Genomic DNA, 72089 nt, shown 5'->3' with positions numbered 1-72089 from the left:
TCAGTGGCATCACTAGGGGTGGCTTTTGGGGCTAGAGCCCCGAGTCTCTGCAGGGGTCCCCAAAGGGAGGGGAGGCTCTCTGGAGACTCTGATGTAAGTGGGGGGCTCTCTGGAGACTCTGATGTAAGTGGGGGGCTCTCTGGAGACCCTGATGTAAGTGGGGGGCTCTCTGGGGATCCTGATGTAAGTGCGGGGCTCTCTGGAGACCCTGATGTAAGTGGGGGGCTCTCTGGGAACCCTGATTTAACCTTTCTGGCGGTATTCCCGAGTCTGGCTCCGGGTGAGATTTAAATACCATAAGCGGTATTCCTGAGCCAGACTCTGGACCGCATCGCTGGATCCATGGAGGGGTTTACTTACCTTGTCCCCTGGATCCAGCGATGCCCCCCCACTGTACGAGCGAGCCATCCTCCACTCGATCTGTCACATCGCCGTGCTCCATTCCCTGCGAGCGTTGCGACGCATGGGGATGGAGTTTGGCGCCAAATTCAAAAAGTAAAATACACAGTATAGATACTGTATACTGTACACTACTGCATCAAATAATCACACCTCCCCTCTGTCCCTAGTGGTCTGTCCCGTGTCCTGCATACCGTTTTATATTATAAATACTGTTCTTTATGCCTGGAAACTGGAGATTGTCCATAGCAACCAAAAAGTGTCCATTTACATCAAAAGTGGTTATAGACCAGCTAGAAAACAGCGATAATAAATTAGAATCACTCGCAGAATTGAGTGATTTGTGGGGAAATTCATCATCAAACACTGAAAGTAATGACAGCGACAATTCTGCAACTCAGCACATTTCAGTGTTTTTGATTTGATTACATTATTGAATAATTTTTATTATTATTATATTATTATTTGTTATAATTATTTATAGTTATTTATTTTATATATATATAATATAATTTATGATTTCATATTTCAAATTTTATCATACCCGGGATGTCTATTAGACTCTGGTTTGGACAGATTTAAGTGAATGATTTCTAAGAATTACAGGCCTACAATATAAAACGCCAAATTTCCATGCAAAATAATTGTACCTCTTTCAGCACCTAAAATCTGAAATAATCATACCGCCAGGGAGGTTAAGGGGGAGGCTCTCTGGGGACCCTGATTTAAGTGGGGGGCTCTTTGGGGACCCTGATTTAAGGGGGAGGCTCTCTGGGGACCCTAATTTTAAGGGGGCTCTCTGGGGACCCTGATGTAAGTGGGGGCTCTCTGGGGACCCTGATGTAAGTGGGGGGCTCTCTGGGGACCCTGATGTAAGTGGGGGGCTCTCTGTGGACCCTGATTTAAGGGGGAGGTTCTCTGGGGACCCTAATGTAAGGGGGGCTTTCTGGGGACTGATGTAAGGAGGAGGCTCTCTGGGGACTGATGTAAGGAGGAGGCTCTCTGGGGACCCTGATTTAAGGGGGAGGTTCTCTGGGGACCCTAATGTAAGGGGGGCTTTCTGGGGACTGATGTAAGGAGGAGGCTCTCTGGGGACTGATGTAAGGAGGAGGCTCTCTGGGGACTGATGTAAGGAGGAGGCTCTCTGGGGACCCTGATGTAAGGAGGGGGCTCTCTGGGGACTGATGTAAGGGGGGGCTCTCTGGGGACCCTGATGTAAAGGGGGGCTCTCTGGGGACCCTGGTGTAAAGGGGGCTCTCTGGGGACCCTGATTTAAGTAGGGGGTTCTCTGGGGATATATACACACACACGTATATTACTGTATATTCATATGTACGCCCACCCAAGCATATGACTTTCTTTACTACGCTGCTATAGCCCCAGATCCTTTGTAGACCTGGCAAAGCCCCTGATGAGCATCATGGGAAATGTAGTTCCAAAACATTTGGGGTGTCAAGGTTTTCCATCACTGCCCTAGGGTATAGCCTCATTTATTCCTTTTTGCCCCTTTCCTGGCAGGATGGAGCAGTAGTTAGCTCTAAGCACAATTACAGATCAGGTATCGGAGGTCTAATTTCAGGATCTGACGGTTTCACTGCCACTTGTCTTCACCTTCAGGGCTTTTCTTTTCATTCTTTCTCTGAATCTGCGGTGAGGCTCAAAAACAAAAACCTGTATGTGAGCAAAAAGAAGTGCATGGAAACACTCACACACAAAAAGTGCACTTAAGCGCGTGCTTTTTTGTCCCCCCCTCGAAGGAGTAGGACCTTACCCTGAACACCCGATGCGCAAGGCTCCTAACAGGGACAAGGCTTCAAAAATGGTCCACCCAGCCAAAAGGCCTGGCGGAACCCTCCCCCCATGGTCAGACGAAGCAGCCCGAGTACTAGGCTGAGGGGCTCTCCCAAAGAGAGACCCCCTCCAGTTCAGGGGAGGAACCTAATGGCCATTCACCCCCCCGCCCCCCCCAGACTGCAAGTTAGGCCTGAGGACCCACACCCTCCATCCATTAAAAAAACACACACTAAAGCGAAAAGGTGAAAAAAAAAAGCCAAAAAACCTATCCCAATGAGGCCTGACGCATAAAAAATGTAAGGTTCCATGACCATGTGCCCGCTCACACAAGTGGGGTTCCCACACCCATGCACTACTAAGAGCACCCCTGGGGTGACCAACTCCCAGGGGGCACTGACACCATGGATTCTCTCCCTTCCCAGCCCATTGCCAGGTAAGGTATACCCATTCAAATCAGGAGGCACTGGGCCCCTTCAGCCTTCCCAGGGGGAATTACTCCCACGCCCCACATCCTGGTTTCTGTTCCAGCCCAAACTCGCCTTTAGAACCCCCATCAAACCAGCAGAGATACTGTACAGCCAGCCATTCCTACCAAAAGCCAAGAATGATGGCATAGCTCCCCCTACGGGACACTGATAAGAACATATACTACACTTGATCTTAGCCAAAAAGCCGAGAAGCGGCATTACGGAACTCGCTGCTCCAGTCAAGCCATCATGGTTGCTGTGGGAACTTAGCCTGGCATTGTTGGTGTTACAAAAACCGCCGTTCAAGAATTTTAGGGAGATTCCGCTGCTCTGAAATTGGCATTCCTAGAAGCCAATTACTTCTACATGGAGAGTCTCCGAAGAGTCTGACCCAAAAGGGCACTACAGACCCCGGAGTAGAACATTCAGGTGGAAGCTTCTATAGGGGTCAGGAAGGCTCTAAATGGCTCTGTGTACTTTCTACCAGGCTGTATAATTAGCCAGTGCTATAAATATATGAGAAATAGATAATTAATCATAAAATAGGGTGAATCCTGTATAAAAAAAAAGATTTACGCCGTAAAAGAATTGCCCCCTCTGGTCCTCCAAGATCTAGGTCCTCGTTTGTCACATTTTCATGCTCTGGGGCGTTACGAAACCCAACACACAGAGCACATTTGTGTTATATAGCACAGCAGATTATATAAATGTTTTACGTGACACTCCATGGAAATCCATCAAAAACGCAAGTTTAGTTACACAGAGATTCTAAAAATCTACAGGAAAATCAAGAGATGAAAATGTGTTGAAGGCTTAAAGTGTCTATAATAAGTGGTGAGGGTGCAGCGAATGTCCCGGGATCATGCACACCGTGTTATTAATGATATTCCAAGTTGTGCGCTTTGAAAAATTCTATATGTAAGGCTACTTTCACACTGGGGCGTTGCGTGCGCTGGCGGTAAAGAGGCGCTATATTTAGCTGCGTTTTCCCAACGTTTTAGCGGCACTATGCGGTGGCTAGTGGGGCCATCTTAACCCCACGCTAGCGCCCGAAAAAGGGTTAAAACCGCCCACAAAGTTTGTATATCAAAGCAAATTTCCCCATAAGAAATAATAGGAACTCAAATGATTCGTCCCACAACCATCTATTCATCGGTCCTTCAGTTTAAAGTCCATACAAAAAGATTCTAGCGATGTGATTGGTTGTGTGACCATAAAATGTCCATCTACAAATGGAATCCTCCACAAGGAGATTAGAAGCAAAATCCAGCAGGAGCTCCAGAGTAGAAAAGAGAAGAGAGGGCGCCTCTAAGTGTAGCAATATGTTGTACCTTCATTAAATGTAACCATATTGCTACACTTAGAGGCGCCCTCTCTTCTCTTTATACTCAGTTGTGACGCTACTTGTATATCAAGTCAAAATTTATTAAAAAATTTAGCTTGTCTTGTAAAACACTCTCAGACCAAGTTACTCTCAAACCGAGGCTTTACTGCAGAACACAAGCTTTATGGTCACTTTGTGGCCGAGGTGATCTGGTGAGTGCATTTCATTTTACTCACTTGGGGTGAAGCACTTTTATAAAGCAAGATTCTGAAGCACTTGGCATTTTTATATTCGCAGTGTTGGAGCTACACAAGAAGATTTGATCACATATGTTTAATATGGACATTTCTGTTGGATACGTTACTGCGCACTTCATTTATTGAGTTTTCACCGTTCATTCATTTATTAATATTGCTTTCAATATTGTCCTTTTGCGCCCTTTACATATAGAATTTTTCATCACGTATTCGTTTTTACTAATTTTAGTTGCAGCGTTTGGTGTATATATATATATACAACATTTGCCACCAGATGCGGATTGTCACTTGCCACGTCACCGGCCACCAGATGCGGATTGTCACTTGCCACGTCACCGGCCACCAGATGCGGATTGTCACTTGCCACGTCACCGGCCACCAGATGCGGATTGTCACTTGCCACGTCACCGGCCACCAGATGCGGATTGTCACTTGCCACGTCACCGGCCACCAGATGCGGATTGTCACTTGCCACGTCACCGGCCACCAGATGCGGATTGTCACTTGCCACGTCACCGGCCACCAGATGCGGATTGTCACTTGCCACGTCACCGGCCACCAGATGCGGATTGTCACGTCACTGGCCATCAGATGAGGATTGTCACTTGCCACGTCACCGGCCACCAGATGCGGATTGTCACTTGCCACGTCACCGGCCACCAGATGCGGATTGTCACTTGCCATGACAGCCAGTGCCACCAAATGTGCATGGTCACTGCATTGGTGGCAGGCTGGCGGCACTGGTCCATTCACTGAGGGCAGGAGAGTGGAGATGCGGGGCGGGCGATGAGAGATGATGTCATCACTCTGCTCCCCGCCACACCTCCGACATTGAAGAGGCCCGTGTTCTGAAAAAATGAGCACCCGCGCTGTGAGGGAGCGGAAGATGGCTGATGTGTTGCGGGCAGTGAGAGATGATGTCGTCTCTCTGCTCCCCACCGCACCGCACATCGCTCCCACATTGAAGAGGCCCGGCTGTGAGGGCGGAAGAGCGGTGATGTGGAGCGGGTGGGCGGGCGGGCGGAGAGAGATGATGTCATTTCTGCTCGTCTCACCCGCTTGCCTCTCTGCTCTCATCCGCCTCTAATGCAGCCCACCCGCCACAGCCGAGACCCACTGGTTAGGCAGGGACCCTGCAACAAGAGATTCGGGGCTACAGCCCCACTAGCCACCCCCTAGCGACGCCACTGAAGCAGACCATAGATGGGTCGACGTTCGGCTGGTTCTGCAGGAACCGGATGACATTTCATCTATCTTTGGTCGATATGGTTGTCGATTTACTGATTGACTTCTATCCACCAACCCCTGTCGGAAACTCTCTGCTCTATCTGCAGGCCGTAGACCGCAGGGCTGATCATTGTTTGCTGATAGCAGAAAGTCTCCCCGCTGTCTATATACAATAGCTCAGCCGGAGAATTGGGGGGACTGGGTCAGTTTTTTTTCTTCTTTAAACCAAAAAATGGACTTCAGTACGGCCAGCTGAACTCTATCCTCCAAGATTGGATTTTAACAGGATTTAAAACTGACATTTGGCAAAAATTCTTTAAAATATAATTAAATTCCACGAACAGACAAAGTTTCCCTGATACAGAGAGAAGTCACACGTTTTCCATTACAAATGATGTCATTTTAAATATAGAAAAGGTCAGACTTGTTTTTTTTCTAATTAACAGAAGAAGAAGAAGAAGACAGAATTGCTGAAAAGAACAGAAGCTTATTCAAAGGTATTCAGGATTTCGGTTAGGAAGAACCCCATCTGTAAACTTACATAACATTATAGCCGTTTGCCTTTCCCACTTTTAGCTTAAACAGCAAAACAAAATGACAAAGGTGTTCTATTGGGTTGAGGTCAGGACTCTGTGCAGGCCAGTCACGTTCCTCCACTCCAAACTCACTCATCCATGTCTTTATAGATCCTTGCTTTGTGCACTGGACCAATTCATTGGGTGGAGGGGGGATTATGGTGTGGGGGGAGGGGGGATTATGGTGTGGGGGGTTGTTTTTCAGGGGTTGGGCTTGGCCCCTTAGTTCCAGTTGAGGGAACTCTTAAGGTGTCAGCATACCAAGACATTTTGGACAATTTCATGCTCCCAACTTTGTGGGAACAGTTTGGGGACGGCCTCTTCCTGTTCCAACATAACTGCCCACCAGTGCACAAAGCAAGGTTCATAAAGACATGGATGGGGGAGTTTAAGGTGGAGGAACGTGACTGGCCTGCACAGAGTCCTGACCTCAACCCCATAGAACACCTTTGGTATGAATTAGAGTGGAGACTGCGAGCCAGGCCTTCTCATCCAACATCAGTGCCTGACCTCACAGATGCTCTTCTGGAAGAATGGTCAAACATTTCCATAGACACCCTCCTAAACCTTGTGGACGGCCTTCCCAGAAGAGGTGAAGCTGTTATAGCTGCAAAGGGCCAACTCAATATTGAACCCTCCGGACTGAGACTTGGGGGTCATTAAAGTTCATGTGTGTGTAAAGGCAGGCGTCCCAATACTTTTGATAATATAGTGTATTTGTCTGTAGCCCCCTCACAGTGGCTACTGTAGGTAAATTTAGTTTGGCTCCCCTGTAGGTAGAGGAGCCGAGATTATTTGTGTTGAGGAGAAGGGGCATTGCTTCACATGCTGTGGCTCTGTTGCCCTCCCCCCTCCCCCGTCTTCTGCAGCTCACTGGAAACTTCCAGTGCATGGTGGGTGGAGGGGCAGAGACTGGAGTCTGAATATTTATGGCGCTTCCACTAATCCCTGGGGAGGGGAGGCCCAGAAGGTGGGGAAACAACCTATAAATACTCAGAGGCCTGGCAGTCTGGAGGCAGAGTCCCCCCCGGGAGGTGAGCCCTGTGCTGGGGCAGTAGAGAGAGGGCAGGAGGAGGAAAGCTCCAGAGCCTCACTCAGCCAGGCCTAGCTGCAGATTTCAAACCAAGCCAGAAACAGCCTGTTGAGCATTTCGGCCGCTAGCGGAGCGCTTTTACCCCCCGCTAGCGGCCAAGAAAGGGTTAAAACCACCCACGTTTTGCCGGCGGGAATGCAGCTCTGCCCCATTGATTCCGATGGGGAGCAGCGGTGGAGGAGCGGAAAACACACCGCTCCAAAGAAGACTTTTCCTGACGTCCTGCCAGCGCACCGCTCCGGTGTGAAGGGCCCCGGGGGGGATCCCACTGGAATGAATGGAGCAGCAGTTTGAGGGCGGATTACGCCATAGCGTTAGAAATAGCGCCTGCAAAACGCCCTCGGTGTGAAAGGGGCGCAACAGTTTTCAAAACATAAAATTCAAAATGTTTTTGTTATTTATTTATTTTGGTATTTGTTCAATAAATGTACAAAATATCTTCTGTTTTTTGCCAGAAATGGTGTGAATTGATAACTTCCTGTGCTCTCTGTACACCGGGGGGGAGGGGACGTTTTCTGTGATCCATCAGAGATGAAGTAGGCGGAGCTGACAACACGCGCTTCGCACTTCAGAGCCGTGTTGTCACGTTACAAAGGACAGAAGAAGCACATTAACGTTACATCAACCATATTTAATTGGCTGCTGATTTTGTAGTTTTTCCCCACTGACAAAGAAACGATCGGTCTGTAGTTTTATTGGGCAGTTTATTATAACAGCGAGAACAACAAAAATATCCAGAAATACGCATTTCAAAAAAGTTATAAACTGATTTGCATTTTAATGAGTGAAATAAGTATTTGATCCCCAACAATCAGCAAGATTTCTGTCTCCCAGGTCTCTTCTATACAGGCAACAAGCTGAGATTAGAACTCTCATAAAGGGAGTGCTCCTAATCTCAGCTTGTTACCTGTATAGAAGACACCTGTCCACAGAACCAATCAGATTCCAATCTCTCCACCATGGAGACCAAAGATCTGCCCAAGGATGTCGGGGAGAAGATTGGAGACCTGCACAAGGCTGGAATGGGCTACAAGACCATCGCCAATCAGCTTGGTGAGAGGTGACAACAGTTGGTGGGATTATTATTCACAAAATAACGATGGATCTCCTCGGTCTGGGGCTCCATGGAAGATCTCACCTCGTGGAGGATCAATGATCAGGAGAACGGTGAGGAATCCGCCCAGAACTACACCGGAGAATCTTCTCCATGATCTCAGCTGGGACCATAGTCACCAAGAGAACAATCGGTAACACACTACACCGCGAGGGACTGAAATCCTGCAGCCCCCGCAAGGTCCCCCCGCTCAGGAAATCACATGTACAGGTCCCCCCCGCTCAGGAAATCGCATGTACAGGTCCCCCCGCTCAGGAAATCACATGTACAGATCCCCCCGCTCAGGAAATCACATGTACAGGTCCCCCCCGCTCAGGAAATCACATGTACAGGTCCCCCCCGCTCAGGAAATCACATGTACAGGTCCCCCCCGCTCAGGAAATCACATGTACAGATCCCCCCGCTCAGGAAATCACATGTACAGGTCCCCCCCGCTCAGGAAATCACATGTACAGGTCCCCCCCGCTCAGGAAATCACATGTACAGGTCCCCCCGCTCAGGAAATCACATGTACAGGTCCCCCCGCTCAGAAAATCACATGTACAGGTCCCCCCGCTCAGAAAATCACATGTACAGGTCCCCCCGCTCAGAAAATCACATGTACAGGTCCCCCGCTCAGGAAATCACATGTACAGGTCCCGCCACCCAGGAAATCACATGTACAGGTCCCCCCGCTCAGGAAATCACATGTACGGGTCCCCCCGCTCAGGAAATCACATGTACGGGTCCCCCCGCTCAGGAAATCCCATGTACAGGTCCCCCCCGCTCAGGAAATCCCATGTACAGGTCCCCCCCGCTCAGGAAATCACATGTACAGGTCCCCCCGCTCAGGAAATCACATGTACAGGTCCCCCCCACTCAGGAAATTACATGCACAGGTCCCCCCCACTCAGGAAATTACATGCACAGGTCCCCCCGCTCAGGAAATTACATGCACAGGTCCCCCCGCTCAGGAAATTACATGCACAGGTCCCCCCGCTCAGGAAATCACATGTACAGGTCCCCCCGCTCAGGAAATCACATGTACAGGTCCCCCCCGCTCAGGAAATCACATGTACAGGTCCCCCCGCTCAGGAAATCACATGTACAGGTCCCCCCGCTCAGGAAATCACATGTACAGGTCCCCCCCCCGCTCAGGAAATCACATGTACAGGTCCCCCCGCTCAGGAAATCACATGTACAGGTCCGTCTGAAGATCACTAATGAACATCGAATGATTCCGAGGAGAACCGGGGGAAGGGTTGTGGTCAGAGGAGACCAAAATCCAGATCTTTGGCATCAACTCAACTCACCGTGTTTGGAGGAGGAGGAGGAGGAATGCTGCCTATGGCCCCAAGAACACCATCCCCCACCGTCATACATGGAGGTCCTCTGACCCCAAAAACACCATCCCCCACCGTCATACATGGAGGTCCTCTGACCCCAAGAACACCATCCCCCTCCGTCATACATGGAGGTCCTCTGACCCCAAAAATAGTGATGGACGAACTTCCGACGGGACGTTTCGCGAACGCGAAACGCGAACGGACACAAACGTTCGCGAAAACGACCGTTCGCCGCGGGCTCCATTGACTTCAATGGGAGGCGAATTTCGCAAACCTTTAGGTCGAATTTGCGGCCACGGGGTAATTATTAGGGGGTAGCACGTAGTCCCACCACCTGGACAATAGCATAATACATGTATGAGGTGAATTTGGGATCGATAACTACAAGCATTTTTTTTTTATTTGGGAAATTGTTCTGACAATTCAGGACTATGGAGCTAATGAAGGCAATGGAGGAGAGGGAAGGTCAGGGACCAGGGTAGGCAAACAAGAGGGTGCAGGAGATACAGAGCACTGACAGCAGCACCGTAATACAGAGCACTGACATCAGCACCGTGACATACAGCGCTGACAGCAGCTCCGTGACATACAGCGCTGACAGCAGCTCCGTGACATACAGCGCTGACAGCAGCTCCGTGACATACAGCGCTGACAGCAGCTCCGTGACATACAGCGCTGACAGCAGCTCCGTGACATACAGCGCTGACAGCAGCACCGTGACATACAGCGCTGACAGCAGCTCCGTGACATACAGCGCTGACAGCAGCTCCGTGACATACAGCGCTGACAGCAGCTCCGTGACATACAGCACTGACAGCAGCTCCGTGACATACAGCGCTGACAGCAGCTCCGTGACATACAGCGCTGACAGCAGCACCGTGACATACAGCGCTGACAGCAGCTCCGTGACATACAGCGCTGACAGCAGCTCCGTGACATACAGCGCTGACAGCAGCTCCGTGACATACAGCGCTGACAGCAGCTCCGTGACATACAGCGCTGACAGCAGCTCCGTGACATACAGCGCTGACAGCAGCTCCGTGACATACAGCGCTGACAGCAGCTCCGTGACATACAGCGCTGACAGCAGCTCCGTGACATACAGCGCTGACAGCAGCTCCGTGACATACAGCGCTGACAGCAGCTCCGTGACATACAGCGCTGACAGCAGCACCGTAAGCAGCCCCAGGAGGAAGTCAGCACAGCACAGGGATGGTGTGATCCCCTCATAATAAGAACCCCCAGGAGGAAGTCAGCACAGCACAGGGATGGTGGGAGCCCCTCATAATAAGAACACCCAGGAGGAAGTCAGCACAGCACAGGGATGGTGGGAACCCCTCATAATAAGCAGCCCCAGTAGAAATATGACACCGCTCAACCTCTTCAAAGAGGAGGGTAGGGGCATATAGTACGGTGTGCTTTTTTGGGTCAGGGAAGTGAGCCAAATGAATTAAGAAGGTCTGTGTGCTTGATTCCAAAAATTGTTTATAGACATATACATGGTCTACTGATCACATGTGTTGAATTCCTCCGAGATCCATGCCTCATTCATTTTTAGAAATGTGAGGTAGTTAACACTGTGGTGAGCTAGGCGAGTACGCTTATCGGTCACAATCCCCCCTGCTGCGCTGAACGTCCTTTCGGACAGGACACTGGATGAGGGGCAAGCCAACAGTTCGATTGCAAATTGGGCAAGCTCTGGCCAGAGGTCAAGCCTGCCCACCCAGTAGTCTAGGGGTTCATCACTCCTCAGAGCGTCCACATCGGCCGTTAACCCAATGTAGTCGGACACCTGACGGTCTAGGCGTTCCCTGATGCTGGATCCGGATGACACCTGTCGATGGGTTGGCTGAAAGAATGACCTCATATCCGAAGTCACCAACACATCTTCAAACCGGCCTCTTCTTGCAGGCGCTGTTGGATTGGTACCCGCAAATCCTTCTCTGGGAGTGGGAATTGCTCCTCTGCCAGCGCACGCAAAAGCAGAATGCAGCATTTCTCGAAGCAAGGCCTGGAAGTGCTGCATTCTGACAGCCCTCTGCGACGGCGGTAACATTTCCGCCATTTTGTGTTTGTACCGGGGGTCTAAGTACGTTGCCACCCAGTACTGGTCCTTGACCCTCATGCTTTTTATACGGGGGTCCCTATTAAAACACTGGAGCATGAAGGCCCCCATTTGCACTAAAGTGGAAGCGGTGTGGTGGCCTGGCTCCTGCTCATCATCCAGGATAATGTCGTCCTCTTCATTCTCCTCTCCCCATCCTCGCACAACAGGGATCCCAGAAAGGTTTAAAGCATGCTCTTCTTGCTCCTGCTCATCCGCCCCGGCACCATCCTCCTCTGACTCCTCATCAGACTCCTGTTGTTGACTTGTCTCAGATAGAGTAGCCCCCCCTGGGAATTCATCCAGCATTGCGACTTCCTCATCTTCCCGCTCCTGCTCCTCCACAGCCTGATCAATGACACGACGCAATGCACGCTCCAGAAAGAAGGCATAAGGTACCATGTCACTGATGGCGCCATGGCTGCGACTGACCAGTTTGGTGATCTCCTCAAATGGCCGCAGAAGTCTGCATGTGTCGCGCATGAGCAGCCACTGGCGCGGTGAAAAAAAACCCAGCTCCCCAGAACCGTTTCTTTCGCAGAGTTCATACAGGTAGACGTTAACTGCACGTTTCTGCTGGAGCAGCCTATCAAGCATATAGAAGGTTGAGTTCCATCGCGTCGGGCAATCGCAAATAAGACGTCTGACCGGCAGATGGTGTCGCCGCTGAATGTCAGCAAGGCGAGCCATGGCCGTGTAAGATCTTCTGAAATGGGCCGAGATTTTCCTTGCCTGCCGCAAGATGTCCTGGACCCCAGGGTATTTGACAAGGAATCGCTGCACGACCAAGTTTAAGACGTGTGCCATGCACGGCACGTGCGTGATTTTGCCCTGTTTCAATGCGCTAAGCAGATTGGCACCGTTGTCACACACCACTTTACCAACTGTCAAATTGAGCGGTGTTAGCCACTCATCTGCCTGTGAACGCAAAGCTGAAAGGAGTGCCGGGCCAGTGTGGCTCTTTGCTTCCAGGCACAACAGACGCAGCACGGCATGGCAACGTCTCACCTGGCATGTGGAATAGGTTCTGGGGAGCTTGGGCGGTGCAGTGGAAGAGACGCTAGCAGCGGAAAAGGAGGAGGCAGCTGAGGAGGAGAGGGAGGAGGATGGAGTAGGAGGAGGAGAAGAAGAGTCAGGCCTGCATGCAATCCGTGGCGGTAAAACCAAATCTACACGGGTGCCACGGGTTACATGCTTGACGGCCGTCAGAAGGTTCACCCAGTGGGCAGTAAAACTGATATACCTTCCCTGCCCGTGTTTGCTAGACCACGTGTCTGTGGTCAGATGTATCTTGGCACCGACACTGTGTGCCAGAGATACATTCACTTGCCGCTGAACATGGCCATATAGCTCTGGGATGCCCTTCTCTGAGAAATACTTCCTTCCTGGGACCTTCCATTGTGGTGTTCCAATGGCCACAAATTTGCGAAAGGCCTCCGAGTCCACCAGTTTATATGGCAGTAGTTGGCGGGCTATGAGTTCTGACAAGCCAGCCGCCAACCGTTGGGCAAGAGGGTTATCCGGCGTCATCATTTTTTTACGCTCAAACATTAGGCCCACGGAAGCCTGCCTTTTTGCAGAAAAATGTGAGCTTGGCGTGATGGAAGGTGGAGTGGAGGACAATTGTGAGGAGAGAGGAGAAGGAGAAGTAGAAGACGAGGCTGGACGGTGAGAGCCTGCAGTGTGGCTTTGTGTGTTCCGTTGCTCCCACTGGGCTCGGTGATGGCTGCTCATGTGCCTTCTTAAGGCGGTCGTCCCTAGGTGAGTATTGGGCTTACCGCGACTAACGCGTTGACTGCAAAGATTGCAGATGGCAACGCTATTGTCAGCAGCGGACACGTTAAAAAAAGCCCACACTGCGGAGCCATGTGCCGGTGTCCTGGGAGCGCCAGATGTGACCGTACATGGTCGATGACTCGCTCCTGATACATTTGCAGTCTGCTTTGTCCCTGCTGTGCAATGTAAGTCATTGCTGCTTCTCCTCCCTATCTGCTGGTCCATATCTCCCTCTGAACTCCCCTCCTCTTCCTCTCTTGTGGGCACCCACGTGACATCACTAGACACGTCATCATCAACGTCACCTTCCCCACCGCTATAAGTAGAGTAGGCAGCAACACCGGGGACCAACCTCCTCCTTGGGCTGATCTGGGTACTGGCGTCAGACTGCTGAGTAGCGCTTGTTGCTACCTCCTCTTCCTGATCCAATACCAAGAGTGGCTGCGCATCAGAAATGTCCTCTTGATATGGATCGGAAAATAATTCCAGTGACTCAAGCGGAAGGTATGTGGTGGTGGTGGTGGTGGTCGTGTTGTTGGTGGTAGTGTCTTTGGGGGTGCACATAGCAGAGAGTGAAGAAGAGGGTGCAGATCGAGAGGATGAGGAGGGTGCAGAAGAGTAAGGCTGAGCGAGCCACTCAACCAAGTCTGGTGCATCCTTTAAAGTAATTGAACGCACCTTCTGCAACTTCCCACTTTGGCTCAAGCCTGTTGCTCCTGCCCTACCCCTACCACCCCTGCGGAAGGGCCTGCCTCTTCCTCTGCATGTCATTTTTTAAATGACCCTGTGACAAAACTCTTAGTCCCTATACCGCTGAAGGACTGCTGCAGTATAGGTGAGCGGTCAGCAGTGGTGCACGTCAACCCTATCTATTGTGGACCTATAGCGGTCCTTACAGAACAGCAGACTGTACCGCACTCAAGCCTATGTACCGTAGCACCCTATACCAAGTTACCAGTCCTTATAAGAACTTTTGTGGACCAAGCAGGTTGTGTATTAGTGTTTAGCAGACTGTACGTCAGTCCCTATACCGCTGAAGGACTGCTGCAGTATAGGGCAGCGGTCAGCAGTGGTGCACGTCAACCCTATCTATTGTGGACCGATAGCGGTCCTTACAGAACAGCAGACTGTACCGCACTCAAGCCTATGTACCGTAGCACCCTATACCAAGTTACCAGTCCTTATAAGAACTTTTGTGGACCAAGCAGGTTGTGTATTAGTGTTTAGCAGACTGTACGTCAGTCCCTATACCGCTGAAGGACTGCTGCAGTATAGGGCAGCGGTCAGCAGTGGTGCACGTCAACCCTATCTATTGTGGACCGATAGCGGTCCTTACAGAACAGCAGACTGTACCGCACTCAAGCCTATGTACCGTAGCACCCTATACCAAGTTACCAGTCCTTATAAGAACTTTTGTGGAACAAGCAGGTTGTGTGTTAGTGATTAGCAGACTGTACGTCAGTCCCTATACCGCTGAAGGACTGCTGCAGTATAGGTGAGCGGTCAGCAGTGGTGCACGTCAACCCTATCTATTGTGGACCGATAGCGGTCCTTACAGAACAGCAGACTGTACCGCACTCAAGCCTATGTACCGTAGCACCCTATACCAAGTTACCAGTCCTTATAAGAACTTTTGTGGACCAAGCAGGTTGTGTATTAGTGTTTAGCAGACTGTACGTCAGTCCCTATACCGCTGAAGGACTGCTGCAGTATAGGGCAGCGGTCAGCAGTGGTGCACGTCAACCCTATCTATTGTGGACCGATAGCGGTCCTTACAGAACAGCAGACTGTACCGCACTCAAGCCTATGTACCGTAGCACCCTATACCAAGTTACCAGTCCTTATAAGAACTTTTGTGGACCAAGCAGGTTGTGTATTAGTGTTTAGCAGACTGTACGTCAGTCCCTATACCGCTGAAGGACTGCTGCAGTATAGGGCAGCGGTCAGCAGTGGTGCACGTCAACCCTATCTATTGTGGACCGATAGCGGTCCTTACAGAACAGCAGACTGTACCGCACTCAAGCCTATGTACCGTAGCACCCTATACCAAGTTACCAGTCCTTATAAGAACTTTTGTGGAACAAGCAGGTTGTGTGTTAGTGATTAGCAGACTGTACGTCAGTCCCTATACCAATGAAGGACTGCTGCAGTATAGGGCAGCGGTCAGCAGTAGTGCACGGCAACCCTATGTATTGTGGACCGATAGCGGTCCTTACAGAACAGCAGACTGTAACGCACTCAGGCCTATGTACCGTAGCACCCTATACCAAGTTACCAGTCCTTATAAGAACTTTTGTGGACCAAGCAGGTTGTGTGTTAGTGATTAGCAGACTGTACGTCAGTCCCTATACCAATGAAGGACTGCTGCAGTATAGGGCAGCGGTCAGCAGTAGTGCACGGCAACCCTATGTATTGTGGACCGATAGCGGTCCTTACAGAACAGCAGACTGTAACGCACTCAGGCCTATGTACCGTAGCACCCTATACCAAGTTACCAGTCCTTATAAGAACTTTTGTGGACCAAGCAGGTTGTGTGTTAGTGATTAGCAGACTGTACGTCAGTCCCTATACCAATGAAGGACTGCTGCAGTATAGGGCAGCGGTCAGCAGTAGTGCACGGCAACCCTATGTATTGTGGACCGATAGCGGTCCTTACAGAACAGCAGACTGTACTGCACTCAGGCCTATGTACCGTAGCACCCTATACCAAGTTACCAGTCCTTATAAAAACTTTTGTGGACCAAGCAGGTTGTGTGTTAGTGTTTAGCAGACTGTGCGTCAGTCCCTATACCGCTGAAGGACTGCTGCAGTATAGGGCAGCGGTCAGCAGTAGTGCACGGCAACCCTATGTATTGTGGACCGATAGCGGTCCTTACAGAACAGCAGACTGTAACGCACTCAGGCCTATGTACCGTAGCACCCTATACCAAGTTACCAGTCCTTATAAGAACTTTTGTGGACCAAGCAGGTTGTGTGTTAGTGATTAGCAGACTGTACGTCAGTCCCTATACCAATGAAGGACTGCTGCAGTATAGGGCAGCGGTCAGCAGTAGTGCACGGCAACCCTATGTATTGTGGACCGATAGCGGTCCTTACAGAACAGCAGACTGTAACGCACTCAGGCCTATGTACCGTAGCACCCTATACCAAGTTACCAGTCCTTATAAAAACTTTTGTGGACCAAGCAGGTTGTGTGTTAGTGTTTAGCAGACTGTGCGTCAGTCCCTATACCGCTGAAGGACTGCTGCAGTATAGGGCAGCGGTCAGCAGTAGTGCACGGCAACCCTATGTATTGTGGACCGATAGCGGTCCTTACAGAACAGCAGACTGTAACGCACTCAGGCCTATGTACCGTAGCACCCTATACCAAGTTACCAGTCCTTATAAGAACTTTTGTGGACCAAGCAGGTTGTGTGTTAGTGATTAGCAGACTGTACGTCAGTCCCTATACCAATGAAGGACTGCTGCAGTATAGGGCAGCGGTCAGCAGTAGTGCACGGCAACCCTATGTATTGTGGACCGATAGCGGTCCTTACAGAACAGCAGACTGTAACGCACTCAGGCCTATGTACCGTAGCACCCTATACCAAGTTACCAGTCCTTATAAGAACTTTTGTGGACCAAGCAGGTTGTGTGTTAGTGATTAGCAGACTGTACGTCAGTCCCTATACCAATGAAGGACTGCTGCAGTATAGGGCAGCGGTCAGCAGTAGTGCACGGCAACCCTATGTATTGTGGACCGATAGCGGTCCTTACAGAACAGCAGACTGTAACGCACTCAGGCCTATGTACCGTAGCACCCTATACCAAGTTACCAGTCCTTATAAGAACTTTTGTGGACCAAGCAGGTTGTGTGTTAGTGATTAGCAGACTGTACGTCAGTCCCTATACCAATGAAGGACTGCTGCAGTATAGGGCAGCGGTCAGCAGTAGTGCACGGCAACCCTATGTATTGTGGACCGATAGCGGTCCTTACAGAACAGCAGACTGTACTGCACTCAGGCCTATGTACCGTAGCACCCTATACCAAGTTACCAGTCCTTATAAAAACTTTTGTGGACCAAGCAGGTTGTGTGTTAGTGTTTAGCAGACTGTGCGTCAGTCCCTATACCGCTGAAGGACTGCTGCAGTATAGGGCAGCGGTCAGCAGTAGTGCACGGCAACCCTATGTATTGTGGACCGATAGCGGTCCTTACAGAACAGCAGACTGTAACGCACTCAGGCCTATGTACCGTAGCACCCTATACCAAGTTACCAGTCCTTATAAGAACTTTTGTGGACCAAGCAGGTTGTGTGTTAGTGATTAGCAGACTGTACGTCAGTCCCTATACCAATGAAGGACTGCTGCAGTATAGGGCAGCGGTCAGCAGTAGTGCACGGCAACCCTATGTATTGTGGACCGATAGCGGTCCTTACAGAACAGCAGACTGTACTGCACTCAGGCCTATGTACCGTAGCACCCTATACCAAGTTACCAGTCCTTATAAGAACTTTTGTGGACCAAGCAGGTTGTGTGTTAGTGATTAGCAGACTGTACGTCAGTCCCTATACCAATGAAGGACTGCTGCAGTATAGGGCAGCGGTCAGCAGTAGTGCACGGCAACCCTATGTATTGTGGACCGATAGCGGTCCTTACAGAACAGCAGACTGTACTGCACTCAGGCCTATGTACCGTAGCACCCTATACCAAGTTACCAGTCCTTATAAGAACTTTTGTGGACCAAGCAGGTTGTGTATTAGTGTTTAGCAGACTGTGCGTCAGTCCCTATACCGCTGAAGGACTGCTGCAGTATAGGGCAGCGGTCAGCAGTAGTGCACGGCAACCCTATGTATTGTGGACCGATAGCGGTCCTTACAGAACAGCAGACTGTACCGCACCCAAGCCTATGTACCGTAGCACCCTAGACAGACCAAGTTACCAGTCCTGATAAAGAGCTTTGTGGAACAAGTGAGTTGTGAATGATTAGCAGACTGCAGCAGAAGGGCAGCAGTCAAGTATAATATTCTTTCTATATTTGGAAGAAAGAATATTATACGTGTACAAGCCTATTACCGTACCACTGATACCAGTCCTGAAAAGAACCTTTGTGGAACTAATAGTAACAGCAAGTCTTTAAAATTATCCTCACTGCCTGACACACTGCTTCCTGCCTGTCCCTATACAAATTGGCAAAAAAGAGTAGGCTGGAACGATTAGCTGGAACAGCTCTTTTGTGGACCTGATAGTAACAGCTAATGATGATGATGATGATGATGATGAAGAAAGACTAATCTGGCTGAGCTGTCCCTAAAATAGCAGCATACAGCGCTCTGTCCCTTTATCTAAACTGACAAAAGAAACTCAGGCTGCTGACCTAACACCTATACCAGTCCTGAAAAGAACTTTTGTGTACCAAATAGCTAGCGTTTTCTCTGTCCCTACTCCACACAGGATCCTTTCCCTACAGTGACAGAAGAAAGAATGTAAAATGGCCACCGGATCGGGTGTATTTATAGGTTAGGGGGAATGTCCAAGTGTCCATGAGCTGTCATGTCTCAATTGGTTGTCCTGTAACACATGATAAACGTGTCACGAAAGGTTAAAGTTCTTGTATACATTAAACACGTAAGTCCGCCGGGGCGAACGACGGAAAAAGGCGTTCGAACCCGCGGACGGCGAAAGTCGGAAATTCGCCGCGAAACGACCGCCGGGCGAACCGTTCGGCCATCACTACCCAAAAACACCATCCCCCTCCGTCATACATGGAGGTCCTCTGACCCCAAGAACACCATCCCCCACCGTCATACATGGCGGACCTATGACCCCAAGAACACCATCCCCCACCGTCATACATGGAGGTCCTATGACCCCAAGAACACCATCCCCCACCGTCATACATGGCGGACCTAAGACCCCAAGAACACCATCCCCCACCGTCATACATGGAGGTCCTATGACCCCAAGAACACCATCATACATGGCGGACCTAAGACCCCAAGAACACCATCCCCCACCGTCATACATGGCGGTCCTCTGACCCCAAGAACACCATCCCCCACCGTCATACATGGAGGTCCTCTGACCCCAAGAACACCATCCCCCACCGTCATACATGGCGGACCTAAGACCCCAAGAACACCATCCCCCACCGTCATACATGGAGGTCCTATGACCCCAAGAACACCATCATACATGGCGGACCTAAGACCCCAAGAACACCATCCCCCACCGTCATACATGGCGGTCCTCTGACCCCAAGAACACCATCCCCCACCGTCATACATGGAGGTCCTCTGACCCCAAGAACACCATCCCCCACCGTCATACATGGAGGTCCTCTGACCCCAAGAACACCATCCCCCACCGTCATACATGGAGGTCCTCTGACCCCAAGAACACCATCCCCCACCGTCATACATGGAGGTCCTCTGACCCCAAGAACACCATCCCCCACCGTCATACATGGAGGTCCTCTGACCCCAAGAACACCATCCCCCACCGTCATACATGGAGGTCCTCTGACCCCAAGAACACCATCCCCCACCGTCATACATGGCGGTCCTCTGACCCCAAGAACACCATCCCCCACCGTCATACATGGCGGACCTAAGACCCCAAGAACACCATCCCCCACCGTCATACATGGCGGACCTAAGACCCCAAGAACACCATCCCCCACCGTCATACATGGAGGTCCTATGACCCCAAGAACACCATCCCCCACCGTCATACATGGAGGTCCTATGACCCCAAGAACACCATCCCCCACCGTCATACATGGAGGTCCTATCACCCCAAGAACACCATCCCCCACCGTCATACATGGAGGTCCTATGACCCCAAGAACACCATCCCCCACCGTCATACATGGAGGTCCTATGACCCCAAGAACACCATCCCCCACCGTCATACATGGAGGACCTATGACCCCAAGAACACCATCCCCCACCGTCATACATGGAGGTCCTCTGACCCCAAGAACACCATCCCCCCCACCGTCATACATGGAGGACCTATGACCCCAAGAACACCATCCCCCACCATCATACATGGAGGACCTATGACCCCAAGAACACCATCCCCCACCGTCATACATGGAGGACCCATGACCCCAAGAACACCATCCCCCCACCGTCATACATGGAGGTCCTCTGACCCCAAGAACACCATCCCCCCCACCGTCATACATGGAGGACCTATGACCCCAAGAACACCATCCCCCACCGTCATACATGGAGGACCTATGACCCCAAGAACACCATCCCCCACCGTCATACATGGAGGACCCATGACCCCAAGAACACCATCCCCCACCGTCATACATGGAGGTGGAGACATTATGCTTTGGGGGTGTTTTTCTGCTAAGGGGACAGGACAACTTCACCGCATTAAAGGGATGATGGACAGGGCCCATGTTCTGTCAAATCTTGGGTGAGAACCTCCTTCCCTGAGCCAGGGCATTGAAAATGGGTCATGGATGTGTATTCCAGCATGACAATGAACCAAAACCCACAGCCAAGGCAACAAAGGAGTGGCTCAAGAAGAAGCACATTGAGGTCCTGGGGTGGCCTAGCCAGTCTCCAGACCTTAATCCCATAGAAAATATGTGGGGGGAGCTTAATGTTCAACTTAGCAAACGTCAGCCTGGTAACCTCAATGACTTGGAGAGGATCTGCAAAGAGGACAAAATCTCTCCTGAGATGTGCGAACCTGGAGGCCAACTCCAAGAAACGTCTGACCTCTGATCGCCAACAAGGGTTTCTCCACCAACTACTAAGTCATGTTTTGTGAAGGGTTCACATACTTATTTCACTCATTAAAATGCAAATGAATTTATAACTTTTTTGAAATTCTATTTCTGGATATTTTTGTTGTTATTCTCTCACCGTTATAATAAACCGACCAATAAAATTACAGACCGATCGTTTCTTTGTCACAAAATCCGCAGCCGATCAAATACTTTTTCCCCTCACTGTACACCTTCATTTTGGTTTAAAGTATTTATACCAAACAAGCATATTTTTTGCTGGTGACATACTGGCGATATACTGGTCACATATACTGGTCACATATACTGGTCACATATACTGGCGACATATACTGGTCACATATACTGGTCACATATACTGGTCACATATACTGGCGATATACTGGTCACATATACTGGTCACATATACTGGTCACATATACTGGTCACATATACTGGTCACATATACTGGTCACATATACTGGTCACATATACTGGTCACATATACTGGTCACATATACTGGTCGCAGTCCATTTACCAGCAGAGTAGACTGGGTGGTGATTGAACTCGGATGAGCAGGAACAAGGAGAGGGGTTTGTTCACAAGTCCTTCAATGTTTTGCTTTGGGGGACATCCAGTGATGTGGATTTGCTATATTTATCGGGGAAATAAATGAAGCTTTTGTAGCCAAGAATAAAAATATCACATCTGATGTTTGACACGGGTGAGAAGATTTTAACCACTTGAAAACCTCCACACCACAACAAGGAGGCCGATCTAAGGGCAGGTCAATGACCTCCCTTCCCATGTAAGGGACTCCGGGCTTTTTCCGAAATGCAATACGCAGAAGTGGTTATTCCATTTAGTCCCGGCCAACACAGAAATATACCTACCTGGCAATTCCCAGGGTCAGGAAAATTGTTATACAAGAGTTGTCAATAGGATCGCCCCTTCTCTGTGAAGGGATGGTCCTGGAAAAATATGCGCCCTGTACTGTGCCCCGGATCATCATCGTCTATTTTATCACAATATATCATTAAAAAAAAGGTCCAACATATAATCATAAAATTAACACAATCTAAGTTACAGTGAAAACTGGTTATTCCCATAATCCTTTTGTAGGTCTACGCGTTTCACTGGACCGCCCGCTCCTTCAGGACCAGTAGGACAGTAGACTGCACAAAGTACAGAATAGACAAATTGCAAGGAAAACCACATAAAATAGATAACAAAATAATCCAAAGATGAAATCCACCTCATATGCTGCTGGCTGAGTTTGTCAGAGTCTGATGTGAAGGAGCAGAAGGTATGCAACCAAGTTGCTGCCCTCATGTTCTGCCTTTGCCAGCCACGGCTTTTAGTGCCACTTGCATACTTGGAAAACATGCAGGACACCGATGTCTGAGGTTGGATCTGAACCGATAACCCAAGGGCCGCCAGGTAGAAGCACCAACCACTATGCCACTGTGCAAAATATGGGTATACCTCTCCTGTACCAACACTTCTTTTAGCACAAGGAAACACTACAGAAAATGCAGCAATATAAATGATCATATCCCAACGTAGCTCCTGCACGAGCCCCCCGCCCAAAATGTCCTACAGTGCAGACACCCAGACACTAGGACTGGGAACCCACGCTGCCCGTGCCGGGTCCTGTCACAGGGGTATGCCACTTCCAGTCATGGCCTTCGCCAGGCACAGAGGGACAAAGGGAACGAGGGGGGGGGGGGGGGTGTTATTTACTAAAGGCAAATCCACTGTGCACTCCAAGTGCAGTCACTGTAGATCTGAGGGGGGCATGCAAGGAAAATAATAAACAGCATTTTTGTTTGTACATGATTGGATGATAAAATCAGCAGAGCTTTCCCTGAGATCTACAGCGACTGCACTTCTAAGTGCAAAGTGGATTTGCCTTTAGTAAATCAGCCCCATAGCTACCACCTTCCTCTGAGGACTGGTCTTGGAGGGTCATCTTGCAGAAAATCCTACTAGCTGCTCCCAGTGGAGCCAAGTAGTTAAAAATGTGGGGTGGGGGGAACAAAAAATAAAGCCAGAGAACGGAGGCCTCCCTCACACAGGCTCCAGGTGATAAATCTCCTCCAACCGGAGGAAACACATAAAACCGACCAGTTCAGCAGAGGGACTGCCTTTTCCAGTGTATTGATGATGCGTTTCCTGTCGGAGGAGGAGCTTCTCTCTTGGGCTGTCCTGGAAGACGACTGGTGAAAACACGTCCAGCCTGCTAGGACTGGAGCAGAACACGGATACATGCTGGTCACATGATTGCTTATCCTGGGCCGGCCTGGGTCACCGACCAATCCCCCTGCTGGGATCCATATAACCTGAAGGATAAAGACTTCCTATGCCCTTCCATATACAAGAAGAAAAGACTTCTCTTTAGTAATATATGTGAAGACTGGAGCCCCTGTCCGATTTTTATTAACCCCACTTCCTGTCAGGTGGAATTGTTGTCAGCAGGACAGGAAGTGAGGGTAAATCTCTCAACAGATCCCTGAATAGCAGTAAAAACCTGAGATTGGGTGTAATGTCTGCGCTGTGCCCCTGTAAATAATGACACCCCAGCAGCATTGTGTTCTCCATTTTTATTTATTTTTACTGTACAGCGTTGTCATAAAGAAAAAAAAAGGTGCGTCCATGGTCAACTTCTTACAGAGGCCGATGGATGCCTGGCTGGTCATCCTCATCCTCAGGCTGTGTGTGGTATTGGGTCCATGCCAAAACAGAACAGAGGTCAAAGGTTAGGACTCATCTGGCTACATACTGGCTGCAGGTAAATGACAAAACGACAGAATGAGCAAGAAAACCCGGGAACCGGCACCTTCCAACGGGAATTGTGAATGGCACCGATATTTCCATCATGACAGGTTCACTTTTCAAGAAATGCCAGAAAAGGGGAATTTAGTCCCATTCCCCATCAACTTCCTCGTCAGGATTGTCTTCTCTTGGGGGTTCCTGGAACTGGATATTCGCCAGCATGTCTCGCATGGCCGCCATGAGCCGGTTCACACCGCGATTCAAGTCCTGAGCAGCACCTGCGTTCTCTCCCTCCGGCAGAGCCTCCCCCTGCAGACAAAACCCAGATCACCGTCATTTGTCAACCTCTTCCCCGTGTCTTACCACTGGTCTTCAAACTGGGGCCCTTTGCTTGCCTTTATCTGGCTCTTGGGGCACTATTCTTCCCACTGACACCAATGACGGGGCACTATTCTTCCCACTGACACCAATGATGGGGCACTATTCCCCCTCCTGACACCAATGATGGGGCACTATTCTTCCCACTGACACCAATGATGGGGCACTATTCTTCCCACTGACACCAATGATGGGGCACTATTCTTCCCACTGACACCAATGATGGGGCACTATTCTTCCCACTGACACCAATGATGGGGCACTATTCCCTCCCACTGACACCAATGATGGGGCACTATTCCCTCCCACTGACACCAATGATGGGGCACTATTCCTCCTACTGACACCAATGATGGGGCACTATTCCCCCTACTGACACCAATTATGGGGCACTATTCCTCCCACTGATACCAATGATGCCCTTTCATCATTGAAAATCCACCTGTAGAGCGCACAGCGCGGTCTCCATAGTGTGCGGGGTATCACGCTGTGCTGGCACTGAAAAGGTGTCTGGAAGCTGCAGCTGCTAAATAATGCAAATGGCTATAAAACTTACCTGCAGGTTAAAATTTGGCAATAGGGATCTAAAGAAGAGAGAGAGAGTTCCTTCATTAGACGGTCGATTTGTTCTAAAAAGAAACAGAAAAAGAGAGATAAAAATCAGTTAAAACAAATTTTTTTTAAAGCGCAACTCCAGGAAATCAACTAAATGAAATTACTTTAATAAAACAAAACGGCATTTTATTGAATTCCATGCACCATAGTGACATGCTGGGGTAACGCTGACACGGGGTGACGTGCTCTGTGACATGCTAGGGTGCGCTGACACGGGGTGACATGCTCTGTGACATGCTGGGGTACGCTGACACGGGGTGACATGCTCTGTGACATGCTAGGGTGCGCTGACACGGGGTGACGTGCTCTGTGACATGCTAGGGTACGCTGACACGGGGTGACATGCTCTGTGACATGCTAGGGTGCGCTGACACGGGGTGACGTGCTCTGTGACATGCTAGGGTACGCTGACACGGGGTGACATGCTCTGTGACATGCTAGGGTGCGCTGACACGGGGTGACATGCTCTGTGACATGCTGGGGTACGCTGACACGGGGTGACGTGCTCTGTGACATGCTGGGGTACGCTGACACGGGGTGACGTGCTCTGTGACATGCTAGGGTGCGCTGACACGGGGTGACGTGCTCTGTGACATGCTGGGGTACGCTGACACGGGGTGACGTGCTCTGTGACATGCTAGGGTGCGCTGACACGGGGTGACATGCTCTGTGACATGATGGGGTACGCTGACACGGGGTGACGTGCTCTGTGACATGCTAGGGTACGCTGACACGGGGTGACATGCTCTGTGACATGCTAGGGTGCGCTGACACGGGGTGACATGCTCTGTGACATGCTGGGGTACGCTGACACGGGGTGACGTGCTCTGTGACATGCTGGGGTACGCTGACACGGGGTGACATGCTCTGTGACATGCTAGGGTGCGCTGACACGGGGTGACGTGCTCTGTGACATGCTGGGGTACGCTGACACGGGGTGACGTGCTCTGTGACATGCTAGGGTGCGCTGACACGGGGTGACGTGCTCTGTGACATGCTAGGGTACGCTGACACGGGGTGACATGCTCTGTGACATGCTAGGGTGCGCTGACACGTGGTGACGTGCTCTGTGACATGCTAGGGTGCGCTGACACGGGGTGACGTGCTCTGTGACATGCTGGGGTACGCTGACACGGGGTGACGTGCTCTGTGACATGCTGGGGTACGCTGACACGGGGTGACATGCTCTGTGACATGATGGGGTACGCTGACACGGGGTGACATGCTCTGTGACATGATGGGGTACGCTGACACGGGGTGACATGCTCTGTGACATGCTAGGGTGCGCTGACACGGGGTGACATGCTAGGGTGCGCTGACACGGGGTGACATGTTCTGTGACATGCTAGGGTGCGCTGACACGGGGTGACATGCTCTGTGACATGATGGGGTACGCTGACACGGGGTGACATGCTCTGTGACATGCTAGGGTGCGCTGACACGGGGTGACGTGCTCTGTGACATGCTGGGGTACGCTGACACAGGGTGACATGCTCTGTGACATGCTAGGGTGCGCTGACACGGGGTGACATGCTCTGTGACATGATGGGGTACGCTGACACGGGGTGACGTGCTCTGTGACATGCTGGGGTACGCTGACACGGGGTGACATGCTCTGTGACATGATGGGGTACGCTGACACAGGGTGACATGCTCTGTGACATGCTAGGGTGCGCTGACACGGGGTGACATGCTCTGTGACATGATGGGGTACGCTGACACGGGGTGACGTGCTCTGTGACATGCTGGGGTACGCTGACACGGGGTGACATGCTCTGTGACATGCTAGGGTGCGCTGACACGGGGTGACATGCTCTGTGACATGATGGGGTACGCTGACACGGGGTGACGTGCTCTGTGACATGCTGGGGTACGCTGACACGGGGTGACGTGCTCTGTGACATGCTGGGGTACGCTGACACGGGGTGACGTGCTCTGTGACATGCTAGGGTGCGCTGACATGGGGTGAGGTGCTCTGTGACATGCTAGGGTGTGCTGACACGGGGTGACGTGCTCTGTGACATGCTAGGGTGCGCTGACACGGGGTGACATGCTCTGTGACATGCTGGGGTACGCTGACACGGGGTGACGTGCTCTGTGACATGCTGGGGTACGCTGACACGGGGTGACATGCTCTGTGACATGCTAGGGTGCGCTGACACGGGGTGATATGCTCTGTGACATGATGGGGTACGCTGACACGGGGTGACATGCTCTGTGACATGCTAGGGTGCACTGACACGGGGTGACGTGCTCTGTGACATGCTAGGGTACGCTGACACGGGGTGACATGCTCTGTGACATGATGGGGTACGCTGACACGGGGTGACGTGCTCTGTGACATGCTGGGGTACGCTGACACGGGGTGACGTGCTCTGTGACATGCTGGGGTACGCTGACACGGGGTGACATGCTCTGTGACATGCTAGGGTGCGCTGACACGGGGTGACATGCTCTGTGACATGCTAGGGTGCGCTGACACGGGGTGACATGCTCTGTGACATGCTAGGGTGCGCTGACACGGGGTGACATGCTCTGTGACATGATGGGGTACGCTGACACGGGGTGACATGCTCTGTGACATGCTAGGGTGCGCTGACACGGGGTGACGTGCTCTGTGACATGCTGGGGTACGCTAACACGGGGTGACGTGCTCTGTGACATGCTGGGGTACGCTGACACGGGGTGACGTGCTCTGTGACATGCTGGGGTACGCTGACATGGGGTGACGTGCTCTGTGACATGCTGGGGTACGCTGACACGGGGTGACATGCTCTGTGACATGCTAGGGTGCGCTGACACGGGGTGACATGCTCTGTGACATGATGGGGTACGCTGACACGGGGTGACATGCTCTGTGACATGCTAGGGTGCGCTGACACGGGGTGACGTGCTCTGTGACATGCTGGGGTACGCTGACACGGGGTGACGTGCTCTGTGACATGCTGGGGTACGCTGACACGGGGTGACGTGCTCTGTGACATGCTGGGGTACGCTGACACGGGGTGACGTGCTCTGTGACATGCTAGGGTGCGCTGACACGGGGTGAGGTGCTCTGTGATATGATGGGGTACGCTGACACGGGGATCCTTCAGGAAACAAATCCTTACGGGTGGCAAAAATACCCTTACTTGGACCATATCTAGGCTCAGACCTAAATACTTTAGCCTTTGAGCTGCTCTAAAGGTTGACTTTTCGGTATTTATGATACAGCCTAGGCTTTCCCAACACCGCACTGTGCAGGTTATGCTGTTCTAGAGCCTCTAGTGAGTGATCTCTGAGCAGGAGGACGTCCAGATACCCGAGCATCAAGATCCCTCGGGCCCTTAAAAGACCCAATACTGGTGCTAGGACCTTTGTGAACACCGGGGGGAGCTGTAGCAAGCCCGGAGGGAAGAGCCATAAACTGAAAATGATGTTCCTCTACTGCTAATGGCAGGAACCTCTGATAAGGTTAAATGATCGGTACGTGTAAAATACGTGTCTTTTATATTGATGGAGGCCAGAAAGTCTCCCACCTGGAGTGAGGCTACTGAGCAGACAGGTCAAAAGTATAGTGTAAGCGCTCCACTTATATATATATATATTCCTTATAGTGATACAAAATAGTATGTGCTCATGTGTATCAAAATATATATAAAAATACCCCAAAGAAAGGGGGATGGTGCTGCGTGGCAACAAAACTTGAAAGTATATATAAAGTGACTTTTGAATATATATGTAAACAAAAAAAATGTAAAAAAAAAATGTAAAAAAATTATATAGTGACTGTGTGAATGTTTATCCCAGTGGTGAAACAACCGGTAACTATAGATAAATAATCACAGTGATAAAGTCCATAAATAAATATATAGTCCAAATAAACGTGCAAGATGTCAATCCGGATGTGTTATGATAGCAACCAGAATTCTGTGATGTTGTGACCGAGGAAGATAATATTTCACCCTGTGACGATCCCACCACCTTATAGGGCACGGACTTACCAGATCTATATGACCCTAGTAGACGTATGCCTCAGGGGTCAATCAAAGCTTGTGATCCCAGCCAACATGATCTTAAGAATTGGACGTATCAATCGTGGCATTTACGATCCCAACAAACGACTAGATGTAGTCACTGTTATTTCCAAGATGGGCAATAAAGCATGTCAGAGAGAAAAAGTGGCAGTAGCGAAGTCCTCCCGACGCGTTTCGACCCACCGGTCATCATCATCCCCCCCATTCACCTGGAGATGAAGTATAACCCAGCAGGTAATGAATATTGCCTCCAAGCTCCAGTAATTTTGCTGTTGTTTGCTTGTATGGGCACTAGGGGCACCCCATCGGCCGAAATGTTAATCAATCAATTGGCCGTGAGGTTTGCCCCTTCACTGGGTCATGTCTTGTGCTTTCCGGAGTTCTCTGGAACCCTTTCCGGACTGTGGGGCTGGGCTTGGTTGTCCTCTGCCCATCCCCTTAGTCTGATGTCTGCCATCTCTCTCTCTCTCTCTCTCTTTCTCCACGATGAGGGCACAGGGTTTTCAAAGATGGCCGCGACACACCTATGACGAGTTTGACATCATCGGAGCATGTGCTGTAGGCATTCCCGGACTTCTGGCACATTGACGGCACCTTAATTTTCGCCCGCGACTCGGCGGTGACGTCAGACGGCAACAAGTCGGAGAGGATCATTATGGACAGCTTCCCCGTGCTTATACACTGTCAGAGACGGCCGTATGAGGGACACGGTTGCTGTCCCCCTCCCGGGGTTTCCTTTATATGTAACTAGATGTGGGTAAGATATCTTTATATAGTTTATTCAAAACTGAATGCAGCTCTAACTCCCTTCATTGGGATTTGAATTACTATTGACTGGATTTGTCTGTCACTATAGACCATTGCTATACAGTTATCTTTATATAAAAAAAAATAAAATATATATATATATATATATATATATATATATATATATATATATATATATATATATATATATATATATATATATAAAATATTTTTTTTATTTTTATTTTTTATTTAGATGCTCAGAGCAGCGAGCACCTGGATTTAGTCAGATGCCGACACTTCGGCTTCTATTTACCAGCAAGTTAGCCAACTCCCTATCTGCATTGATTCTACTGCCATCAACATCTATATAAAAAGGTAATTTTATTGCCAACCCGGGAAGCTTGTTAGTTTCCCTGCGATAGTCATATTACTAAGCAGATTTGCGTATATATATATATATATATATATATATATATATATATCTCTCTCAGATTCAATATTCAGAGTGTCCCTCTCTGCAAGCAATATTAATACGGCTTCCTGGGCTTTTGGGCCGTCTTCAATTCATAAAATAAAACATTTTTTATATTCATTTCTACCTTTGCAATTCAAGCGTATGTGGTGAGACCCATTTCCTACTTGATCATTTCTTTCTATGCCCCTGTAATTCTGACATTGTGTTTATAATATAATTGTTTGGTTGTTGATGGATTTACTAAGCCGATTGTTTTTTTCTAGCGCTGTCGCATCCACGTCATATGTACTTAAAAGGATGTTTTTTTATCGTTATTTAGTTATTTCAGCATACAAGAGAGCTATACCATCAATCTCCTGAAGAAACTCTAACGAGTGAAACATGTTGAGAGTGGTAGCAGAGGTAACCCTCTGTATGGATGTATTACTGTCTTCCTTTTTTCATGTTTTAAATGATTTTGTAATAAAAGTAACTTTGTACATATCTACTTTTTGGTGTTTTGACCCATATATCTGATACCGTTTAAAAATCCCGAGGTTTGTCACCTCTTCGCTCCCCTCTTCCTCCTTTATTAGCCCAACTCCGTGTCCCATGATGTATGAAAAAGAAAATTAATTTTTTAACTGTGACAAGTGTAGTACTCACTCTCTCAGGAGTTTGTATTTGTTGTGTGTTTATCAGTGAAAGTGAACTCAGTTACCTCTCAGGTCTTGTATAGGACACAATAGAATCCAGCGGAGGTAGCGGATCGAAGCTGAGCACAGGCTGTGATGTCACTTCCTGCGGGTACAACAATGAGCAAAAAAAAAAACACAATGAAAAGTGTTACACAAATTGTCACATTGACAATCACTGACCATCTGACAAGCATGCAGAAGCCATTTTCATGGTGAAGGAGAAGGTTGTACAAAGCAGGTCAGTGTTCAGGGCCCATGAATCTGTATTCACAGCACAGGCGAGCATTCATTCCCATTAGAACATTTGTTTACAGGCAAAAACAGGCTCATTCATATCCTCATCTCATGAACAGTAAATACAAAACAACATGACCGGTGAAGAATGAAAGACCTGCTTGTATCATAGAGTTTCCGCAATCCGCTGGGTGCAAGGTACAATAATGGCACGATATGCCCAGAACTGTGATCTACCCCCAGTATATAGATATGGAGAGAACTGTGATCTGCCCCCAGTATATAGATATGGAGAGAACTGTGATCTACCCCCAGTATATAGATATGCCCAGAACTGTGATCTACCCCCAGTATATAGATATACCCAGAACTGTGATCTACCCCCAGTATATAGATATACCCAGAACTGTGATCTACCCCCAGTATATAGATATGGAGAGAACTGTGATCTGCCCCCAGTATATAGATATGGAGAGAACTGTGATCTGCCCCCAGTATATAGATATGGAGAGAACTGTGATCTACCCCCAGTATATAGATATGCCCAGAACTGTGATCTACCCCCAGTATATAGATATACCCAGAACTGTGATCTACCCCCAGTATATAGATATACCCAGAACTGTGATCTACCCCCAGTATATAGATATACCCAGAACTGTGATCTACCCCCAGTATATAGATATGGAGAGAACTGTGATCTACCCCCAGTATATAGATATGGAGAGAACTGTGATCTACCCCCAGTATATAGATATGCCCAGAACTGTGATCTACCCCCAGTATATAGATATACCCAGAACTGTGATCTACCCCCAGTATATAGATATGGAGAGAACTGTGATCTACCCCCAGTATATAGATATGGAGAGAACTGTGATCTACCCCCAGTATATAGATATGGAGAGAACTGTGATCTACCCCCAGTATATAGATATGCCCAGAACTGTGATCTACCCCCAGTATATAGATATGGAGAGAACTGTGATCTACCCCCAGTATATAGATATGGAGAGAACTGTGATCTACCCCCAGTATATAGATATGCCCAGAACTGTGATCTACCCCCAGTATATAGATATGGAGAGAACTGATCTATCCCCAGTATATAGATATGCCCAGAACTGTGATCTACCCCCAGTATATAGATATGCCCAGAACTGTGATCTATCCCCAGTATATAGATATGGAGAGAACTGTGATCTATCCCCAGTATATAGATATGGAGAGAACTGTGATCTATCCCCAGTATATAGATATGGAGAGAACTGTGATCTACCCCCAGTATATAGATATGCCCAGAACTGTGATCTACCCCCAGTATATAGATATGGAGAGAACTGTGATCTATCCCCAGTATATAGATATGGAGAGAACTGATCTACCCCCAGTATATAGATATGGAGAGAACTGTGATCTACCCCCAGTATATAGATATGGAGAGAACTGTGATCTACCCCCAGTATATAGATATGCCCAGAACTGATATACCCCCAGTATATAGATATGCCCAGAACTGTGATCTACCCCCAGTATATAGATATGGAGCGAACTGTGATCTACCCCCAGTATATAGATATGCCCAGAACTGTGATCTACCCCCAGTATATAGATATGCCCAGAACTGTGATCTACCCCCAGTATATAGATATGGAGAGAACTGTGATCTATCCCCAGTATATAGATATGGAGAGAACTGTGATCTACCCCCAGTATATAGATATGGAGAGAACTGTGATCTACCCCCAGTATATAGATATGGAGAGAACTGTGATCTACCCCCAGTATATAGATATGGAGAGAACTGTGATCTATCCCCAGTATATAGATATGGAGAGAACTGTGATCTATCCCCAGTATATAGATATGCCCAGAACTGTGATCTATCCCCAGTATATAGAGAACTGTGATCTACCCCCAGTATATAGATATGCCCAGAACTGTGATCTATCCCCAGTATATAGAGAACTGTGATCTACCCCCAGTATATAGATATGGAGGGAACGGTGATCTATCCCCAGTATATAGATATGCCCAGAACTGTGATCTATCCCCAGTATATAGATATGCCCAGAACTGTGATCTACCCCCAGTATATAGATATGGAGAGAACTGTGATCTACCCCCAGTATATAGATATGCCCAGAACTGTGATCTACCCCCAGTATATAGATATGGAGGGAACGGTGATCTATCCCCAGTATATAGATATGGAGGGAACTGTGATCTATCCCCAGTATATAGATATGGAGAGAACTGTGATCTACCCCCAGTATATAGATATGGAGAGAACTGTGATCTACCCCCAGTATATAGATATGGAGAGAACTGTGATCTACCCCCAGTATATAGATATGGAGAGAACTGTGATCTACCCCCAGTATATAGATATGGAGAGAACTGTGATCTATCCCCAGTATATAGATATGGAGAGAGCTGTGATCTACCCCCAGTATATAGATATGGAGGGAACGGTGATCTATCCCCAGTATATAGATATGGAGAGAGCTGTGATCTACCCCCAGTATATAGATATGCCCAGAACTGTGATCTACCCCCAGTATATAGATATGGAGAGAACTGTGATCTATCCCCAGTATATAGATATGGAGGGAACGGTGATCTACCCCCAGTATATAGATATGCCCAGAACTGTGATCTACCCACAGTATATAGATATGGAGAGAACTGATCTATCCCCAGTATATAGATATGCCCAGAACTGTGATCTACCCCCAGTATATAGATATACCCAGAACTGTGATCTATCCCCAGTATATAGATATGGAGAGAACTGTGATCTACCCCCAGTATATAGATATGGAGAGAACTGTGATCTACCCCCATTATATAGATATGGAGAGAACTGATCTACCCCCAGTATATAGATATGCCCAGAACTGTGATCTATCCCCAGTATATAGATATGGAGAGAACTGTGATCTATCCCCAGTATATAGATATGGAGAGAACTGTGATCTACCCCCAGTATATAGATATGGAGAGAACTGTGATCTACCCCCAGTATATAGATATGCCCAGAACTGTGATCTACCCCCAGTATATAGATATGGAGAGAACTGTGATCTATCCCCAGTATATAGATATGGAGAGAACTGATCTACCCCCAGTATATAGATATGGAGAGAACTGTGATCTACCCCCAGTATATAGATATGGAGAGAACTGTGATCTACCCCCAGTATATAGATATGCCCAGAACTGATATACCCCCAGTATATAGATATGCCCAGAACTGTGATCTACCCCCAGTATATAGATATGGAGCGAACTGTGATCTACCCCCAGTATATAGATATGCCCAGAACTGTGATCTACCCCCAGTATATAGATATGCCCAGAACTGTGATCTACCCCCAGTATATAGATATGGAGAGAACTGTGATCTATCCCCAGTATATAGATATGGAGAGAACTGTGATCTACCCCCAGTATATAGATATGGAGAGAACTGTGATCTACCCCCAGTATATAGATATGGAGAGAACTGTGATCTACCCCCAGTATATAGATATGAAGAGAACTGTGATCTATCCCCAGTATATAGATATGCCCAGAACTGTGATCTATCCCCAGTATATAGATATGGAGCGAATTGTGATCTACCCCCAGTATATAGATATGGAGAGAACTGTGATCTACCCCCAGTATATAGATATGGAGAGAACTGTGATCTATCCCCAGTATATAGATATGGAGAGAACTGTGATCTATCCCCAGTATATAGATATGCCCAGAACTGTGATCTATCCCCAGTATATAGAGAACTGTGATCTACCCCCAGTATATAGATATGGAGGGAACGGTGATCTATCCCCAGTATATAGATATGCCCAGAACTGTGATCTATCCCCAGTATATAGATATGCCCAGAACTGTGATCTACCCCCAGTATATAGATATGGAGAGAACTGTGATCTACCCCCAGTATATAGATATGCCCAGAACTGTGATCTACCCCCAGTATATAGATATGGAGGGAACGGTGATCTATCCCCAGTATATAGATATGGAGAGAACTGTGATCTATCCCCAGTATATAGATATGGAGAGAACTGTGATCTACCCCCAGTATATAGATATGGAGAGAACTGTGATCTACCCCCAGTATATAGATATGGAGAGAACTGTGATCTACCCCCAGTATATAGATATGGAGAGAACTGTGATCTACCCCCAGTATATAGATATGGAGAGAACTGTGATCTACCCCCAGTATATAGATATGCCCAGAACTGTGATCTATCCCCAGTATATAGATATGGAGAGAGCTGTGATCTACCCCCAGTATATAGATATGGAGGGAACGGTGATCTATCCCCAGTATATAGATATGGAGAGAGCTGTGATCTACCCCCAGTATATAGATATGCCCAGAACTGTGATCTACCCCCAGTATATAGATATGGAGAGAACTGTGATCTATCCCCAGTATATAGATATGGAGAGAGCTGTGATCTACCCCCAGTATATAGATATGGAGAGAACTGTGATCTATCCCCAGTATATAGATATGGAGAGAGCTGTGATCTACCCCCAGTATATAGATATGCCCAGAACTGTGATCTACCCCCAGTATATAGATATGGAGAGAACTGTGATCTATCCCCAGTATATAGATATGGAGGGAACGGTGATCTACCCCCAGTATATAGATATGGAGAGAGCTGTGATCTACCCCCAGTATATAGATATGCCCAGAACTGTGATCTACCCCCAGTATATAGATATGGAGAGAACTGTGATCTACCCCCAGTATATAGATATGGAGAGAACTGTGATCTATCCCCAGTATATAGATATGGAGAGAGCTGTGATCTACCCCCAGTATATAGATATGCCCAGAACTGTGATCTACCCCCAGTATATAGATATGGAGAGAACTGTGATCTATCCCCAGTATATAGATATGGAGGGAACGGTGATCTACCCCCAGTATATAGATATGGAGAGAGCTGTGATCTACCCCCAGTATATAGATATGCCCAGAACTGTGATCCATCTGCAGTATATATCCAGATAACAGAATGAACGGCTTCCAAGGGGAACCAGACATGAGAAATGGGTCAGTTTCCCCGTTTTTCGGTCTCCATCGTCACTTATACTGGTTACTTTTTATTTTTGTTATTTTAGGCATCTTCACCTGGAATAATCAACCCAATTCACCCTCTAATGATGGAAGACGGTGCTTGTAATAGTCATGAAATAATCAATGTGATCAAAAGGCGTAATATTAAATCCCACACCCCCCCCCTCCCGCCCAATTCTCAGCTTTCAGTGCTGTCCCACTTTGACGGACAATTATGCGGTCATGTAACATTGTACCCATATGACATTTTCACAAACTATGGAGATATATATATATATATATATTCTCTCCATATCTATATACTGGGGATAGATCACAGTTCTCTCCATATCTATATATATATATATATCTCTATCTATCTATCTCTATATATCTATAGGAAAGCTATGGTGTAGATCTGAAAGTTGATAAATTCTGGGGTATTGACGGCTGATCTCATTTTTTGAGGCCTGAAAAAAAACGCCAGGACAGTAGAAATACCCCCCAAATCAGCCCCTTTTTGGAAAGTAGAAAGTCTGAGGTATTTGGTAAGAGACGTGGCGAGTTTTTTGAAGTTATATATTTTTGTCACAAATTTATTTGAAAATGAAGAAATGAAAAAATTGTTTAAAACTATTTTTTTACTTTTTCTTTTATACCAGTGACTTTCATTTAACCACAACAGCCCCGGAAGAATTGGCTGCTCAATGACCAGGGCAATTTTTGCGATACAGTTATACAGTGATATAAAAATGCACCGATTACTAATGTCACTGGCAGGAAAGGGGGGTTAACACTGGGGGGCGATCAAGGGGTTAAGTGTGTTCTGAGTTCTAACTGTAGGGGGGGATGGGACTGCCTAGGAGGAGACAGATCGGTGCTCATACTTAGTATGAACACACGATCTGTCTCTACCACCCTGAAAGAACCAGGATCTATGCGTTTACACACACAGATCCCGATTCTCGCTCTGTCACAAGCGAACGCGGGTCACAATGGCTCCAGGCACACTCCCCTAGTGGCCAAAAGGAGAAGGGATGTAAGGCAACGTTGTTTCGCCCAGCCGCGTCACTCTGTCATAGTAAAACTGCGGCAGCTGATCGGCAAGCGGTTAAGCAACCATTTTTACTAAATGAAATGGATTCAGTGTGAATTGTTGTGATTATCTAGGATTGGCCCTGTCTGTACCATCTGATCACTTTGACCAATCACAGCTAGCAACACAATGAATGGCATGGAAGGAAGCCATCCATTGCTTACAAGTGTCATGTAATCTGCTGTGATTGGTCACAGCGATCACATGGTACTGGCAGTGATCCGATACAGTGATCTGTCATTGGCTGTGTCCACCTGGAATGAGGAAGGTCCCGCCCGGCCATCATTTGAATATAGGCCAGGGAACTTCTTATCAATTGTGAGAAAAAAAACCCCCATCAAAGTCACTGGTATGAAGTCCAAATGGCTCAGTGCCACGCCCCTGAGAGGTGATTTGAGGTTCATCTCAGTGTGCCCCAAATTCTCACATTGCTCTCCCCAGATTATATGGACTTCTTGAATAAATAAGAATGTAAAAGAAATGCCAGTAAACAAGAAGTATCCCAATCCACAGGTCCCCTCTCAGGTATTCTGCATCTACGGGTGCCCCTTTATGTTCTCATTAGACAATTAGAGAGGCGTGACCTATCCAGAGAGAAAAGGTGTTTATTATATAAAAGCAGAGCCAATGCTCTTACATGTCTGAGGTCCCAAACAAACATCAGCAAACGTTACTGTGCCCTCCAGCGTCCAATTGAAAAAGCAAAAGTGATGTCACTGGAAGCCCTACTCTACGCGTTTCGTCATCAAATCACAACATCAGGAGCTAGCACAGCTAAAATCATTGTCCAGGAAGCGCCACTGAGCACTATGACCATCTGGACTTCATATAAGTGAGTTTAAAGGAGAAGTACGGGGAAAGCTAGATGGCTAAACTCTTCCTGTGGATCACAGGAGTGTAGTTTGTTCTGCACTCCCAAGACCCCTTTTCAGCAGACTGAAGCTCGCGGTTGGCTGACATCACCGAGCCGATCCAGGCTGGGGAAAGACTGTGACCATATGGTTGGCATCCGCCAGTATTGGAACCTGGCTTCGCCTTGGCGAGCTGCTGAGAGCCTGAGCCAGCTGCTCCCACCCTCTCCACAGCCCAGCGCTCCAGTGAGAGCGGGGGGGGGGCTGGGGGGGGGGGCTGGGGGGTTCACAGCAGACGGTCACCAGCACTCTGCTCAGGGAGCTCTGCAAATCGAGCGATCAGTGGCGTTTGATCACTCGGTTCTCAACCTTAGGGCTGGCGAGGAACCAATGCTGCATCCACCCAGGTAAGTACGATTAAAAAATAAATAAATACAAAACTTCTCTTTTAATGTTTTTTTTTCCCCTCACAATTGATAAGAATGATAAATATCACATATTTTATGTTTATTATTGTATGAGTATTACAAGCGTGGTCTTCCCTTATCTGAAGGGTGAAGTCGGCTGACCGTTTCCAGACTTTGCATGTGACAGCAGCTGTTTCACGGTTCTTTTCTTTTTATATTGTTGGTATGGCAAAAGTGAGTGAATATTGAGTATTTTTTCTTTTTTTTTTGTTGGTGGGTTTTTTTTTCCTTGGTTTTTAGTGGTGGTGTGGGGGTGGTGGTATGGTGGTGGTGGGGGTGTGGTGGTGGGTGATATTGAGTATTATCACCTGGAATAGTGACAGCCTGCAAGCCAGAATGAACCAGCTTCATACACTCTCATTGCTCTGCCCCCTAGTGGTGAAGAAGTAGCAGACACAGAAGATCCCAGAACATTTCACATCTTGTGACATTCTGGATATGATGATCTCTGGATTTTTTCCCAGTGCCAAACTCACGGATAAAAACAAAAAGAGTGAGGGAGCCGAGCGCAGGAGACACACAGAGGCCTTTCACTCACCACCGGCAGTGCCGAGCTGGCTCCCTTGATCTCAGACAAGATGACATGACGATGGATGTTCCTGGGGGCGCTCTGATACCGAATCTTCCTCCTGGCAATGGGAAAAGCAGAGAAGTATCAGCCAAGCAATCACAAGTCTTTCATGTTCTCATAGCACCGGGTGATGATGCTATTTCTGGATGAACATGAAGTGTTTCATGTCATCAGTAGGCTTTTGTTCTGGGCTGTTTACATGTTGTCCAGCTTAGTGAGCGGCAGAGAAGGAGGGAGGAGGAGGAAGTCTTCCATTATTATTCTCTAAATAGTTTCAAGCAAAACAGATCGAGTTCCTTTCAGACCGGCCTGACCGTGTCCTGTACCAGACGGACCTCCTCGGGAGGTATAAAGCCAAGACAAGGATGCTCGGGGGGGGGGGGGGGGGGGGGGGGACAACACCTCTGGGTGTGTGTTTGTGAGCACATTATTAGCCGCTATTCCCGTCTACAGTCATTTTTACTTAATTGCTGTTCCATATTTCTTTAATGTAATTTCCTATACAAATGTATCTTTATGTCCAGAATAGGATTTAAATAAATGCTTAAAAGAGAATCTATAGTGTAGTTATAAATGGTATATGCTCATTTCTTATAAAGCGGAGAACTAAAAAATAAAATGTTCAAATTTAGGTCATTTTACTCAGGTAAATATAATATATTATACATGAATATTTCTTATGTACAACTTACAGCCACCAGGTGAAGTTCTACTCAGCAGCTAAAGTCTGAGTTGTTTATGTGCTAATCAGAGACCTGACTGACTCCAGAAAGGGGCATGCCCGCCGCTCCCTTGGCACGCGTCCCCCTGTCAGGACCTGGTGACACTGTGGTGCCCAAAGTGGAAAGTTGTAATTCTGGTGTCCACCAGCGGGTGTCTCCTACCAGCCAGCAGATCACAGTAATTGCCTGATGCCGGCTGCTGGAAGGGTATTTAGTTCCTCCTCTACTCTTGCTTTGGTGTTTTGCTTGATAGCCAGATTTGTGCTTGCCGAGTTATCCCGAGTCTAATGCCTGCCTGATCCTGCTTCTGCCCTGCGTCCTGTACCTTGCCGTCCCATATCTGCTACTCTTCTTCCTGGTCCCAGTCCTAGGTCCCTCTTCCTGGCTGTTCCTTGCACCTTCAGTTTACCCTGTTGCCTCCCATTTGTCTGTCTATATTGTATTACAGTTAGTTTGCTTGTCAGGTTTTCTATCACTTGGTTTATAGTTCATTATATGTTCATGTTTGCTGTGTATTCTCTTTATTGGTGTTTGGATGGATTTTCTTTCATTGTAAATAAATCTTACTCCACACAAAAGGGGAAGCTCCATTTGTCTGTCTCCTCCCTCCTCCGTTGACACATTTGGCCCCTGTTGGGGGGGGGGGGGGGGAGCGGGTATCTGGTTTTGACAGGTTTGCACGCTAACTTCTGGCTAAGTTCGCCATGGCAAACTCAGCAGGAAGTTCGGCTTCCTCCTTCCCCCGCAGCCAGCCCATTCACAGAACGCTGAGCGCATGCGCAGTAGGGAACTGGCTGTGAAGCTGCAAGACTGATTTCCCTCAGTGGAGATGGCGGCGGCAGCGCCTGATAGTCAATTCAAAAATCGACTCGGGTGAGGACATTGTGGGATTCTTGGACAGGTAAGTGTCCTAATATTAAAAGTCAGCAGCTACAGGATGTGTACAGGATTTGTAGCTGCTGACTTAAATTTTTTTCTGATGGAGCCCGGAGCTCCACTGCGAAGCATGCACAGCCTGGTCCCAGTTTCCTGAGTATAGCTACACGGATCAGGTCATTCCCACTTCTGTATGGCTGCATTTGGTATCTCCAATACCTCCATCCCCTATGCTGGCAGAAGAGGGTCACTTGCTTTGCTAGTAGAAAAGACCGCCATTCCCTCTGCTAAGAGAAGAGGGATACCCCCCCCCTTCATCCAGAAACTGCCAAAATATAGAAATTCAGCTTAACCACTTTCAGACCGGACCAATTTGCTGGTCAAAGACCAGACCACTTTTTGCGATTCGGCACTGCGTCGCTTTAACTGACAATTGCGTGGTCGTGCGACGTGGCTCCCAAACAAAATTAACGTCCTTTTTTTCCCACAAATAGAGCTTTCTTTTGGTGGTATTTGATCACCCCTGCGGTTTTTATTTTTTGCGCTATAAACAAAAATAGAGCGATAATTTTGAAAAAAAAACGCATTATTTTTTACTTTTTGTAATAATAAATATCCCCCAAAAATATATAAAAAAACATTTTTTTCCCTCAGTTTAGGCCGATACGTATTCTTCTACATATTTTTGGTAAAAAAAAAAAAATCGCAATAAGCGATTATTGATTGGTTTGCGCAAAAGTTATAGCGTTTACAAAATAGGGATAGTTTTATAGCATTTTTTATTAATAATTTTTTATTATTTTTTTTTTTTACTAGTAATGGCGGCGATCTGCGATTTTTATTGTGACTGCGACATTGTGGGGGACCCATCGGACATTTTTGACACATTTTTGGGACCATTGTCATTTATACAGTAATCACTGCTATATAAATGCAGTGATTCCTGTGTAAATGACACTGGCAGTGAAAGGGTTAACCAGTGGGTGGCAGTGTAGGGGTTAAGTGTTCCTAGTGGTGTGTTACTAACTGTGGGGGGGTTGGGCTTTCATTTAGTGAACACTGATCTCTGCTCCAATCACATGGAGCAGAGATCAGCGTCACTAGTTGCTAGGCAGAATGGAAAAATGTTGTTTATACAGCATTTCCTCCATTCGGCCGCTCCGTGAGACGATCGCGGGGATGCCCGCGGCGATCGAGTCCGCGGGTCCCGCGACCGGACTCACGGGGGTCCCGATGGCACGGCGGCAACGAATATTGGACGTACATGTACGCCAATATGCCTGCCCGTGGAATACTTTGAGGTTTTTCTGTTATAATATTACTTGGCAAGTCTGCATGGCTCATTTACGGCCAGTTTTCTATTTCAAGTTGTTGTACATGTTGTGTTAATTTGCGAATTTTATTGGTTAATACTGTTCTTGACCCATTGTATTTTATGCAACTGTATATTGGTATTTGCATTCCTTGTACCATGTGTATACTTCAATAAAAGACTTTTGGAACAATATGCCTGCCCGTGCCATTCTGTCGACGTACATCGTCGTGCGCTGGTCGGGAAGTGGTTAAAGGGCAACCAGGCTTGGTGTCAGAATGAAAACTAAAGCTGCTTGGTAGCCAGGCTGTATCCTCCAAGCCCATAATATATATATCGTATTTAAACACGCACTTTTTTCCCCTTAAAATCAGGGGAAAATCGTGAGTGCGTGTTATACGCCGATCCGCCGCTGATTGTAAAACGGAGGAGCGAGTGCCGCTGAAATCTATACATAGCCGAGTGTACTTGGCTATCCTCAGGGAGTTCCGCTCAGTCTCACCCTATGATGGACATAAAGGGACTGGGCATGACTGTGTGCGGAGCTATCCGAGCACACTCATTTATGTATGTATATGGCGGTGCTCAGCTCCGCTCACAGTCATGCCCAGTCCCGCCATTAGACCTGTGTTATGTCCATCATAGGACGGGACTGGGCGGGACTACGAGAGGAGCCGAGATACACAGGACCGGCTGTGTATCTCAGCGGCACAATTTTCAAACTGCAGTGACACTGACATGTCACTGCGGCTTAACTGCAGCCTAGGCAAGGCTGAAAATGACACTGAGAAGCATGCAGATGGACGCTGTGCAAGGCTGCATTGATGAGCATTTAAATTTTTTTTTCCTTAAAATTCTCTCCTAAACTTGGGGTGCGTGTTATACGCAGATGAATACGAAATTTATATTATTAATGTATGTGTATATATATATATTATATATTATATATAGATATACTGATGGGCACTGTTGGGGCTGCACTAATAATCAGGACATTGATGATTGGTGCCACGATTATCAGTGTACATGTCCCTTTTCACACTTGCTGGGTACCAGCTCTCCTCTCCTCGCACTGTGACAGAGACAAGGAAAGGAATGGCATTAATTGGAAAGTTTGTTTACATGTGATCAGCTGTGTCCGAAGGACATGGCGATCACAGAGGGCGCCGGATGCGCACCACAGCAGGGGGTGTTCATGAAGGACGTCTCTCAGAACTGGACAACCACCCGGTAGCCATCTTTTGCCTATAGCGCAGTCGGGAAGTGGTAAATACACATTGGTAATCCCGCTTACCTCATCTCGCACTCCTTGACAATGGGTTCGCTGTTGTCCACCATGCGGAGAACTTCCCGCACATTCTCCTCCAGCCAGGACATGACGGAAGGCTCCTTCCACAGGCTGTGACACCGTCCCACATACAGGGAGATCAGCTGGGACAAGGCTGCAGGCTGGCTGCATAAAAATCAAATGGAAAAAAAAAAGTGTCAATAATAAAAATCCAGAACCAGAAAGAAGACAAAGCAGAGCGGACCGTCCATCCAGAAACCAAAAAGGTAATAACCCCTGATGTAGAGAATAGACATGGACACCGGGAATGTTTGCAACTGTAAACTGCCCCCCGGGTGTATAGTACACTACAGGACAACACTAATACAATGACACTGCAAACAGAAACTCGTTATCTTTTTTTTACATTTTTATTTATTTTTATCACAGTGAAGTCATTTCCGGGGTCACTGCAGCGGTTTTGTTCAACAAATCCAAACTCATCACCTGGAAATTCCTGTCATCTAAACAAGACAAATACTAGAGAAGAACGCCGGATCCAGTGCAGAGTGCGGGACACGTCGGCTTTACCGAACTGTAAATGTGGAAATAGATCTGCTGATCGCTGACAAAGACTTTAATATTCAAATAGGTTCCCCATGGCACATTTTTTTTATTTATTGATGCACAAATCACACAGTCCCCGGGGGAAATGAAAACTTTTTTTTTGTAAATTTTGGCATCCCCAGCGTCTCATAACCAGACATGTTTTTTTGTATTAGGAGCGGCAGTCTATGTAGTTTCTGTAGAACAGCTCATCCATGTGGACTGGGATGCAGGGGAAGCCAAGTCTCATATTTGTATGAGTTGGAGCCGCTCGCTATAAAGAGCAGCGGAGGAGGGGCAGCCATACAATAATGTGAGACGGCCCAAATCTTTACTATCCAACAACCACATAAAGTGTTTTATTTATTTATTTTTTTTTTAACTTTACCTTAGTTGGGTAACAGTTCCAAAAAATGGATGAGAAGCCACAATATTATCCGGCTGAACTCCACAGGCATCCAAAAGTGGTAAAAGAACTAAAAAGGAGAAGCAACAGAAAGGAATCAAACTAAAATATTTTATATCACAATCTCAGCAATAATAGAGGCCGGCAAGAGACACCCAGGCCTGAAACTAAGAAGTTACTTTAAATTAGTTGTAAAGGCTCAAAGTTTTTTTACCTTTGTGAATTCTATGCATGAAGGTAAAAAAAAACCCTTCTCTGTGCAGCAACACCCCCCCCCCCCCCCCCATTACCTACCTGAGCCCCTTCTCTCTCCAGCGATGTCCACGGTTCCCTCAGCCATCCAGGACACTCCTCCCGATTGGCTGAGAGAGCAGTGGCGCTATTGGCTCCCGTGGCTGTCACAGTTAGTCATCCAATCGGGGGAGAGAGTGGGAGGGGCCAGGTTGGGGCTCCATGGCTACATGGAGCTCAGACTCACCTTGGGTGACCCCTGTAGCAATCTGCTGGCTGAGGGTCACTCAAAGGGGCGAGGGGCTAGGAGCCCAAGAGGAGGAGGAGCGGGGCTGCTCTGTGCAAAACCAACTGCACAGAGGGGGGGGGGAGTAGAACATGTTTTTTTTTTTTTTTTTAAATAACAGAGCCTTCACAATCACTTTAATACTTACCCGAGCCCCATCTCCATCCAGCGATGTGCACAAGAGTCTCGGGCTGAGCCACTGGTGCAGTGTATGAGTTTCGTATGACACAAATAAGGATCTGAACCATGAAAGAAAGATTTTGAAGACCGCCATCGTTGGGTTCATGACTTCTATTATCACTTTCTATGACATATGCGATCAATATGTAGCAATTAATAGCAGTGAAGAAGAGCCAAACTGGAGATCAGAGAGTGAGTGTGCAGCCAACTTGGAGCATGTATGACACAAATAAGATCTTGAAGACCATCGGCGTTGGGTTTATAACTCTGGAAGACCACTATAAATGGATTTGTGACTTAATAAGATCTTGAAGATCACCATCATTGGGTTCATGACACAAATAAGATCTTGAGGACCACCCCAACTGGGTTCATGGACTCAGTAAGATCTCGAAGACCCCCATCGTTGGGTTTGTGATTTAATAAAATCTTGAAGACGACCATCATTGGGTTCAAGAAAAAAAAAATAAAAAAATAAAAATAAAAACCTTCTCTGTGCAGCAGCCCCCCGTCCCCCCCAGTCCCCCTTAATACTTGCCTGAGCCTCATCTCCATCCAGCAATGTGCACAAGAGCCTCGGCTCTCCAGAGACTCTCACTCTTCATTGGCTGAGGCAGCATTGGGAACCATTGGCTCCTGCTGCTGTCAATAACAACCAGTGAGCCACTAGAGGAGAGAGAGGAGGTGGGGCGGAGCCACGGCTCTGTATGTGAACGGACATGCTCTGGGGGGCACTCAGCAGGGGGGGGAGGGGCTGGGATTGCTGGGGACCCCCAAGAAGAGGAGGATCAGGGCTGCTCTGTCCAAAACCATTACAGAGAAGGCAAGTTAACATGTTTATTTTTTTAAGCCAAGCCTTTAATATCACTTTAGTGGGGGGTGTAAACTTTCCTATTTCTATTAAACATGTTATACTTTTCTGCTCTGTGGAATGGTATTGCACAGAGTGACCCCCAAACCTCCTCTTCGGGGGGCCCCCTGCTGGCGCTCTAGGCTTCTCCTCTTCCCTGTGTGTCACCATAGGACGCAGTTTTGATAGATGCAATTCCACTTGGAAGATGCCAGATACAGATCCGCGGGGAAAGGATGCCGGATACAGATCCGCGGGGAAAGGATGCCGGATACAGATCCGCGGGGAAAGGATGCCGGATACAGATCCGCGGGGAAAGGATGCCGGATACAGATCCGCGGGGAAAGGATGCCGGATACAGATCCGCGGGGAAAGGATGCCGGATACAGATCCGCGGGGAAAGGATGCCGGATACAGATCCGCGGGGAAAGGATGCCGGATACAGATCCGCGGGGAAAGGATGCCGGATAGAGATCCGCGGGGAAAGGATGCCGGATAGAGATCCGCGGGGAAAGGATGCCGGATACAGATCCGCGGGGAAAGGATGCCGGATACAGATCCGCGGGGAAAGGATGCCGGATACAGATCCGCGGGGAAAGGATGCCGGATACAGATCCGCGGGGAAAGGATGCCGGATACAGATCCGCGGGGAAAGGATGCCGGATACAGATCCGCGGGGAAAGGATGCCGGATAGAGATCCGCGGGGAAAGGATGCCGGATAGAGATCCGCGGGGAAAGGATGCCGGATAGAGATCCGCGGGGAAAGGATGCCGGATAGAGATCCGCGGGGAAAGGATGCCGGATACACCCGGGAATATCTCCCCATCCATGAAGTAAGACGACCTCTGAAGCTCCACCTGCAGCTTCTGCTTTCAAGAAAACGTTCTTTACAAACCGGAATCTACATCAAGTAATAGAAGGGCACTTACCTCCGGGGAACATGATCAGCGCTTGCTGTAGGAGATTTGCTGCTCGGCTGGAGGCGCTTTTCTCATCATTCTCCGAGATTTCATCCTGCTGGCTGAACTGCAATAGCGCTAGCGGGACGGAGAATGCGAAGTTCGGGAGCTGAGACAAGTTCCGGTGGGACTAAAAGTATAAATGACAGGCGATCACCGAGTGTTATTGGCCTCTCTGCTATTGGTTATTATATTATTACAAATGTCACTACAAACAATATCTGTCTGTGGGTGGAGACACCTCGAATGTTTCCATCATTCACGGAAGGAAGACGTACGGATATATTCAATGTCGCCTATAGGAGGTTTGGGCACAATGCAATTTAAAAGCGGTCAGCTCCCTCTAGTGGCCACACCCTTACACCTTCTCTGCAGCTCAGCTCAATCCTATTTAATCCAAAACAAAAACTTTTATCTACACCTCCAGGAGAAAAGCCTCGGACAGAACATCAGAATATCCGACGAATGATCGTTCCCCCCCCCCCCCCCATGATAATCTCATATTGGAAATAAAAAACGAAAGTTACAAAACTTCTCGGATGACAGAATACAGCTTGGGAAGTGATATATTGTGCTGTATTGTATTACATTCCATTTTTTCTGAGCATGCGCAGTCTTGGTCTTCCAACACTGTACTGATTAACCACTTGACCTATTGAAGATTTACCCCCCCCCATAATAGGCAATTTTTTGCGGCACTGCGTTACTTAAACTGACAATTGCGCAGCCGTGCCACGCTGTACATAAATTTTGCTTATGTATTTTTTTCCCCATAAATAGAGCTTTCTTTTGATGGTATTTGATCGCCTCTGTGGTTTTTATTTTTTGCGACAAACAAAAAGATCAAAAATTTTGGGGACAAAAACATCCAATAAATTATCATCCAATTTAACATCCAAAAAAAAAAAACACAACATTTCTTCATCAATTTAGGCCAACATGTATTCTGCTACATGTCTTTGGTAAAAAAAAAAAAAAAACAAAAAAAAAAAAAAAACCACACAATAAAAGTGTATATTGATCTACAAACTATGGGATATATTTATGGAATTGTTATTTATTTTTTTATACTAGTAATGGTGCCGATCAGCGACTTATAGTTCACATAATACAAAGGCTTCTGTGAATGGGCAGATGGAGGGGAGGGGGCAGGCACAGCAGTTCCAGTGACTCTCCTCTTGATAGAATTGAGACTGCAATGTTCCGGCGGATAACCTGACACCAACTGACACTTTGGGGGGGAACCAGTGACACTAATGCAGTGATCAGTGCTAAAAAATACGCACTGTCACTGTCCTAATGACACTGGCTGGGAAGGGGTTAAACATCAGGGGCAAATCAAAAGGGTTAAATGTGTGCCTAGCCAGTGTGTGTGTGTACTGTATGTGCTGCTTTTACTAAAGGGATGTGCTTTGCAGGAAAAGACAAATCCATAAGTTGGGGACCTTAGATTGGAAGCTCCTTGAGGGCGTGGACTGATGTGAATGTACAGCACTGTGTAAATTGACGGTGCTATAGAAGTACCATAAATAATAATAATCACATCCCTGCTGATGGAACAGAGCTCTGTATTGGTTGCATATGCAGATTTCCGTCCAGCCTCTCTCCTCACTGAGCAGCGGGTGCCGGCGGACATCCATTGGTTGGCACCCGCTGATCGACTTCTGCTGTCATTAATAGCAGATGCAGTAAGCCAGCAGTGCGCATACCCCATACAATATTGGAACAAACGATTCTTTCAAACTAATTCCCGACTGCCCTATAGCTGATGTACTACTACAGGGCGAACATTCTGTGCAGAATCACATGTATATACAGTGTGTGTATATATATATATATATATATATATATATATATATATATATATATATATATATACACACACACACACACACACACTGTATATACACATGTGATTCTGCACAGAATGTTCGCCCTGTAGTAGTACATCAGCTATAGGGCAGTCGGGAATTAGTTTGAAAGAATCGTTTGTTCCGATATTGTATGAGAACATTTTTCGCGTTTGTCGCTTCGGATAAACTGACGTGATCGGCCCTTGAAAGCCGCCAACTAATGATCAGATTATCGCACGATCGCTCCAAAAGCCGTATTTTTTTTGTCCTATTTTCTCATCGCGTTTACGAAGCAAAAGTCTGTGCAGTAGAAAGTTCCTTGGAAAGAGGCTGCACTTTCCTTAAAAGGTTCTGCAAAAGACTATTTTCTGGGTGCAAGAGAGAATAGGAAATACAAATAAATAATAACAAAAAACAGATGCAGGAAAACTAGATTGAATTTCTGAAGCTTGGATATTGCTCGGAGTGATTCTGTTGGAGTTCCTCCTTAGAATACACTTCACCAGGTAGAAAATAGAACCCAGATTCCTGTTTTGGAGTCATGGATGTATTTCCCCCGCACTGCCTCATTAATCACGGTTTACACTTCACTCATCCTCCTTTCCACCACATTAGCTTCCTGCTGTGTCCCCGGCATGGTGATAAGGAGGCCAGCCAGTGTGGGGTCAGCCTCACCTCCCATTCCTCGTACATCCTGCTGAGGAACATGTACTCCCGCGCACGCAGAGACAGGTAATCGATGAGAAGCAGCATACACAGGGGGTCATCGTCCGGGTCCAGACTGCAAACAGACAGACAACATCAGGAACCGGATTAAACACACACCGATAAACCTGACCAAACAAAGCCGATCGATAGGCCAAATCCCATTCTGCAGAGTTGTGTAGAAGAACGCAGAGTTCTAACTAAACTTCTACCTACATTAATGCTTTAACCACTTCCATACCAAAATTCCGGAACTCCTCTCCTACATGTAAAAAAATCATTTTTTTGCTTGAAAATGACTCCCCAAACACACACATAATTATATATATATATTTTTAGCTAAGACCCTAGGGAATAAAATGGCGGTCATTGCAATTTTTTTATGTCACACTGTATTTGCGCAGAAATTTTTCAAAACGTGATTTTTTTTTTTGTAAAAATAAATAAATACAAATTTTATGAATTAAAAAAAACAAAAAAATAAAAAATAAAAAACACCAGTAAAGTTAGCCCAGTTTTATTGTATAATGTGAAAGATGATGTTACGCCGAGTAAATAGATACCCAATATTTCACACTTTAAAATTGCGCACACTTGTGGAATTGTGCCAAACTTCGGTTCTTAAAAATCTCCATAGGCAACGCTTTACATTTTTTTTAATAGGTTAATCGTTTAGAGCAGTGTTTCTCAACTCCAGTCCTCAAGGCGCCCCAACGGGTCATGTTTTCAGGCCTTCCATTATTTTGCACAGGTGATGTGATCAGTTTCACTGCCTTAGTAATTCCCGCAGCCGTTTCATCTGAGGGAAATCCTGAAAACATGACCTGTTGGGGCGCCTTGAGGACTAAGGTTGGGAAACACTGGTTTAGAGTTACAGAGGAGGTCTAGTGCTAGAATTATTGCTCTCGCTCTAATGAGCACAGCGATGCCTCACATGTGTGTTTTGAATGCCGTTTACATATGGGTTTCCTCTGATTGCCTGGGCTTGTCTGCTTCTGGAACCAAAGTGGTTGCCCAGTAAAGTTTCATGAATCTTTATGGGTTGTCCCATTCACCTGAGCAATAGTGAGTTCACATAATACAAAGGCTTCTGTGAATGGGCAGAAGGAGGGGGGGGGGGGCAGGCAGTTCCAGTGACTGAGACCACATTGGAGTGTTGGGAGTTATCCTCCTGGAGCACAATAAACCTGCCAGATGAAAATAATAGAGATAAGTCTAGGAGGCAGCAGGCACCTCATTAGACCTAACGCTATGCCTGAAGAAAGTAGCTGAATTTCTGAAATTCACCTTTAACCAATATATAAATGGTCGGCCCCTCTCCAAAGCGAGGATTGACCAGACCGGTACAAAAATCGGATCAAATAGCCACTGTCCCCCTCAGATATGCCACGCCAGGGAGACACCTCCAGCTTTTTCCTCTTGCCACCAGCCTAGCAACATAAAAGGCTCCAGTGGCTCGGGTGCACATGTATGAAACCAGAGAACTCCTCAGATGACAGCATGCCTAACCAGTCATGACTCAGGGTCTATGGCCTCCTGTACCCCGATAAGAAGAGCCGTCTATGAGGGCGCACTCACCTGAGGATAAGTTTACAGAACTCCAGGGCAGTTCTTGGACAGCCTCTCTTCTCCAGGAACAACATGTGTTTGAAAAGAGCCAAGTAAAACCCTCTGTGGAAAGCAGAACATCAGACTCAGGTCACGTGACTCCTTTAGTATTCAAAAGTGCAATTATTAAAAAATAGTTAATCTCCAAAGAGAATATACAATCCGGTGACGGTAACAGACCTGTTCTCCGGTCGGCGGTAGTCCAGTCTGCAGCTCCCACTGGTAAGGCTAAACACGGGGTGAAATGCACACTCCAGGCTGTAGAGGGCTCTCTCTGCAAAAAAAAAAAATAAAAAATTATATATATATATATATATATATATATATATATATATATATATATATATATATATATATATATATATATATATATATATATATATATATATATATATATTTTCATTTGCTGGATGCCATTGTATTATAATGACCCCCATAAAGAGATTACAACCACAGGGAGGTTTGCTGGTGATGGTTCATCTATATCATCACTTTGGAGTGCAGCAAAAAACGAGGGACGTCAGGAGATAAGATGCACCACTGACATAACACGCCTCAAACAGGCAATCAGATCTGCCTGGAGTGCACCAGGAATTGCCCATCATTACAACACACACAGGAAACACAGCAAGAGCAGCACCTTACCAATCAGATCTCTGGCCATTTCCTGGTCTTCTTGGAGGCGACAGACATCACTGAGCTGCAGCAAGGAGTCCACATGGTACGCGTTCATCTGCAGGAGGAGCTAATCCAGAAACAGAACAAATACGATCAATAACCGATCCTGTGCGCCAAGGAACAAATACGATCAATAACTGGTCCTGTGCACCAAGGAACCTTCCTGCAATATAGTTTCTTCTGGGTTTTCTGGATGCATTAACCACTTCACCTCTGGAAGGTTTAACCCCCTTCATGACCGGGCATTTTTTGTGATACTGCACTGCGTTCTTTTAACTTTGTAAACCTTTCAGAGGTGAAGGGGTTAATGGCAGGCCTGTGGTGTGTTTTGGAGCCAGTCGTCTTTACTCAGCATTACTACAGTAGCCAACAATGCACCCCCCCCTTCCCCCGACAGTGTACCACATTGCACAGGACATGCGTTTTGGATAAAACTTTGTATGAAAGATAAATGGGCTGCCTTATTGCTGCACACAGACATTTCCTCTTTAGTGTTGCTCATCAGTGCAAGCTCTGGAAACTCTATCATTCTGTGAAGTACGGCTCCCACCAGCCGCTCACTCACCACAATGTTATTGGGATCCATGGACTCCACCGCATCCAGGAACTTAAACTGGACTTGCTGGTAATCTCTCTGGTGCTCGAATGTGAAATACTGGACCCCTCGTTTGGTCTCTAGAAGGCTCATAGCGATGCCTGGGAGGGGGAAGGTGAGATCAGAGTGCTGCATCTTTCATGATAAAGGGATTATTCCTTCTATGGCAACACAGAAAGTAATACTAAAGAGGACCTGTATATAGCAAAAGGACTCATCTCACCTGTCTTACTGTATCTTGGCCAAGTGCTCTTAGGAGACGTCAGCCAAGTGCTCCTGGGATGAGGGCGCTGTCTCTGCCGCAGCCTGAAAATTGGCAAAAATACAAAAAAGAAAAACAAACAAAGTCATTTAATGTACACAGCAACCAATTACATGACTGGACCAAGGAGGGAGAGGGAGAGATAAAGAAAAATCTGGGAGGAGGCTCTAACCCTCTAACCACTTCCAGTCCAGACCGATTCTGACATTCTTCTCCTACATAATTATATTGATAGAAAACAACTTATAATGCTTGAGGAGTTCTAATATATATATAAAAAGTATAATATTTTATATACACACACTTTTTTTTTTTTTTAAGCAGAATCCTTAGAGAATAAAATGGTGGGTGTTGCATATTTTTTATGTTACATAATATTTGTGCAGTGGGTTTTCAAAAGCAATTTTTAGGGAAAAAAAACAAACACACTTTTAAAAAATGTATTTTATTTTTTATTTTTTTGTGCATTCAAAAACACACACACACACACACACACAAATGTTTGGTAAAATATAAAAGATGATGTTACGCCAAGTAGATAGATACCAAACACGTCACGCTTTAAAATTGTGTCCATTTGTGGAACAGCAACTAAAAATCTCTACTGGCAATTTTAAAAGCCTTTACGGGTTCCATGTTTAAAGATGCACAGGAGGTCGAGCGCTAGAATTCTTGCTCTGACATTCGCGACAATACCTCACGTGTGACGTAAATGCTGTTTACATATATGTGGCGGAGGGTCAGGGGCACGTTAAATTTTTTATTTTTTTTTGTTTTTTAACACTTGCACTTTTAAGTTTTGTTTTTTTATCAACTTTATTGCTACTTACAAAATATGAACAACATTCCTTATATTAGCATGGGCTGCGACAGGCCCTATTTATGGAGATATCTCTCCTCTAGGGTCCAGTCAGACACACATTGATCTGATTGGTTGCTTTAATGGCCGTTAACGAACAGGTAAACAAAGAACCGAAAACAGAAGTGATGACATCCTCATCGTTTCTGGTTTCTGACATCACACTGTAGGAGGAACAACGTCCGTTCTTCTCACTGTGTGCCGAGAGCCAGAAGTCACTGGTTATATCCTTACTGAGCCCCCCATCACACGGGAGAGCCCGGTAAAGATGGCAGCAGGAGGGGGTGGGAGCTCCTTCCACCACCTGTAAAAGTAATCCAGCAGCTCTTTAGCTAGTAGGATTACTTATTAGGTTTGTATGAAATCGTCAGCCCTAAAAATTCATTTATTGGCAGTTTCTGATGACAGATATCACCCCCCCCCCCCCGAGGACATTCTATATACATATGACGAATGGTAAATGTAAAAGATGGTAAAAAGTATGGTAAAAGTATGGTAAAAGAGTAACTACAAGTTTAATGAAACCCCCCCCCCCTTACATTGCAGGGAATAAACCCCTCCCCTTCTGGGTGATCTCTGTACATTGCAGGGAATAAACCCCTCCCCCTCTGGGTGATCTCTGTACATTGCAGGGAATAAACCCCTCCCCCTCTGGGTGATCTCTGTACATTGCAGGGAATAAACCCCTCCCCCCTCTGGGTGATCTCTGTACATTGCAGGGAATAAACCCCTCCCCCCTCTGGGTGATCTCTGTACATTGCGGGAATAAACCCCTCCCCCCTCTGGGTGATCTCTGTACATTGCAGGGAATACTGTATACCATCTGTGTACAGAGCGCCTCCAGGTGGCCATATTGTATTTTACAGAAAAATTTGAGCAACTGCAGACTGAAAAGGAAAGGGAATTTCTAATAACATTCAAATACAATATGACTTGTGTAGCGATTGAATATATGATGTTATTTTTTAATTTGCTACTTTATTTTTTCCCCATGAAAGCTTCGCTTTATAGGTAAAGTGTACAGATCAGTATTTGACCTTTTAATTACAGAATTTACTGAAAAGTTAAACATTTTGAAATAAATAACATTTCCTTTCATCTCACCTCTGATCTCCCATCACGGCCCGGGAGCCGAAATATTTTTTCAGTTCAGTCTCCGGGTTCAAATTTCTGTGATAAAAAAACAAAACAAAACAAAAAAATAAAAAAAAAATAAAAACACCACACACGTTAGAAAAGTGTTCACCTCATCAGTACTAATATAGGAGGGAATATATTCAGTTCACATCACACACACTATATATATATATATATATATATATATATATATATATATATATATATATACACACACACACACACACACACACACACACATCTATATTTGGACACCGGCACAATTCTCATACTTTCGGCTCTATATGCCACCAGAATAAGAGGATGAAACAGTCCAAATGCATTTGAAGTGAAGAATTGCAGATTTAATTCAAGGGGTTGAACATAAATATTGAGTACAAATTTTAGGAACTGCAACCATTTTTATACACAGCCCCTCCCCCCATTTGCAGGGGCTCAAATATAATTGGACAAATATAATGAATAAAATGTTTATTTTTAATATTTTGTTGAATCCTTTGCTGGCAATGACTGAAGTCTGGAGCCCATGGGCATCACCCGGCTTTCCTCCTTTCTGATGCTTTGCTCGGCTCTACCTGCAGCCGTCTTCAGTTCTTTGTTTTTGGCTCTTTCTGCCTTTTTTGTTTTGCCTTCAGCAAGTGAAATCCTCAGTTGGAATGAGATCAGGTGATGGACTTTGCCATTGCAGAATATTCCACTTTTCCTTCAGAAGCTCCTGGGTTCCTTTTGAAGTGTGTTTTGGATCATTGTCCATCTGTACTGTGAAGCGCCGTCCAATCATTGGCTGAATCTGGGCTGACAGTATATCTCTAAACACCGCAGAATTCATCCAGATGCTTCTGTCACATCATCAATAACCACCAATGACCCAGTGCCACTGGAAGCCATGCATGCCAGTCATTTTGGGTACAGATTAATCTTAGTTTCATTCATCCAAAAAAATGCTTTTCCGCAACTGCTCTGGCTTTTTTAGATTTTTTGGCAAAGTCTAATCTGGCTTGTCTATTCTTCAGGCTTATAAATGGTTTGCACCTTGTGGTGAACCCTTTGTATTTGCTCTCATGAAGTCTTCTCTTGATTGTAGACTTTGACAATGATAGGCCCACCTCCCTGGAGAGTGCCCTTCACTTGTCTCCACCTCCCTGGACAGTGTCCTTCTTCCCTTGTCTCCACCTCCCCGGACAGTGTCCTTCTTCCCTTGTCTCCACCTCCCCGGACAGTGTCCTTCTTCCCTTGTCTCCACCTCCCCGGACAGTGTCCTTCTTCCCTTGTCTCCACCTCCCCGGACAGTGTCCTTCTTCCCTTGTCTCCACCTCCCTGGACAGTGTCCTTCTTCCCTTGTGTCCACCTCCCTGGACAGTGTCCTTCTTCCCTTGTGTCCACCTCCCTGGAGTGTCCTTCTTCCCTTGTCTCCACCTCCCCGGAGTGTCCTTCTTCCCTTGTCTCCACCTCCCTGGAGTGTCCTTCTTCCCTTGTCTCCACCTCCCCGGAGTGTCCTTCTTCCCTTGTCTCCACCTCCCTGGACAGTGTCCTTCTTCCCTTGTGTCCACCTCCCTGGACAGTGTCCTTCTTCCCTTGTGTCCACCTCCCTGGACAGTGTCCTTCTTCCCTTGTGTCCACCTCCCTGGACAGTGTCCTTCTTCCCTTGTGTCCACCTCCCTGGAGTGTCCTTCTTCCCTTGTGTCCACCTCCCCGGAGTGTCCTTCTTCCCTTGTCTCCACCTCCCTGGAGTGTCCTTCTTCCCTTGTCTCCACCTCCCCGGAGTGTCCTTCTTCCCTTGTCTCCACCTCCCTGGACAGTGTCCCTCACTTGTCTGGATGTTGTGAATGGGTTTTTCTTTACCATAGAGAGGATCCTGCGATCATCCACCACTGTTATCTTCCATGGAATGTCCAGGCCTTTTTAGGTTGCTGAGCTCACCAGTGCGCTCTTCTTTACTTGGAATGTACTAAACTGTTGATCTGGCCACTCCTAATGTTGCTGCTATCTATCTGATGGATTTGTTTAATTTTTGAAGCCTTACAATGGCCTGTATGACTTGCATGGACAGCTCCTTTGAATGCATGATGTAGGTTCCCAGCAATAGATTCCAAATACAAATACCACACTTAGAATCAACTCCACACCTTTTATCTGCTTAATTGATGAAGAAATAATGAAGGAGTAGCTCACATCATGAAACAGCTTTTCATTCAATTGTCCAAATACTTTTGGCGCCTTGGAAAAAAAAATAAAAAATAAAAAAAATAAATAAAAAAAAAGGGGGGGGGGGGGGGTTGCTATTCTTAAAAGCTGTAATTCCTAAACCCTTCCTCCGATTTGGATGCACCTACCCTCAAATTAAACCTGAGAGTGTGACCTTTCACCCCATATCCATTATAGAACTAGAGCTTGAATATGTTTTGGTAAATATCTGAAAAATACTAAAATGGTTCCTGTGTCCAAATATATGTGGACCTAACTGTACATCACCGATATACAACACCTACTGTATATACATGAGCTACTCTATATACATCACCTAATTACAAGGGGAAACCTAATTCACAGGAAAGCAGACCATGAGGTCCATTACTGCAGGGGATCTCAAGATATTAGACTGAATTGTCTGCACCCCATAAACAGAAATACATCCCCCAATTTGCTGCATTGTGTGCAGATCTGTCAGACTGTACAGGCGGGGGGGGAACTACAATCCAAGACAACCTCTCCCCCGGATCTTCAGCAAGTATAGACTAACAGGTCCCCATCAGCTGCAGCACTGCGGGTGTCTGTAGAGGACATCGATGGGTTAGGTTGGGTGTTGGTCCTCTACCTGTGCTCCACATATAGTAAGGGGCGGCTGTCGGTGTTCCCGGTGCTCTGTCCCTGGAAGGCGACGCCATTGCTGCTCTCGATTCTCTCCAGGATGCTGTCAATGTCCCCCAGCTCATCCTTTCTCTCTGCGCTGCCATCTAGCTGTGGAGGGAGAAACAGAAATAAAAATTGTCAAAAACTGCGGGGATTTTATGTTTACAGGATTGGCTGATTTATGGACATTCCTCTGTGTGAAGGGATCCAGCTGTGTACTGCAGTCCCAGGCTCCCTGGAGGAATGGGAGAGCCCAGGAACCCCCGAGGGTAGCGGTTCTCTGTACCATAAAAGCGATCCGGCAGCTGTAGAACCACCCGGATTGTTTCTACTGGACAGCTGATTGCCGGCTGTATAAAACAGCCGGCAATCAGCAGCTGAAGCTGAGATCTTGTAATGACCGGTTGCTGATGGGATGTTGACATACAAACGGCAGTCAGCAGGGAAATAATAAGTCCCTTCCATTTCTTCTCCTTCATTCTTATTTGTCCCCACAGGAGGTTCAAAAAACAAGTCCCTGGCCAGGGGCACCTGTCTTGTACATACCTGACCTACCTACCTGATTGTCTGCTGGTGTCTTTTTAGATTTCCTCTTCTTTTTCTTCTTCTTTGTTTTGTTCAGTGTTGCAGCCTGGAGAGAAGAAGAGGGACATAAATTAATGGCCTGCAGCAAAGTGAGCGCTGCAGGGAAGCGGTACAGTCACAGGCATCCAAATAAGACCATTGTGTGTGCTGATGAAGTCCAGTGGAATTCTGCCCCGGGATTTCCCAATAGAAGGCTCATGTTAGAAATGATCAACAATTGGAATTATATATAGCTATTATAACCTCTTCATGAGTCCCCATGAAGCTGAAAGAGAAAAGCGTTGACCCATGAGGAGCTTACACGTGTATTCAAAATCTGGCAATTCGGAGTGTAGTGCATGATACTGTATTTTTCATGATCCCTACTTCCCTATATTTTATTTTACCATAGGTTAAAAATGATTTAAAAACAGTATCACAGCAAGTACATATAGTACAGTCCTTATGGATACAGTAAATATGATGTAGTTGCCAACATGTTTTCGCCCTCAATCTGGGCTTCTTCAGGGGGTGCTGTCCACTTAGACCATAAGCCTTCCCAGGATCTATGACAAATTGTATAAAAGCTGCACTCAATGGAGGTTCAAGGGTTCTACAAACGCCACCACAAGCCAAAGACTGCAGGTGACCATAGGAGGCAATTAAGGACCAAAAAATAAAATTTGCAGAAACATCAAACGCCACAGGGACTCAAAATTTCCAGGACAGCCCACTCGTATAAAGAACTGAAGTCCTCTAACGTATGAGGAACCACAAGGCACATAGGTTACAGGACTTCAGTTCTTAATAAGAGTGGCCTGTCCTGGAAATTTTGAGTCCCTGTGATGTTTTACGTTTCTGCAAATTTAATTTTTTGGTCCTCAATTGTCTTTTATGCACTAGATCCTGGGAAGGCTTATGCTCCAAGTGAACAGCATTCCCTGAAGAAGCCCAGATTGAGGGCGAAACATGTTGGGAACTACATCATATTTACTATATCCATAAGGACCGTACTATATGTACTTGCTGTGATACTGTTTTTTTTTTTTTTTATACATAACTTTTAAACTTATGTTAAAAAAAAAAATATATATATATATATATATATATATATATATATATATTTTTAAATACTTTTCGTGGCTCTATTTTCCTAGTATATGGTACTTAGGTTTTATATTAATTCTATATCAATTTTTGTATAGCATCACTAGCAGACCAGTTCATGCTACCACTGTGACATTTTATATATATTTATTTATTATATTTTGACACCTTAATATACGTAGTATACTTTAATATATTTTTCTCACGGTTAGTTTACCAGGTATCACTTTTAGTCTCCACTTAAAGTTTTACAGGAATTTATTTGCACGTGCACCTTAATAATTGCATATTGCCATAGAGATAAATATAGCATGAAAGTTATAGGTTTTGCCATATCGTGATCTGTTGCTATTGTTGTGCACTTTGAGTTTATTGTATTTTTATTTAATTTTTAATTTTGGGTTTTTGAACCAGCACGCTGGAAAATATATATTATACATATTTTGGCCCAAAATCAATTAGCACTTTAAGAATTATATATTCTCACACATGTGAAAATTGACCAACACAACATAGCACACTTTTATTCACATTTTATATATTAACACACTACTAGTCCCCACATATAGGTATAAGCGCCACATCTATTATCTCCCTTTGTTTTTTCCTAGTATACGCACCTTAAAAATCCCATAACTTACTCGAATACTTTTCCAATTTAGGGATGTGGTGCTAATCTCAGTTGTTTCGAAAAAATACTTCCTTATATGCACAGGAAACATGAAGTTGTTTTTTTTTTTTAAACAAGCTCAATTCTTGGGAATGTTTTTAATTTTAATAAAATGTATATTTTTGTTTTCTACTGTTTGTTGTGCTCCTTGTGAGGCCAGTAAAGATTCCTTTTCTAGCTGTAATTCTCTAAATCTATAATCAGAGATACCAATGTCACCTTCTGCAGCATCTTCATTTACACTCTGCCTACCTGTGCATGCGCAGCGTATGATATGTTCGAGGCGTGCCTCTGGTGACAGCCGTCACTGTTGCTCGTATGTCAGACGATGATGCCGAGTGTCACAGCTGGTTATCTATGCAGTGGCAATAAAGATGGCCCCGCCTTCGGTGGGTAGGAGGGATTAGTTCCGTATCAGCCATGTTATCCCCCTCCCCCTGTCTGTGCCACTGAACACCACAGGGACCCCCAGAAATCTCCCCATGGAACTGGCTGGGAAAGCAACACTTCCAGGTGTGTTGATCTGTTTATATGTGATTGGACACAGCTGATCACATGGTAAAGGGTCGCTGTGATTGGCCCTTTACCTCGACCTCTGATCAGCTGTATCCAAAGGACAGAGCGCGCCTCAGGGGCCACGTGGGAGGCGGGATTCTGGGAGAATGTCCATGGATGCCCTCCTAGAATCGGAAGCCTGTGCTGCAGCCGTCTTCTGGCTATAGGGAGGGCGGAGTCAGCAGCTACAAATCCTCAGTGTGTCTGCTGACTTCTAATGAAGGGACACTTACCTGTCCGAGGATCCAGCGCTCTCCTCATTCCACACGGTTCTTTACCGGTCCTCGGGGGCCGCCATGTTTAGTGTGGGAAGCTGCCCACGACTCGTTGTGGCTTCACAGCCGGCTCCCCAATGCGCATGCACAAGCCACACTGCACTTTGTGAATAGTCCCACAGCCTCCTAGGACCTGTGATGTGTCCCAGAAGGTGCCCCCTGCCCCCGTCCCCCCAAAAAGAAAACAGAAAGGGGGGGCATATAAAGTGGAATTTCCCCCTTTAGGGGATTTACTAAAACTGGAGCACTCAGAATGTGGTGCAGCTCTGCATGGCAGCCAATCAGCTTCCAACTTCAGCTTCATCAATGAAGCTTTGACAATAAATCCTGGAATCCGATTGGTTGCTATACACAGATTCTGCACTCTCCAGTTTTCGTAAATCTCCCCCCAGTGTGTTCCTGTGTGGCGGGGGCTGGGTGCCCCCTCTGGAGGCCTCGCTGGTCTGGGGACCTCTATACTGGCTGCACGCGGCCTTCCATCCAATCCTCCAATGGAAGAGGCGGCTCCGGAGATACACACACACTAGGAGGCTCCACCCATACGTGTAATACAACTTGTGATTGGACGTCCATACCTGGGAGGAGATGCTCCGCCCATTTTCCTGGGCCTCCTCTCCGTCCGCCTCCTCTTCATCTGTCAGTCTGGATGGAGCTGGTGGGGCAGATTCCGGCTCACTGCGATGCTCTTCATCCGGATCGGTGATCTGCAACGAAATGACAGATAATGGAGCGTGTGCTTAACGGAGGGGCGGGGCCAGGCTCACCCCTAGACTCTGCAGGGGGCGGGGCCAGGCTGACCACTAGACTCCGCAGGGGGCGGGTCTATGAGGGGCACAAAGGAGACTTCCCCCTATATAGTGTTCACACAAAATCTGTTCCTCCATCATCAGGGGGAAGAGTCACCTCATACAATTATTATTATTAAAAACTGCAGAAAGTCACATAGATCCCGCCTCCTTTCCTGGCTAGAGAACATCCAACTTCATCTAGCTCTTTCCTCCCCAGACTTACTGTCCCTGGCCCATCCCTTTTATTTGTAGGGTGTCAGTTCTTTCAATCATGGAGAATCACATGTGGGCGTTATCTATGCAACTACAACCTGCCTAGGACTGCCCACTCCAGACTGACACCCGCCCATCACGGCATTTTGATATTTACATAACCCCTCCCACTGGACTGAGGGCTCTATAGAGGAGTACTGAGGCCGGGGGGAGGGGCTGTGATGTTATCAGGAAGTGATGTGCAGCCCCTCCCCCCACCCATGATCTGCCTGCATTGCATAGAGAAGCACCGAGACTAGTGATGGGAAGTCCGGATCTATAAAGTGAATCGGTTCATTACAAACTATTCACTGAAATGAATCGGGTCACTCGCTGAGTCTCCTGACAAGCATAGAACTGAAGCTCCGACTCAACCATATTAAATGATTAGAATCAGAAGAGGATTCACACAGAAGGTTGGCAGCTCCTCCTCCAGACATTTAGTTGTATTTAGTTGATTGGCGCAAATCTATGTCAGACCACAACTTGTCAGATGAGCTCGGTGTCATGAATTTTGGTGACACAAACAGGTGTGTTAGGCTGTGCGATCCCTGCGATTCCACTGCGGGTTCCCGCATCGCACGCCAGTTCACACTGCTATATGCAGCCTGCCGGGGAGTGTCATACAATGTTAGCGACACGCCCATTTCAGCCCCCATGTCACACTGCCAACTGTAAGTTCGGACATCAATCAGATTGTAGAGGTGTAAACACCGATGCGTTCCGATTCTGGTGCAGACCAAAAAAGTTGCTGTGCGAGTTTAGTCCGCATGCGACACGATTTCAGCCTGCACTATCTGTATGGCTGACATCGCATCGCAGACCTCACATGCGATTCTGCACCACACAGCAGTGTGAAGCGGCCCTGAGCCCGGGTTTCCACAAATCTGATGGAGAGAAGTGATAACTGTGAAGTCGGCCCATCAGAATGCAGTTCACATGCAGAAAACCGGCTTTTCATTTAGGCTCCGCCTCCACTTGTGCGACTTGTCCTGCGACTTGGGACTGCAACGTTGCATGACAAGTCGTACCCGATGATTTCCAATTAGAACCGTTCATATCTGTGCCACTTCAAAGTAGTCCCTGCACTACGCTGGTCCCACTTTGCTGTGATTGAGGTCCATAAGCCTCCAGAACACACAGGCGTTGCTTCAAGTCGCTGCAAATTAGTGGCAAAAAATTGCAGCAGAATCCCAACGCAGCCTGAAAGATGCACGATTCTGCTGCAGTTTTGATGCGACTTGAAGCAACGCCTGTGTGTTCTGGAGGTCTGTGCACCTCAAGTCACATCAAAGTAGTGCAGGGAGTACTATGAAGTCGCACAGATATGAACGGTACTCATTGGAAATCATGCGGAGTACGGACTTCTCATGCGACTTTGCAGTCCCAAGTCGCAGGACAAGTTGCATGAGTGTAAAAGGGCCTCAGGCTGTCCGTACCACCCGATGATTGGATTGGTGAATTGTTCTACTGCCGGGGACTCGCCATTCTCTCAGTGTACTGCCTTCTCACAACTCCACTGATTCCGTGACTCAAGACCTGGATACAAACGTAAAGCGGAGCTCCACCCTAAAGTGGACCTTCCGCTGATCGGAACCCTCCCCCCCTCCGGCGCCACAATTGGCACCTTTCAGGGGGGAGGGGGTGCAGGTACATGTACAGTACAGGTATTTGCACCCACTTCCAGGCATAGATATCCGCAGATTCTGCGGCTATTATGCCACTTCCTGCGGGGCCCCCGCTGTCTGCTGGGAAATACACGGGTCCCAGAGACAGCGGGGACCGTCCTTATTCACTTCCTGATTCCCATACCCAAGATGGCGGCGGCAGCATCTGAGAGACGATCGAGAGATCGGCTTCGGGTGCTGACATCGCGGGCGCGCTGGGCGGGCAAGTGTCCTTATTTTAAAAGTCAGCAGCTACTGACTTTTAAAAAACAAAAAATGGCAGAACTCGGCTTTAAAACAGTTGTGAGTGTCCGTGTGCGGTGAGCCAGGTCGCAGGGAGGGGCGGAGCCGGTTGAGTGGTCGCAGGGAGGAGGCGGAGCCGGTTGAGAGGTCGCAGGGAGGGGGCGGAGCCGGTTGAGAGGTCGCAGGGAGGGGGCGGAGCCGGTTGAGAGGTCGCAGGGAGGGGGCGGAGTCGGTTGAGTGGTCGCAGGGAGGGGGCGGAGCCGGTTGAGTGGTCGCAGGGAGGAGGCGGAGGCGGTTGAGAGGTCGCAGGGAGGGGGCGGAGTCGGTTGAGTGGTCGCAGGGAGGAGGCGGAGCCGGTTGAGTGGTCGCAGGGAGGAGGCGGAGTCGGTTGAGTGGTCGCAGGGAGGGGGCGGAGCCGGTTGAGTGGTCGCAGGGAGGGGGGCGGAGCGGTTGAGTGGTCGCAGGGAGGGGGCGGAGCCGGTTGAGTGGTCGCAGGGAGGGGGGGCGGAGCCGGTTGAGTGGTCGCAGGGAGGGGGCGGAGCCGGTTGAGTGGTCGCAGGGAGGGGCGGAGCTCTCTAGGATCATATTATCAGGCCTGCTCTGCTATGTACTGAGTGAATCAAACGAATCCATTTCACTCGGATGAATCGATACAAAAGAACGATTGGTTCATAACATAAACTGGACATCAGTAACCGAGCTGCGGCGATGACATCACCAGATCTACCATAAAGTACAGAATTGGAACGGTATTTTTCTTAAAATAATCTCATTATGCTGATGGGGGGGGGGGGGGGGGGGGGATATAATCTAATTAAAGCGATATTAACCCCTTCAATACCGAACACTCCCCCCGCCCCCACCCAGGACAATTCTCACCTTTCAGCGCTCTCACACTTTGAATGACAATGACTCGGTCATGTGACACTGTACACACAGGACATTATTAGCACACAGATAGAACTTTCTTCTGCTGGTATTTATTCCCCTCTGGGGGGGGGGGGGGGGGATTTTATTTGTTTCCGTTATAACATTTTTGTAGAGAAGTCATTTTGTTCTCACTGAGGGCAATGACGGTCGGCATGGATGGGTGGCACTGATCATCGGGGCACCGACTGCCATCCTTATCTGTGAGGAAATGCTGCTGAATTGGCTCTCCTCTCCTCACAGCATTTCCTTGTTGACATGTGATGACCTCTGATTGGACACAGCTAATTCACATGGGTAAGGAGCCCCATCATCAGGTCTTCACCGGGATCGGTGATGTGCCGGGGACAGAGCGCACCACCGATCGCATGCGCAGCGGGAGGACGTCATATGACAGGCATCTCTTCTTGTTCTCACCTGGTGATCTGACCAGTACCCCCCCCCCCCCCCCCACTCTGGAGGAAGGCGCACAGGGGGCACAGCAGCATTGCTAGTCTGGGGAGACGGGGACTGTTAGATGAACTTGCAGATTTATACACCTTGTTTATTCTGAGTCTGCTTTATAGGAGAAAAAGAAAGAAAGACAGAACTACAAATTACAGCATGTCCTGACAGCCGGAGATAAGGGGGAGGGGAAGGCTCAGTAATAAATCATTCTTCTATTATATATACACATTGCTGTGATCTGTAGTTCCCCTCCACTACTCCCCCCTCCAGTCTGCAGTCCCCCTTCCCTCCTCTAGGTGGCAGCGCTCACCCATCCCCCCTCAGCCTGCAGTTCCCCCTTTCCTCCTCTAGGTGGCAGCACTCACCCATCCCCCCCCCAGCCTGCAGTCCCCCTTCCCCTCCTCTAGGTGGCAGCACTCACCCATCCCCCCCCCAGCCTGCAGTCCCCCTTCCCCTCCTCTAGGTGGCAGCACTCACCCATCCCCCCTCCAGCCTGCAGTCCCCCTTCCCCCCTCTAGGTGGCAGCACTCACCCATCCCCCCCTCCAGCCCTGCAGTCCCCCTTCCCCCTCTAGGTGGCAGCACTCACCCATCCCCCCTCCAGCCTGCAGTCCCCCTTCCCCTCCTCTAGGTGGCAGCACTCACACATCCCCCCCAGCCTGCAGTCCCCCTTCCCCCTCTAGGTGGCAGCACTCACCCATCCCCCCCTCCAGCCTGCAGTCCCCCTTCCCCTCCTCTAGGTGGCAGCACTCACCCATCCCCCCCCAGCCTGCAGTCCCCCTTCCCCTCCTCTAGGTGGCAGCACTCACCCATCCCCCCCCCCAGCCTGCAGTCCCCCTTCCCCTCCTCTAGGTGCAGCACTCCACCCATCCCCCCCTCCAGCCTGCAGTCCCCTTCCCCTCCTCTAGGTGGCAGCACTCACCCATCCCCCCCCAGCCTGCAGTCCCCCTTCCCTCCTCTAGGTGGCAGCACTCACCCATCCCCCCCCCAGCCTGCAGTCCCCCTTCCCTCCTCTAGGTGGCAGCACTCACCCATCCCCCCCCCAGCCTGCAGTCCCCCTTCCCTCCTCTAGGTGGCAGCACTCACCCATCCCCCCCAGCCTGCAGTCCCCCTTCCTCCTCTAGGTGGCAGCACTCACCCATCCCCCCCAGCCTGCAGTCCCCCTTCCCTCCTCTAGGTGGCAGCACTCACCCATCCCCCCCCAGCCTGCAGTCCCCCTTCCCTCCTCTAGGTGGCAGCACTCACCCATCCCCCCCCCAGCCTGCAGTCCCCCTTCCCCTCCTCTAGGTGGCAGCACTCACCCATCCCCCCCCCAGCCTGCAGTCCCCTTCCCTCCTCTAGGTGGCAGCACTCACCCATCCCCCCCCCCAGCCTGCAGTCCCCCTTCCCCTCCTCTAGGTGGCAGCACTCACCCATCCCCCCCCAGCCTGCAGTCCCCTTCCCTCCTCTAGGTGGCAGCACTCACCCATCCCCCCCCAGCCTGCAGTCCCCTTCCCTCCTCTAGGTGGCAGCACTCACCCATCCCCCCCCCAGCCTGCAGTCCCCCTTCCCTCCTCTAGGTGGCAGCACTCACCCATCCCCCCCCTCCAGCCTGCAGTCCCCCTTCCCTCCTCTAGGTGGCAGCACTCACCCATCCCCCCCCAGCCTGCAGTCCCCCTTCCCTCCTCTAGGTGGCAGCACTCACCCATCCCCCCCAGCCTGCAGTCCCCCTTCCCTCCTCTAGGTGGCAGCACTCACCCATCCCCCCCCCAGCTGCAGTCCCCCTTCCCTCCTCTAGGTGGCAGCACTCACCCATCCCCCCCAGCCTGCAGTCCCCCTTCCCCTCCTCTAGGTGGCAGCACTCACCCATCCCCCCCTCCAGCCTGCAGTCCCCCTTCCCCTCCTCTAGGTGGCAGCACTCACCCATCCCCCCCTCCAGCCTGCAGTCCCCCTTCCCTCCTCTAGGTGGCAGCACTCACCCATCCCCCCTCCAGCCTGCAGTCCCCCTTCCCTCCTCTAGGTGGCAGCACTCACCCATCCCCCCCCAGCCTGCAGTCCCCCTTCCCTCCTCTAGGTGGCAGCACTCACCCATCCCCCCCTCCAGCCTGCAGTCCCCCTTCCCTCCTCTAGGTGGCAGCACTCACCCATCCCCCCCCAGCCTGCAGTCCCCCTTCCCTCCTCTAGGTGGCAGCACTCACCCATCCCCCCCAGCCTGCAGTCCCCCTTCCCTCCTCTAGGTGGCAGCACTCACCCATCCCCCCCCCAGCCTGCAGTCCCCCTTCCCTCCTCTAGGTGGCAGCACTCACCCATCCCCCCCCCAGCCTGCAGTCCCCCTTCCCTCCTCTAGGTGGCAGCACTCACCCATCCCCCCCAGCCTGCAGTCCCCCTTCCCTCCTCTAGGTGGCAGCACTCACCCATCCCCCCCAGCCTGCAGTCCCCCTTCCCCTCCTCTAAGTGGCAGCACTCACCCATCCCCCCCCCCAGCCTGCAGTCCCCCTTCCCTCCTCTAGGTGGCAGCACTCACACATCCCCCCCAGCCTGCAGTCCCCCTTCCCCTCCTCTAGGTGGCAGCACTCACCCATCCCCCCCTCCAGCCTGCAGTCCCCCTTCCCTCCTCTAGGTGGCAGCACTCACCCATCCCCCCCCCAGCCTGCAGTCCCCCTTCCCTCCTCTAAGTGGCAGCACTCACCCATCCCCCCCCCCAGCCTGCAGTCCCCTTCCCTCCTCTAGGTGGCAGCACTCACACATCCCCCCCAGCCTGCAGTCCCCCTTCCCCTCCTCTAGGTGGCAGCACTCACCAGCTGGAAGGGGTTGCTCACTCCGCGCTCCTCCAGTAGTTTGCGGTTTCCTCGGTTCTTCCTGTTTCGTGGCTCCGCCGGGAGAATTTCCTCTTCCTCCTCGGGCCCCCCGGCTCTTCCTGGCCCCTCTGGTCCCCGCGCAGCCTCCTCAGGGCCCGGCGGGACATGGCTGAAGATTCCGCCCGACACCGGAGAGCGCGTACCCGTGTGCTGAGGAGCGAGCGCTGCGCATGCGCGCTACCAGGGCGTCCTTCCGTCTATTGAGCGCTAGATGGCGACATTCATTACGTCGCAGCCTATGAGAGCAGAGCGCCACCTAGTGCTCCAAGAGGAATCCTAATTACTATTATAAAAGCCGGCCGATGGAGCACAGCGCCACCTAGTGCTCCAAGAGGAATCCTAATTACTATTATAAAAGCCGGCGATGGGGAAGAGCGCCACCTAGTGCTCCAAGAGGAATCCTTCTACTTACTATTATTATTACTATTAAAAATAATAAATATTTTATATTGTTAATTCTAAATGATAAAATAAAAAAAGCACATTAGTTCATGCAAAACATAAACACGTTTAAATAATATATATATTGATGTGTCCGCTGTACATCCTCCGCCTGCTTTGTTTTCATGGTTGTGAAGAAAGCGATCGGCATGTAAAATAGCAAAATAAAAATAATCAACCCATTTAAAAAGACAAAAGCTTTTGCTGAAATATTCACCTTCAATCCAGAGCTGTTCAATGCTGACAGACCCCCACCCCTCAAATACCACCCCTCCCCCCAAATACCACCCCTCCCCCTCTTAACAAACCCCTAAAATGCCACCCCTCCCCCCAACTCCCAGACCTCCAAACCCCCAAATACCACCCCTCCCTCCACTAACAGCCCCCTAAATACCACCCCTCCCTCCACTAACAGACCCCTAAATTCCACCCCTCCCTCCACTAACAGCCCCCTAAATACCACCCCTCCACCCATTAACAGACCCCTAAATACCACCCTCCCTCCACTAACAGCCCCCTAAATACCACCCCTCCCTCCACTAACAAACCCCCAAATACTACCCCTCCTTCCACTAACAGACCCCTAAATACCACCCCTCCCTCCACTAACAAACCCCCAAATACCACCCCTCCACCCACTAACAGACCCCTAAATACCACCCCTCCTTCCACTAACAGCCCCCTAAATACCACCCCTCCCTCCACTAACAGACCCCTAAATACCACCCCTCCCTCCACTAACAGCCCCCTAAATACCACCCTCCCTCCACTAACAGCCCCCTGAGTACCACCCCTCCCTCTACTAACAGACCCCTAAATACCACCCCTCCACCCACTAACAAACCCCCAAATACCACCCCTCCCTCCACTAACAGACCCCCACAGGGGATGCCTGGCTTCGGTGGAGTCCAGAGGAGACATTAGGGGTCTTTTAGACCCCCGATGTCTCATAAAAAAGAGAATCTGTCACTAAAAATGTATCACATATGGGACTTTTTGTCCTCTATGTGATGAAAAAAAAATTAAGCACAAAATAAATAAAGTTACACCCAACCACATAAAATCCCCCCCAAAAAATGATGAGGCCCCACCCCCACATATATGCAAGTACGAAGGTAAACACATGCGTCGGGGGCGCCTATGCTCAAAAACGTTGATTGTGATTCACATGTTACATATAGCCGGAGCGAGAGCGATAATTCTACACCCGACCTCCTCCGTACTGAAGTCTGTTGCATTTTGAGAAGTTGGGTATCTACTGACTCGGTGTGACCTCGTCTTTTATATTGTGTCGAAAATGTGGGTCATTTATTGCGTTTTTTCCCCTTTAAAATCACTTTAGTGTGTTTCTTACTGAAATTTAGCGTTTCCTAGACCTCTGCGGTAATATTGCGTAACATAACAAATTGGAACTAGCGTTATTTTATTCTCTAGGGTGTCTGCGCTCAGAAAATATATCATGTTTGGGGGGTTTATGTCATCTTCAGGCCAAAAACGATTTTTTTAAATATGTCTGCAAATTTGATAAAAATAAAACAAAAACAAAAAGGTCACATGATTCCTGTGGAGGGAGGAGCTCCAGTCTACAGCCACACCCCTTACGGGGTGTTTCTAGGAGAAAGGGCGTATACAGGGGAGGAGTTGGCGAGGGAAGAGAGTGTTCTATCAGAAAGCCACTACCCATCAGAAAATACAACCAAAGTGACGTTCCATCACAGCCATCTTGGTACACCCGCACTCGTCCACAGTAAGGCTAGAGTCAGAAGGCGGCAAGTGGACATCTTGCTACACCCACCAGAGTTTTTCACACTTATATTTACCAGCAAGCTGTCCTTATATAATGACATACAGGATTTAGAAATCCCCCCCGACTGTTTAGATGTTAAATAATAAAATCAGCGGTGTTCTGTCAGATCAGCAAACCTGTAAGACGAGCCGGTTCTCCACTGCTTATAATTCAACATCAAAACAGTCAGTCGGATTTCTAAATCCTGTATTTCTCTGAATAAGGTCAGCTTACTGGTAAAAATAAGTGTGAAAAGCAAGACTCTGGTGGGTGTATAAAGATGTCCGTTTGCCACCTTCTAACTCTATGCTTACTGCGGACAAGTTCGGGTGTACCAAGATGGCCACGACACGTCACTTTGGTTGCATATTCTGATGGGTAGTGGCTTTCTGACAGGACACCTCCTTCAGACTGTAGGCTTACTGCAAGCGAGTGTGGGGTGTACCAAGATGGCCGCAACAGAACGTCACCTCTGTTGCATTTTCTGATGGGTAGCGGCTTTCTGACAGGACAGGGCCTTTAGCTCCTTGCTGCTTCCTTTTGGCTGCCGGTGTTCTGTGAAATTAGCCAACTCATCAGAAACTCCAACCACCTCACTTCCGGTTTCTTTTAACTGTCAGCAATTGGAGATTTTGACGAATTGCTGTTTGGACACAACACCGGCAACCGAATACAGTCCGGTACAGGAAGATTTTACTGTTTTGACACAACAGTGGCTAACAAGACAAAGTTGTCGCCGCCTCGGAGGCGGCTATTTTGTTGGTTAGTATGGGAGTGGAGTAACAATCTCCACTCATAATATCATGTAGAGGAATCTATTCGGTTGCCGGCGTTGTGTCCAAACAGAAATTTGTCTAAATCTCCAATTACTGATGGTTTAAAGAAACCGAAAGTGAGGTGGTTGGAGTTTCTGACGAGTTGGGTAATTTCACAGAACACCGGTGTTTTTTCAGAGTAGGCGACCCATCAGATTTTGTAATGAAAGTGACGTTCTGTTGCCGCCATATTGGTACACCCCGCACCCGTCCACGATAAGGATACAGTGAGAAGGGGGCAAGCGGACATCTTGTTACACCCACCAAAGTTTTGCATTTCACACTTATTTTTACCAGTAAGCTGACCTTATATAGTGATATACGGGACTTAGAAATCCGTCTGACTGTTTTGGTGTTGATTTTGTTGAAAGCAGCGGTGTTCTGTCAGATCAGCAAACCTGTGAGATCAGAAGGCTCACCGCTGCTTTTAAAATTCAACATCAAAACAGTCAGACGGACTTCTAAATCCTGAATATCTCTATATAAGGTCAGCTTACTGGTAAAAATGGGTGTGAATGACGGTTCTGCCAGCCAGAGAACCTGTCGTGGTCGGAGGTAGAGGGGAAGCTGTAGCCACAAAGGGACCGTCCACCTTATTACCGGGGACCACAGTGAGTAACTGGAGCATGTACCGGAGCAGCATTCTCACCGAACGGCATGGTGGAGAATCGGGAAACTTCAGGCGGTTATCAGGTCAGGAACCCGACCAGCAGAGGAGACACTTGCAGAGCAGACTTGTGTGTCAAGCCCGGGACCGAGCCAGCCAGCGGGGGGTGAGGCTTGAGAACTATCTGGAGTGCCAAGCCAGGGACCGAGCCAGCCAGCGGGGGGTGAGGCTTGAGAACTATCTGGAGTGCCAAGCCAGGGACCAAGCAGGGAAGCGTGGGGTGAGGCTTGAGAACTATCTGAAGTGCCAAGCCAGGGACCAAGCAGGGAAGCGGGGGTGACGCTTGAGGGAGATACCACCACAAAGATTGGAGGAGCTCCAGGGATTCAAAGTCAGTGAATCAGAGAGTGAGAGACCGGGAGCTCAGTGTTGAAGAACTACAAGGAGGAGTTGCAGTGAAGCTGAAGGAACTGTTACGTTTGTGTTAGGAACTGTTAAAGACTGTTGCCATAGTAGACGGCATTCCTGCATGTGCAGATGTGGCATCTTTCCCTTTCCCTGTGCAGCTGTCCTATTGAAGTCTCAAAGTCTGCCAATTGAATCTACAACTACTTAAGGGTGTCCTGGCCCTAACCCTCTTTCCCCCCAAAATACAAAAAGGACTGTTAAAAGCAATAAATCCTCTTTTA

At 48.1% G+C, this 72089-nt stretch overlaps 1 protein-coding gene and 1 pseudogene across 1 annotated transcript; both read right to left on the bottom strand.

The window, feature by feature from the left end:
- Positions 1–2755: 2755 nt before the first annotated feature.
- LOC143956145 (U2 spliceosomal RNA) lies at positions 2756–2877 on the bottom strand (annotated as a pseudogene).
- Positions 2878–23771: 20894 nt separating this feature from the next.
- TCF25 (TCF25 ribosome quality control complex subunit) lies at positions 23772–67929 on the bottom strand. Its single transcript, XM_077450478.1, is given in 19 exon segments — positions 23772–24267; positions 24893–24965; positions 30893–30972; positions 39145–39235; positions 43382–43540; positions 44349–44436; positions 46844–47003; positions 49402–49507; positions 51010–51102; positions 51220–51313; positions 51685–51784; positions 52283–52413; positions 52536–52618; positions 54538–54603; positions 57386–57528; positions 57980–58051; positions 61167–61295; positions 67692–67795; positions 67798–67929. Coding segments are annotated over 19 exon segments (1998 nt in total). The 5' UTR covers positions 67859–67929; the 3' UTR covers positions 23772–24102.
- Between the last annotated feature and the right edge of the window lie 4160 nt (positions 67930–72089).

This window comes from Lithobates pipiens, unplaced genomic scaffold (genome assembly GCF_037356315.1).
Source record: "Lithobates pipiens isolate NorthernLeopardFrog02 unplaced genomic scaffold, aLitPip1_a1.2 Scaffold_10, whole genome shotgun sequence".
NCBI classification, from domain to species: domain Eukaryota; kingdom Metazoa; phylum Chordata; class Amphibia; order Anura; family Ranidae; genus Lithobates; species Lithobates pipiens.
This window is presented reverse-complemented; position numbering and strand designations above follow the sequence as displayed.